Source organism: Pararge aegeria, chromosome 13 (genome assembly GCF_905163445.1).
Source record: "Pararge aegeria chromosome 13, ilParAegt1.1, whole genome shotgun sequence".
Classification (NCBI taxonomy): domain Eukaryota; kingdom Metazoa; phylum Arthropoda; class Insecta; order Lepidoptera; family Nymphalidae; genus Pararge; species Pararge aegeria.
The window spans coordinates 18,111,620-18,170,807 of record NC_053192.1 but is presented as its reverse complement, the minus strand read 5'-3'; the positions used below and the strand labels follow the sequence as shown (position 1 = coordinate 18,170,807).

General features: G+C 36.1%; 1 protein-coding gene across 3 annotated transcripts; it reads right to left on the bottom strand.

Moving 5' to 3' along the window:
- Positions 1–22,487: 22,487 nt before the first annotated feature.
- On the bottom strand, positions 22,488–51,571 carry LOC120628921 (putative inorganic phosphate cotransporter). Of its 3 annotated transcripts, none has more exons than XM_039897594.1 (11): positions 51,419–51,571; positions 34,655–34,785; positions 31,224–31,403; positions 29,187–29,325; positions 27,853–28,079; positions 27,129–27,278; positions 26,589–26,721; positions 25,398–25,522; positions 24,525–24,644; positions 24,027–24,162; positions 22,488–23,803 (listed from the first exon to the last, which is right to left on the bottom strand). In XM_039897594.1, exons 1-11 carry the CDS (start codon positions 51,453–51,455, stop codon positions 23,733–23,735), a joined length of 1,449 nt encoding a protein of 482 aa, XP_039753528.1. In that variant the 5' UTR covers positions 51,456–51,571; the 3' UTR covers positions 22,488–23,732. The 3 variants fall into 3 exon arrangements, with proteins under 3 accessions (XP_039753528.1, XP_039753529.1, XP_039753527.1); XM_039897595.1 differs by lacking the exon at positions 51,419–51,571 and adding an exon at positions 45,390–45,404; XM_039897593.1 differs by lacking the exon at positions 51,419–51,571 and adding an exon at positions 37,609–37,806.
- Between the last annotated feature and the right edge of the window lie 7,617 nt (positions 51,572–59,188).

Below are 59,188 nucleotides of genomic sequence, written 5' to 3'. Positions count from 1 at the left end.
GGCCGAGAGTGGAACCGTTTGACCTATTTACACCATGATACTTTAATTACTGAAAGTGTTTGCTAAAAAGGTTTGAAAGTATTTTCTCGACTATTATAAAAATATTTTTGCCAGAACACAGCGATAAAAATATAGTACATTTAAGTTTGGACGCCCAGAAAGTATGTTATAGAAAAGTTTTAAGTCAACATAACATTTTGGAGTCTTTACCAAAGTCAGAACTTATGAACTTTTATACATTTTACAAAGAGAAAAATATTAAAGGGTCATTACATAACCCTCAACATTTTATGAAATAGCCTTGAACACTTTCCCAAGTACCCAGTTATTCTGTATTCATAATTACATTTAGTTTATTTAACCTTATATTGATATTGTATTGCCAACTTGTTATAAACTATATTTTAATGAATTTGAATATGAGCTCGGTTGTACTGGGAAAACAAATACCATATTTGCTTGCCACAGAATTAAATTAATGATGTTAAACATTTCAAATATTAATTAATTAACATTTGTAAAGTAGATTGTATTACATGATTCGGCGACTATGAATATCATTCTGAATTGTTACATTCAAAGCAAAGCAACAAATTAGGTGACTCTTTTCGTATTTAGTTATTTTACATGGGAATGATTAATTATTAATTATGATTTGAAAATCGTGAATTAGGAAAATGGTGTTCCAGAAAACTTTTGAAATCAATTTGTAAGGAGATCTCAAGTAAGAGTCTTTCATAGATTCAAAGATGTTGATAAAATAAGATAATAAGTTGACTAATAAAATGTATGCGTTCATTTGATCACTCATTCAATGATTTTATTGAAAACTACGTATGCGACTAAATCTTAAAGTTGAAAGCCCGCTTTACTTTGCAATATCTCAAGTGCACTTGTAACAGCTTTGCGGTAATAGATATTTACCTAGCCTATCCCCATGGCTTCGTCCGCATAAAAAAGTGTGCCTGTTTGTTTGTTTGTTTGTTATAAATAAACTGTGATTTCAAGTAAAAACTGCGCGGATTTAGAAGGAAGGCTTCGTCCGCATAAAAAATTGTTTCTGTTTGTTTGTTTGTTATAAATACACTGTTAATTCGAGTAAAAACTGCGCGTATAGATTCAAAGAGACAATTCTAACTAAATAACATTTGTAACTAAATAACTACTACCGCTGGTACCCCTACTCCTCGGCAGCTTCTTCTGTGCTACTACTACTAGCATCTACTACGATCACCAAAATACTTTCTCTTAAATTACTCTACTACAAGTTAGCCCAGCCTAGTTTATCTAAGCTGGTAATGTAAGATGGTTAAAACGGCAGCGGGCTAACCTGTTAGGTGTAATGTAAGCAGTGGCGTAAATAGAGGTTTTCACCAGGGTATGCATAAAGCAGGAAGATCGCATAAAATTGAATAAATCTCCCTATTATTCCTATTTGTTACAGCAATGAAAGATGTATAGTTTTTAAATCAACATTAATGAGGCTTTTCTTTGAATCAGGTATTTTTTCCGTATGCGTTTGTGTGTGAAAAACACTATAGTAGCAGGGCCGTAATTTATTTCTGGCGTTTGTACAGAGGGCGTATCTAGCGTTACCATGGACAATGCCAGACTTTGTGGTAAGCTTTGTAAATTTTATATTCCGTACCGTGTTTTATTTTGAATTTTATTGTTATTATGTATATACTTATGGTTTTGGCATGTATGAAGCAGTCGCAAACACATCTGTAAGCATACAAGGTCCCCCTGAAAACCAGCGCTGCAGCTCGCTGCGGCTTTCATGCTAAGGCGGAACCTTATTTGTCCACATTCTTTTTGTTAGATATATTTTTGTATACAATTGTAAGTGATTTTGTGGGCAAATATAAAATTTCATTTCATTTCTATTCAAGTTGTATGAAATGTTTAGGGTAGGCAGTGTATTTGTGCATATATGAAGTGCACACCACTGAATGTAAGATATTTACATGAAGTCCGTACCCTAAAACAGTTCCTACGCTTCGTACCGGAACGCTTAATCGCTTTGCGCCCCGTCTTCGTCGTTAGGGTGGTTACTAGCTACGGCCGAAGTCTCCCTCAAGACAGGGCCAGAGAAAATCCAAAAATAATAAATTTCCACGCCGAGAATAGAACACGGGTCCTCTCACTTACCTCTAATAAACACCCCTCCCGATTGCGCCAGAAAGGTCGACAAACCTATTAAGCATATCTTGATGTATGTTTGTGTAATCTCCGCCCTATTTCCAACAGTATCTTGCATAATCTACTTCTTATCTAACTGTAGCATCTTTTGATCTTTAAAGACGGTAAAAGCTTACAAAGTCTGTCTTTGCAAGTCGCGTCGACACTGATTCGCCGTTAAAAATTATTCCCGACAAACATGCAGACAAGTAGACAAACGTTTATTAAAATCTGGGTTTCAGTGATTCGTTGACTAAGGTTATAAAAAGTCAGCGGTGATAGCCTAGTAGTTCGGACTTCGGCTTCTCTTTCGGGGGCACCTCGAATATTTCTATGTATATTGTTATGTGCGTTTTTAGAAATTAAAATATCACTTTTTTTTAACGGTGAACGAAAATGTCTTGAGGAAACCTGTATACTTGGGAGCTCTCCATAATGTTCTCAAAGTTGTGTGGAGTCCACCAGTACGCACTGGGCCAGCGTTGTGGATGACGGCCTAAACCCTTCTCATTGTTCGAGGAGACCCGTGCCCTGTAGTGGACATAATCACATGGCTTTATATGATTATGATGATACCAGTGATAGCGCAAAATATTGTTATTATTATTTTCAGCTTCAATTAATATGCGCCGAACCACCAAGCTCATCAAAGTCGTATGGCGGGCATAAACCGGGCATCTAAGGACCTGACGCGCCAAGCGTGATCTTCCAATGCAACCTCGCGCTCCATAACTCTTTCGCAAACCTACTTGAAAACTGAAACTCTAGCCAAGTCATTTCAACTCAAAGTTGAAGAAAAAATGCAATTTACGAAATCTGGAGTATTTCCTGTGCAAGCTTCCTGTACCTACATTTATCTCGAGCTGTAAGTGCCATTAGCGAAATGTCAAGGGAAAACTTGTCTGAATTCTTGGCAGACAGCAGCCTCCTGAGTTTAAAAAAGATAGGAATTAAACTAAGGATATAAAGTTTTACTGAAAGGTATTTAAGGTACTGTCAGTCATGTCTATAATCTATTGAACTGTTGCGTAAATAGAACCTTGTGCGGAGTACGAAATGCCATCTTTCCGAGTAGACTCAATACGAATTTCACCTAATAGTAAATGATGATGCAGTCTAGATGGTAACGTGCTAACTTTTTAGGAGTAAAGAAGTTACATTAAGCTTGTACCCCTAATAAAAAATATGGTAACTGATACGGTAAAATGATTTTCATCTAAAGTCTGTTATTTTAACTCTTATGGAGTATTGGTCCAGTAGGTAAATCTTCTGAAATCGTAACTATACAACGTGTAAATGGAAACCGAGATAATACTTCACAGAATTTAGAGGTACATAATGTACTGTCTCTGAGACTTATCTGTGAAACCGAAAACCTTAATGAGTAAATAACTACCATAGTTTTTACTGAAGGAAATAAGATACAACCCTAACATCACATGCAAAATTAAAATCATGCGACTCGTATCACTTTATTTGGTACGCGTCGTGTAGCGTAGGTAGTATGCGCGTGTCGGTCTATTATCTTCAATAGGGTTGTCAAAAGTAGACACTTCTGCGTTGTATAAGCGCCCTAAAGGACAATAACCTTCGTCGAAGAAAAAACAAATTATTCGTGGTAACACTGTTGCACGAAGCACACCTGTACCGCGTTCATTGTCGTCATTCAATGCGCTCTTGTACAGCAATGCTCAATTGGATCAATTCCATGACGGTTGGACAGCATTGTTCCGTGAATTGTTGAGATACTCTGAGAATATTGAATGACCTTTAATTCAATATTCGCAGAGTATTACTTTTGTACACTATATTAATATCATGCCATTTATAATGTTTATTGTCATCCTTCATTCATTTGTGTTATAGTTATCAATAAATTATGTAGTTCTATCTAGTTAGAGTAAGTGGACCTGCCGTACTAACAAGATGTAAAATAAATAAATAAATGCTCTGGCCACTCTACGGTCAGCGCTCGAAATTCAAATATACGCGGCCGTTTGTTATTGAAATGTTTGTGAATAATGTATCCTATTTCCTTTACCCGGGACAGAGTAAACATACCCGCTGTTTACCCTTGAAAGCCTGAGTATTACGTTGCTGTAACAGGTCACCTTATAAACGACCCTGCGGTGATACGATTATATTATTCAACCGAAAGGTAGGCTAGATAGATCCAGTTTATAGTCGGAGGTCATTGGCTGTATTCTACTCAGCCGTTGCACCTTCCACAGTGATATATATACATATATAAATCTCTTCAGTACTTAAAGACTTAATTTTCTAAACAGTCTGAGTTGCCAAAGATAACTTAAGATTTAAAAGTGGTCTTCAAAAAAGGCCTCAGAGTGACTCAACGGGTGGAAGAACAGTATCTTATCGAGATAAATCAGAAAAGTGGAAATCTGTAGAAGTCCCGTAGAAGAAGAGTTCCGTTTCGTAGTTCGGGGAAGTTTAACCGCCATGCGTATGTCAGCCACAAAGCATAGTTGTTGCATCCAAGCAGAATTGCTTAGTTTCGGTCTGAAGGGCGAGAGACACGTCCTGCGAAGTGCCACCATCATCAACAATCTGAAGCGTTGACAGCAACTATGTTTTGCGACAGAAATAATCATAGCGGTAGTAAAGACACGAAAATCTCTCAAAATAGTAACTACTTTCATGGGTCAATTCTCGTCGGTCCGTTCATACGGCTATGCCCTACATACTGTGTGCTACTTTTCAAAAGCAACGAATGAAATTCACGCTCGTGCTGCAAAGAATGCGATACTCAATATGCAGTATCATTTTGGGAGCTTCAGAGAGGTGAACCCTGAATTATCAAAACAAAAGAATGAGCCCAAAAGACGATCTTGGGCGACTCGTAACAAGGTTCATAATTCAATCTGTAAATAGCTTGTATTTTCGATGCATAATATGTGAATAAAATAGAGTATTTTCCGCGTGTTCTTGTTGGCCTAGTTGCGAGAGTACAAAACAATCGATAGCAAATTATCGTTAATTTAACGCTTATAAGCGCCAACTGGTTCTGTACTCCATTCGCACACAACTTCAATTATTAGTAAACTTTCATCTGCTATTTTACATCTTTACATCGTATAATACAAACTCGCTTCCGATTTTTTAGGCTCAGATTTATATCATTAAGTTAATATCTTAGACGATATAATAGATTAAAAAACCTGGGCAGAGGGTCAGCTTTCGTGCCGTGCGTGAAGCGGTGATGCCTGATAGTTCTCCATAATGTTCGCAAAGGCGTGTGGAGTCCATTAATCCGCATTGAGGACAATTTTTTATTTATTTATTTTTTAATTATGTATTTATAGTAGAGTATTATATTTGTATGTTTATGTTATGTTTATATATATACATGGAATAAATTTTATATTATTGTACATATCTTTAATATGTTATGTTTAATATGTACTATGTTTTTTTATGTTTATTTTATGTTAATTTAATTTAAAATGCTAATATTTCACTAATGATTGTTGTACCACCTACTAATTTCGTATAGCATTTTCTTGTATGCCTTTGGTTGCCTGGAAGAGATTTTTATCGCTATTTAGCGATAAGGCCGCCAAATTGTACGTTCTACCTCATTGTGCTGTTGTATTTGTATCTGTAAATTTTCTTTGTGGTGTACAATAAAAGTGTATTCATTCATTCATTCATTCATGAAATAAATTTATTGAATATATTCAGAGGGAGTGTGGAGTATAAGGATTGAAGAAATTATAAATTTTACCATACAGATTCCCCTGCTTTTTGCGGAGTATGGCAAATTAAGCTTAATTTAGACCATTCCGTTTCGGTAAATATTCAAGAGTTGGTCACAGGCGAAACTACAGTCTCCAGCACCGACGCAATGTTGCCTGTTTATCGGTGTTTTACCGGATTTACTTCGGTGAGTGTTCTCAGGAACTTCACAATCTTGTTCGTCCTTCCCCGTTCTACCACAGAACACCGAGACACCGTGAGCGGTGGCATCCTAATGTGGTTGATATTCCAACAACACGCACGAAACGTTTTTTATCCACGTTTCTGATACGTGCCGCTAAGATGTGGAACACCCTCTCGGCAACTGTGTTTCCTGCCACGTATAATAGTGAATAGGCTTTTTCTAGGCAAGCGTGCTCCAACCTAGACCTCATCATTGCTTTCTAATGGGCATGATTGTCGCCTAGCGCTGGCCTATCGTTAATAAAAAAAAATTGTTTATATCACTACATTGGTAACATAGGTTTTAAGACTCTATTATTTTGATTCAAAGAATGAGCGATACATTAAACAACTTAAAACGGAGGTTGGTGTATTGTACTGTAACACCCGGGCCGGAGTCCGGAAAGGTCTGACCCCGCTCATAGGATCCTACTTGATAAGCTTATCATAATATTCTATCTAAACAGACCCTTACGCAGCTAATCAAGTAAGATAAATCTAAATGGACCCTGAAGCCATTTACATCAAGCTTAACACTCTGCATACATATGTTTTCAGTATGACATGTCATACAAATTATATAACACGTATGCTTAAAACTAAGGCCTTAAATGCACTTCACTCATATGATTCATGTATATAAGTAATGGAGTAGCCATGGTGTTCTGCGCGTTGTACTACTATACTTCCACTATTCTTTTCTACTTATCTTTTTCGCTGTACCTACATTAGTGGCATTGCGTTATTGAAACTGGCAACTCTGCAGGCTGCTACTATATTTATTGTTAGTTATATAAAGTGGTTATAGCCTAGTGATTAGGATTTCAGTCTAACTTTCAGAGAAGCCTAGTTTGATTCGCGGCACGCCACTAATCGACACCTCCGTTTTAAGCAATTAAACATCACTCGTTATAACGGTAAAGGAAACCATCGTGAGGAAACCTGTATACTGCGTTATTGAGAGTTCTCCATACGGCTAAAGTATTGGACTGCGGCCGTAGCCATTCTCATTCTAAGAGAAGGCCATGGTAGTGGTTTGATTAAAAAAATGGCATTGCCGTTACAATCTTTTCTAGCTTTCTATTTGCATCTTCACTGAACTCGTTTTTTTTCAATTTTATTTTATTATGATGCAATATTGGTGTACGTATCAAATAGAATCACTTGGTTATTGTTATCTTATTGGATAGAAGCAGGCTTTAGTTTGCGAAAATTATGATATATTATGAAAATTAAGCATAATTGGCTATAGTCAGCCAAAAGCAGATGAATCTGTATGGTGTAATTTATAATTTCTTCAATCCTTATACTCCACACCAAACAGATCTTCGGCAATGTACCCTCTACGCAAGTTTCGCTTCGAAATCGGAGCACCGAAAAGTGAAAATTGTTAATGAGCGAAGCTTTAGACCCAATTCTGAAGTTCATGCAGACGAAATCGCGGGCAAAAGCTAATAATTATATGAGACCCATAAAAAAAAGCAGTATAACTGCGATGCAAATTTCCAGCTACATAGTCATGTGTAAACGGTACCTTTGTTCTAGAAACACCTACGTGATATATCCGAATCAGTGTTACAGATGGCTTCACACATCTCATCAAGGGAGATTGTATCATCATGGTAGTAGGACATAAACTCAAGAACAATAAAATAAAATGTAGTCTCCGTATCTGAGCGGTAGCTACCCGTATTGTGCTAGCTACTTTGTTTGTACTCCGCTATAAAGGATTTTTAAATCTTTCTCTTTGTAAACCAGTAAGCCCTAGTTTAGTAATCTACTATATTATTTGATGAATTGATATTATTTGATTTTCTATGTTTTTTCCTTTTACGCCATTGGTTACCTGGACAAAATCGCTATGTAGCGATAAGGTCACCAAATTGTACTCTCTTGCTATGTATTCATATCTCTGTAACTACTTTTTTTTCTTTGGTGTAAAATAAAAGTGTATTCATTAATTCATTCATGAATCCAGCGCATAGCTGACTTTTTGCGCGCTCTAGTGCTTTTATCTTTACCATGCCTAGCCAATAGGAGTCTTGCTTTCGACGGGAGACATGAAAAATATTGTTATTCGATATTATAATTATGATATGATATTTAATAATGATGTAATGAATGTAATTTGATGCCGCGTTGTTGAGGTATAGTGACGTGACTGCGTTATTCAGTCAACGAGACATCAAGGAAACACCTCTAACATCACGTATTCTCATCATCAAAAAGCATTCAAATATGTATTGGATAGAAGCAGGCGTTACTTTGTGGAAATCCATGATATATTATGAAAATTAAGCTTAATTTGCTATACTCCGCGAAAAGCAGGAGAATCTGTATGTTGTAATTTACAACTTCTTCAATCCTTATACACCACATCAAACAGATCTTCGGCAATGTACCCTCTACGCACGTTTCACTCTGAAACCGGTGCATCCTCAGGAGTCGTTGGCTTTACAATGAATAATTTTTTACACCTTTCTGACCCCCACCTTATCCATCTAAGCCCCTCCACCTCATTAGTGTCTAAGAATATGTTTAATAGAGGTGAAGTTGATAAGTTTTGAGACTGTTTGTTATCAGCCTAAACACTATCTAACTGTATGGTAATACTGTATGGTAGCTACACTGTGTCATTCATAAAATATTGTATCGTTCATGAGCCGTAAAGCTTGGTTCACTCGGGTGATTGCTTTATTTTGTTTCGTGAACACAATGCCGTAGAGCTCGGTGCCTGCTGAATGCCTCGCGCTATCGACATCCATTGTATTTCGAAACGTAAGACGAAAAATTATATATTTTCAACGCTCGATGCAAAAAGCGGGGTTTAATTTCATAATTCATGCCTGTCAGATGTGAATCATCGAAACTGTTTTCTAACTATAAGTTATATGAACAGATTACGAGAGGAATATTGCATGTGATATTACAAATTTGTTCCATAAATTAAAAAAAATACAACCGGATGGATAACCACTACTTTTTTTAAATTGGGCAATAATGACTGTTTATTTCAAAAAAAATATTATTAAATACGAATAAAAATTCAATCGTATAACTTGACGTAGCGTCGCCACGGCCTGTATCGCCTCGCCAACAATCTGGTTTACCCTATAGATGTTTCACATCAAAAGATTATCTTTAGTCTCGTTCAGTGCTGCCAACATTTCGTCTTGCAGTAGTGTGGAAATATCATGCAATGTGACCTGTCCATACCTGGAAATGAACCGCTTAGTTAAGTTTGTACTTAAAAAGTTATTAAAAGCTAATTTAAAAAATCACCTGTGGTAGTTAGAAACATTATATTTACTACAGATTTTTCCAGGTTAACTTGCCTTATCTTAGGAGAACTTTTTGTGACAGAACTCGTCCGTAGAAGTACTATCGCCATGCTTATTTCTGCCGCTAAGCAGCATTGTCGTAGCAATTTAGATCTGATGGGAGTGGTTGCTGGTGTCATTACAGGGTGGCATATTGCAGGACCGTGCTCCTGTCGTGCCCTATGAAATGTTACACTGATTTTTTTTGGGGACTTTTACCCTCGAAGACATGCCAGCCCCATCCTCTAGAATAGATGATTGTTTTCCACTTACCATGTGAAGTTTTGTTGATCTATTTTCAAAAAGGTTTAATTTTCTTGTTACATACCTTATAGTGAGTACAGATATAACCGTCCTCAAACTGCTATCATCATACTAAATCTGCGAGGGTTTCTAAATGGCAGTACTTGATACAAACACTGTCTCCCACCGACTCACTTAAACGTTTAGCAACGTCACATAACTCAGTCTCCGCATGTAATTAGCGAAGGTTTTATCTGCTCATTCCCACAAAAACTTTTAATTAGATAACAAATGCTTTCGTTGTTTGTAAAAACTCTCTACTGCGTTGTTTAATGAACCAACTGGATGAAAATATTTTCAAAATGTTACAAAAACTTAAATGGGAAAATTTTTGGCTACAGAATACAGTTATCACCCCCCGTTTTACAGCGGATGTCTTACGAGGCGACTAAGGGAATATAACAAAAAACGGGCAGCAGCGCCATCTATGCATCTAAAAAACCTCACACTGTTAACCAAATTTAGTAAAAGTCCTTACCGCGAGTGTTTATGTCACGTGATGTCTGTGGATATTTTCGTATAAATAACGGTTCGATTTGATAGAAACTTCAGTCTCTTTCTGACTGAATCAGCAACCATTCAATGAATAACCTCTGGTATTCAGGTTGTATATTTAATGAGCGGCGCTATAGAAGTCGCGCCCAATCAAATAAATATCCTTCTTAGAATATATCTAAGGTTAATTAATGTACGTTGCTATGGCTGTTTCTCGCCATCTTTTTTGTTTTTTTTGTACAGCTGTTTTCAACTTTATTGTACAGTGTTTCTTTCGTTACAATAATAACATCATTGCAAACTCAAAATCGCACTTTTATTTTTTCAGATACGCATGCCGGTTTTACCTGTAATTGGGCTTACACTACAACTTAATGTTTCCCACTTTTGTAGTTCCTAAGCTAGTTTCAGTGTATAATCTGTTGGTGAACCTAATCAATAAATAAATATATATTAAATATTGATATCGAGAAGCAATTTGGCCAAATATTAAACAAATAACTTTTAATTCAATAATTACTTTACATATTGATTGCGCGAGTAACGGTTGTTGTAGTTAAAATTAAATGACATTAAGATGATTAGGATTTTGTGTTATTAAGAACAATTAACATTTAAGATGTGATTTGAGGTGGGTGATTAAATAAATAATTATCTGAATACCTTCAGTTTAAGATATTGTTTAATAACCGTCACGAAAAGGTTATACAGTTAATTGTAAACCGAATAACTCCTGCTACTGATTTATGTTAACCGTGTAGTGGTTACACAAGTTAGCGTTCTGCGTGTGACCAATGCCTAAACAAATCTTGTGATTGGCTGCACGCAGGATACAAACTTGACCTCCACTAAAGACGCATGTTTGAAGCCACGCTATTCCACCAAAGTGAAAACACTATCTAAACATGTGAAACAGTGCTTGACTGACACATTTGCTACATTCCAAAATCCTCTCGCTAGAATGTTGCAAAAAATCGAAAGCGCCGTCCTTTCTTGAAATTTTATTAGAAAACTAACTATAATAGCACAAAGCATTCTGAGATATGAATTTTAATTTTATATGCACTTTTAAGAGCTTAAGAAGCGAGCGCGACGCCATCAGATTTAATTAGATATCTCGTCTTTGAAATTATAATTCTTTTGAAAAACTTCTTTATTATTAAATATTTTTTTGTATATTTGTACAGTCAGTTATTAGTTCTGTCAATTTTGATGCGCATCAGACTATACAATTATTCATTACCTTACTAATGCGATTTCTAATGGCAAAGGCAGAGTAAGGGACCTGATAAATAGGTGCTCTAGGAATAGGAGGTAGGTACAGGGGCTGCCTCAGAGCTAGCGCTGGTTGGGTTTTTTACCATTACGATCTAATGATCAACAGGAGCATCTGAAATTCCATAGTTTTGGCTGCTCGGTTTGCGGAGGGAATGTGAATGCGCATTTACCAGCTAAAAAAAGAGTTACGAACAGTTACTATGTTTTTTTAAAAACATAGTTATGCACATCTTACAGCTGTTATTTTCCACTTATGCATACAATAATATGTATTATTTATTTTAACAATTTGATGACAGTAGTAGTGAAAATGCTAGATTATACGACTGCTTCAGAAACACTTATAACAGGATTTTAACAAATTCAATTTCGAAAATCTTTTTACGACGTATAAGGAATTTAGAAATTTAGTCAATTTCCAAATTCTTTTAACTTTCTTTAAGAGAATATTGAATTACAGTGAACTTTGAACCCATGTCATGTTCGTAGTATACCCTTTGAAGGTATATAAATGTTTTTTTATACGGGCCCCTTTTACTACCTTTGAAGAGGGATTTTGTGAAATTCAATCTGTAGGAGAGAAAAAAGGTCGCGTAACACCTTCGTTGCTACAAATATTTATTGAAGTGGAATGGAGAATATATGAAATGAAACATTTTACAAACCCATAAAACATGTGACGTTAGGGCATTTTTACTTGACAATGAAACTGATAAGGAGTCTATAATTATCTAAGTTGAAAAGTCCCGATGTGTAGATACGCGCTATACCAGACGGTTGAATAGAAGGCTTTATTTTATGTATATATTATCAATGCCACTTGCTTTGTGAATCAAAACATTGTGAGGAAGCTGCACGCTTGAGAGTTCCACTAAATGTTCTCAAAGGCGTGTGTAGTTTCCTCTCCAGAATGTTTTTTTTATAGTAATAACTGATGGAACAAGCAGCTAGGCCACCTGATGGCAATTGAAAATACATCCATACATAAATATTATAAATGCGAAAGTGTGTTTGTTTGCTCATCAATAACGCAACAACGGATTGATGTAAATTTTTGGATAGAGATAGTTATTGGCTGGAGAGTGAAATAGGCTACTTTTTATCCCGGAATAAAGCTCCTGTGGGAACCTACGCTTAAACTCACGTTTTGCGTTTCAATCACGCGGCAACAAACAACGGATTCTCGTGACTTTTGGCACCCATAAGGGAACATTAAAAAAAAAACATCGTCTTTCATTCACGTCCTAACCAAGTAACCAAACAACTTTATTTGAAGATAGGACGCAGAATAAAGGAGAACAAGCATACTGAAATAGTGCACTGATCTGTTTTCATGATCATTGCCCTATTCCTTCTGGCAAAGTTTTTCAAATAGTGGTTATTTGAGCGAGCGAGCGATGCCGCGGGTAATAACTAGTCGCCTATAAATAGATCAATACTTCGTAGGGTATGCGAGACCGGAACACAGCAATACTGCTTTCCGGCAGAAATAAGCTCTGTCACAAAAAGCTGTACTATAACTAATGTATTTATATTATTATAAGAGTTTACTCGCTTTTGAGATCATTATGTAGAACCCGAGGCATCCCTTACTACGTATCCTTCAAAAGAAAATGGACTGTAACAATATAACTATTAATAAACTCGTCGTGCAGTCTACTTGGCTACATAAAATTGCTAATTCATTTAAGGGCAATTGTGTATTATTTTATAACAAATTACCGAATGAAATCTTTAAGATGTCTCTCAATGAGTTCATAGTTTATATAAAACGTAAGTTTACAGAAATACATCCTATTTTAAGGATTCCTTGGGTGTAAATTGCTAAACTTCATAGCTTAATATTAATTTACTGTGAGATGGTATTGAAAAAAAATTACCCGGCTAAGTTTGTTGTGGGCTCTTCTTAGACCAGACCGAAATTTTGAATTTGATTTTCACCCATAGATCAAACGATATTTAATTGTTTAAAACCGTATCTAAATCCGAAAAGTAAGTATCGAACTCAGTCCCCCACCCAATCCAATCTAATCTCTTAGCCGGTAGACCACTTCCATCCAAAATAATAAGTAGTAGATATTATGAAAGTACCTATAAGGTAAATGGAAGCTTGTGCTCTTGACGTATTACGCAGGTATAAGGGCATTTATATAGGTTCACAATTTCATTTAGATGTAATATGCCCAATTTATTACACACGCTCGTGCAAGTCGAAAGACCGACTGGCATCAAGCAGCGAGTTTGAGAGTAGACATGGTGCTCTCAATCGAATCGGTAATTTCGAACAGAAAATCATACGGAAGGAAATTGTTACATTTAGCCAGCGGGCGATGGAGTGAACTTTAGGAAGGTTCAGGATATGCAAATTACTATTAGGAACTAAAACAAATAGATATTAAGGCGAGTTACTAAAAACATCATTTGTTTATAGTAGGCATAATAAAACGTCTAGCACTATGTCTGTTTGTAGTAACTCTACCACCGGCTCGGAATTTAGATTTGACCGAGATGAAGCTGACAAGAAACTCAGCAGATCGCTCTTTTCCAACAAAATTTTACAATTTAACAATCATTTTTCTATCTTGTGTGAGATGAAAGCGGAGTGTCTTGCTTCCAAGCAAACCTTGTCATTGGGAAATTCAACAATTATAATAATACAACATCGCAATCTAGCCCCAAAGTAAGCGTCAGCTTGTGTTATGGGTACAAAAATGACTGATGAATAATATACATTGACACTGAAAATTCATTCATTTTCATCACACAAACATTGTCTTGGACTCAGCAAGCAGGGTCGCTGCCCACTGCGCCAATCGGCCGTTAAATTGTAAAGCAACCATGATGTAGTATCATACGAAACTTCTCTTTTTAGTTAATGCTAAAGTTTACTCTTCTTCTTTAGGTATTGATATATGTTTTCTTCATTGGTCTTACTGGATAATCTTTTTCTTGGTGCATTTAAGATGAACGAAGATAATTAACGAAGCTCCAAACTGACTTTTATTAAAACATATATGATAAATTTATCTGTGATATCACTTCCACAATGTTTCTATTTTCAAAATTATGTGCCCCAGTGGTCCGGCAACCGGGCAGTTTTGGGCGGCGTATTATATAAGGGTCGACGCACTCGAGGAGAAGGTTACTGTTTGTACAGACGCAATTTCGAAGCAGAAGCAAGCGAAAGGACCCAGTGTTGTATGTTTCATTTTTGCATTATTATTCACGTTTCGATTTATTATTACAATTTGTTTCCGCAAAAGTTTAGTAAAACAATTGTAGAGTTTGTTTATACAAACTTTTTAAATAAAATAATATATACGATAAAAAAGCTTGTGGATGATTTGCTCTAATTTCAAAGCTTATTATTGACTGTGAGATGGTGATAACAAAACAAGCGTGTTTAGAATCTTTCTAGCTTTAGTTATAAGGTATAGAATGTTGTTATAACCATCACCTCCCAATAATGTAAACTTATATTATGTATAAACGCTTCATGAGTGCCTGTGGCCTACATGAACACAGTTTTTTTTAATTTTAAGTTGAGTATTAATAAGTCGCTTGCTTCTTAATGATATTATAAATATTCAAATGTGTCCGTTTGTTACCTATCGACCATTCCAACTCAACCATTGCAACATCTTGATAAAACGTTATTAGATTATTCTGGAAACGGGCTAAAATGATTTTTGTCTGCATGAGTCTTTTTTTCTGCTAAAGTCAAAGTCTTCAAAATGAAGATCTTGATAGAGGGGGTTCGTAACTCTAAAAAAAACTTTTTGTAGCAAGGTCAAAATCTTAAGGTATAGTGGAGATCTTGGTATTTATGTAGGTACGCAAATCTTTAACGTCAATTATCTAATCAACAGTAGGTACAATAGTCTTTAATACGTTTACAAGATACTTTATACTTTTAGCAACACATCTCATGGATGTCTTAAAAATCATAATATTACTAGCTGTGCCCTGCGGCTTGCCCGCCTGCGTGAATTACATGCCAAGTGTACTACTACATCCTTAGTCTACAACCTTCGTGAATAAATCAGATAACAAACGTCAGGATTTTTTCAATCGTACTGGTATTGCCAAATATACAAACCTATGCTATTAAGTACAGATATAAAAATGGCAGTCATTGACTATTTGAAAACTTCAATCAAATCTTCATTTCCAAAAAATTCCGTCCCGGGGACCCATGCCCGTCTCGTCATACTCTAAATATTATTATTCCTTAAAACTTTTGCTGCAAACAATGTGTTACTCAGTAACAGCACCACATAATACTTAAGGCAGTAAATGAATGGGTGCCTGACTTTGGGAATTTTAAAGTTAATTTGGTATCTATCAGTCGCAGCTCCTATCACTCATAAAGAATAGTAATCGTTAAAGGAAAAATCGAATCGCATGACAGTATGCTGAAGATTTAAAACTAAGTAAATTTATATCATCTTTTATTCATTCCTAGCCGTGAAGTCCGTAATTGAAGGGTTTGCTACAGTTCACTGAGAATTTCTGTCCTCTATCTTCAATCATAATTGTCAGATATACACGAAATTTTGGTAGAAACTAAAGTGAAACTACATCCTATCCAGTAAAACAGCTATTTCTTAAATCGGTTTTAATTTGTCGGAGTTCGTTTGCAGTATGAACGCAAATCATGCAAAGCTTCATTTAAATCCATTCAGTATTTTCAGCATGATGCGCGGCCAAGTTACAGACAGACAAAAATGAAAACAATACGATTTTGGCTTCAGCATCGCTTTTAGATATTTTAAGGGGCACTCTGCCCTTCCAAATATCTTCAGTATACAGAATTGGACCCGTTACAATTTTATATGTATATATATATCTTGTGTTCACAATCTGCGAATGACGAGAACAAATAGTAACTACGAATATAAAGTACCTACAAGCAGACTCAGTAAGCAGAAATTTTGTCCATAAATTGTTTACGTATTTACTTTCAGAACAAAAATAAGGAGGGACACAAAACTTTCTTTTACTTGCCTACCTTGATATTTCTACTGGACTAAATCACTTATCTAATCTGTTTACAATCGTACGAAAGGACTTCATTTTGTTAAAGGCTTTTTATTACTACAGATATACTTTCTACTTTAAAATTTTAGATCATAAAATATTCAATCTCTCATATTATTTAACTGAATAGGTATCTAAGATTTCTCGAGAGAACTTGTTTGCGCTGGATCTATTTTCTAAAACGTTTGGTTAAAAACTGGTTCGGGGAGTGTCGCAATGCTCATGATTTTTGTCAACTTAAGTTTGTATACTCGTTAGACTCTACTGTCTCCTCGCGTGTCCCTATAACCTGTGAAAACTTGCGACAGTTAATTATTTTAATAATTTTTAACAATAAAAAATTTTTATTGTTTTCTTTTTTTGATATCTAATAATGTTATACACACAATAAGTAAATCAACAAACAGAATTGATATAAAAAAAATCCGTCTAACTTATTACTTAGTTATTGTCCTAGGCTAATGATTGGTCTCCATACAACTGATTTACTTAATTGAGTAACAAAAATTATCCATTGTAGTACACGTTTAATTTGTGCCAACGTTTGCACCAAACTTTACTACTACTTTAATACGTTATATAACTATATGCTGACATTGCAATAGGCCCATCACAGTTCTGCATGTAACTTGTACAAGCGCGATATTTTATGCTATTTTCTCTGTAAAAAAAGTGGCGTGCTCAGGTTGCGTGCGATCCAACACCAACAAGTCTATGAGCATTCACACTTTCATTCGATCACTCGCTTGTAATTTGAGTCTTGGTATCGTCATCGTGAGTAGATAACATGTTCTGATTAATAATGTTTTTTTTTTTAGTTTTTGATTTTCCAAACATTATTGTTTGGAAATTCAAAAGTTCTTATAACTTCTCAAATGAAATTGTTTTCTTAATTCCAGGACCAATTTGCTTAGAAATTCGAATTACGAATCATGTAAAATATGCGAAAATTCATCTGGTTGTTTGTTTATTTCCTTAGAATAAGCTTGAGATGAACAAAACAAAGGGTATTTTTAAACTGGAAGTACAATCGGAAATAACCAGAATGTTTATAGAATTACTTAATTCATCCCGGGCTCGATTATTATCGCAAACATATTCCGATCACTAACGTTAGATCAGCGTGGTCTATGCTCTAAAATCTGTTTCCTGTGAGAGTGGAGATCAATTTTGCCCAGTTGTGGGCCGTTAATGTGAATGATTGAAATATTTAGGTTGACAAATTATACTGTAAACTTTTTTTTTTCGTTAATAGTTGTTATTTTCCTCATATAATGGCTCGTTTTTATAGGATCAACCGGGCTCTTCAGTGCTTAAATGCCGCTAGTATTCTTGTATAGTTGGCAATTAGTTTAATTTAGTAAAGTATATTTATTACATTTTATATCATAAAGTTCCTTGCGGAATATGATGCTTCTATCCAATATTTATCTTGTTTTACTCAGATACTGTAAATCAATATATAACTAAACCGTCATGAAAATCGAGAAGCACGGGTAAGCGACCTTTGAAATAAAAATTATTCATAAGTTATTTGTCAATTTCTAACAGCACATATAAAGAAAATTTCAGTTAGGTCGGTATCGAAGTAGACAGGTGTTTGACAAAGGTGATAAAAGGAAGTTTCTAGCAAAAGCGCCATCTAGTTAGTATAAGGCCAACTCCTACACTAACAGTAGTTCGAGAACAGACAAACAAAGGCGTGGTAGCTGGTTGTGCTGTAGTTTGTTCTTTAGAATAAATAAATAGTACAACGGCATATATACAGGTGGCGCTTTAAAAAAAACAGGGTTTAATTATTTTATTACTTTAGATACAGGCTTCTGGTACAAATTTTGACTAATATTATGTCTTTGTCATTACGTTTGGGCATCAAAACTTATAAGTGATTTATACAAAAGTTTTTATCTTAAATTATGGAGCTTATTTATGAGTTAAATCATAATATTATCCGGTAGAAAATATAATCAAGAAAAACTGTTCTCGTAAACTTAAAAAAATAACTAAATTTAGGTACCCAATCAAAAGTCTAACATTTCTTTATTCAAATAGGCACATAGATGGCACTTTTGATGCGTACATTACATGTAAAATATGACATAGGAGTGAGTTGATGGCGATAACTAAATTCGTCAACTTAAAACTAAAGCTACGAGGGTTACAAACGCGCCGTGGTCTAAGAAGAAGCCCACAACAAACTTAGCCGGCCGTTATTTTTTTTTCGTTATCACCATCTCACATTGTCATTTAAAAACTATTAAAGAAGCAACCTGGTATTATACTATAATATAAAAGGACTTTATACTATAATAGGACTTTTCTATAAGCTTACGTTTAATACAAACTTTGAACTTTTTAAGAGACATCTCCAAGATATCAACTGGTAATTTATTGTAAAATTGTATACAATTTCCTTTATATGAATTATTTATTTTATGTAGTCTAGTATATAGCACTGCAAGTTTATTTTTTCTTCTAAAAAAAAGATCGTACCGTCGTCGTATCTGAATACTATTCTGAGTTATTTGGCCCACGCAGATAAACGAACTGCGAGAGCATACTAGAGTACATTGTTCACGTTCATTTTTATCTTACCTGTTTGGACAGTGGATGCAGTTCGCCACTAGTTCGTAAGTATTACTTTTTACATACATATTTAAAAAAAAATACAACTAAATTCATTAGTATTTTTTATTAATACGTTAACACACAAAATGTCTTATACTTAAATATAAACCAAAATATTGTTTAACAATGAAAATATAAATAGTGAACAAAATTTAATAAATATTTATTTACAAACACAACTATAACATCACTATTCTTTGGTGACGATTTTAATTAATTTATTTAAGTACATACTGGTAACATTGGGATAGAACTCCTATCTAATTATCGTAACTGGATAAAAGTTTATTAATTATTTATTAATTAAAATTTAATAATATCACAAGGGGTAGGGTAAGGTCGTTTCGATATACCACCCTTTAGAGGAGAGAGGCCCACATAACCTCCGTCCTGCCCGAGGGCCGGCAGATTTTCCACCACGCCAAAAAAAAAACTGCAACGGACGTATAAAGGCTAAAGTCTGTTAAATATGGTTTAACTACAAAGTCTAACAAAAAAACTTTGGTTCGGCAACTATTGTCTTTGTTTGTAGATAAATAACTGCACAAAGTTGTTATAAAAGATACGCAGTGACAACCATAACATTCGCTGTCATACAGGATGTTTGGTGCATCGTGTGCCAAATCGAATCTGATGATTGGAGGGGTCTTTGGCTATCTCTTCAGCCCTCGTAAAAAAATCTTGCTCAAACGGTTTTTTTTATACTGATTTTAAATTGTTTTTTTAAAAATTGTAAAAATTCTACATTTAAATTTTAATAAAAAATAAAGTTGTTAAGTATTAATTAATTTTCTTTTTAATCTTTAATTTGTAACGTTTTACGCTTCTTTTGAAACTAGAATTACACGCCAGCAACATCTAGTTTTTGTTTTACAGCCCCGCAAAGTTTTTTTTACGTAAAAAAATAAGCTTGAACGTCAACTTTCGGTTTTAATAAAAAAAAAACTAAAAGTGATCATGTTCTTCCAATTTTTTTAAAACATCTCTGGACTGTCCCCTTTCTAATGGTGTGCAATATGCCATGAAAAGTAATTAGTAACATCACTAATTTTCAAATTTTCTAAACTTGGTCGCAATTTTCTAATATTCAACAGGTGAAAGAAAAACAAGGGTTTGCGTAAATAACACTCACAATTCACAAGGCAGATGACATTTTCTGTCTCTTTCATAAAGTTATACGCCCGTTGTTCGTTTAAACAGGCAAAAATAGTTTTTTCACTCTAGTGAAGCGAAATCTATCTTCTATTCCTTTCTTGCATAGTGCAAACCTGTTTGAACCAATCGCGAACGGGCCCCGCGTCGCGTCGACACGGCGGCCATCTTATTTTTTAGTCGAGACATCACTGCCTCTGCTGCCTAACGTGTGTGCTAGCTTACTGTACTCCACGATTCTTTTATTTAGTTTTCGTTAAGTTTTGTTGTTTTTTGTTACGTTTTATTTACTTTTGGTGTTATTGTTAAACTTTGTTGACTTTTTTGTTGTTGCAATGACGACATACTCTAACGAGGAATATGCGGACATCATAATGGTTTATGGTGCAGCCCGTGGTGTCGCTCGTGCAGCGCAACGACTTTACCAGGAACGCTTTCCTGGTCGACGATTACCTGGCCGCAGAGTCTTCCAAGACACATACCGACGTTTACGCGAGACTGGGAGTGTCAATTTTCATGAACCAAGGGGACATGTTGTGCGACATAATGTTGAAGTGGACGAGAGAATACTGGCACTTTTTGAGGAAGACGACACAAGAAGCATTAGATATGTGGCGGCACAACTTGATATTTCAATATGGAAAGTGTGGAAAGTCCTTCGACAAAACGAAAAATATCCATTCCACGAGACTCCGGTTCAAGGTACGTAATTTAAAACCTTTGTTTGACGTTGCCTTTGTTTAGCAGGTATCCATAATCTTCTAGTGCAATTAATTACTGCTCAAGGGGAATTAAAAAGATTTTTGGTTGTTGCAGGTCTTGAGGGTGGCGACTTTGACAGACGAATGCACTTTTGTCGGTTTTTGTTACACACAGATGTGGATAATCCTGATTTTTTAAAAAGAATACTGTGGACTGACGAATCCAAATTTACCAGAGAAGGGATTCTTAACTTGCACAATTTACACCATTGGGCACCGAAACGGCAAAACCCACATGCCAAAAGACAGCAATCTTTTCAAAGACGGTTTAGTGTGAACGTTTGGGCAGGAGTGATTGGGAATCAGGTAATTGGACCGCACTACCTGCCTGATAACTTAAATGGCGATAATTATTTAGAGTTCCTGCAAAATGATCTGCCGGAATTATTGGCCGAGGTGCCCGTGTTTAATGAAGATGTGCCCATAGTATTTCAAAATGACGGCTGTCCCGCGCATTGGCGTTTAACTGTGAGGGAATACCTCGATAATGTGTTCCCCAATTCGTGGATTGGGCGCGATGGGCCTATTGCATGGCCTCCACGTTCCCCAGACTTAACTCCGTTAGATTTTTATGTCTGGGGACGTGCCAAAGAGCTAGTATACGCCACAGAAGTCCCAACGAGGGAGGTACTAATACAACGCATAGAAGCGGCCTTCGGTACAATTAAGAACGAAATACGGCTTCGGACTACAACTGTAACAATACGTCAAAGATGTCGGGCCTGCATTCGAAACAGGGGTGAACAATTTGAGCAGAATTTGTAAAAATTATGAAATAAATGTTTCAAATGCAATGTATTATTTTTATTTCAAGTAAAACCTACGAAATTTAAAAATTTTACCTGCTTGTGAGTTTTATTTACGCAAAAACTTGTTTTTCTTTCATCTGTTGAATATTAGAAAATTGTGACTAAGTTTAGAAAATTTGAAAATTAGTGATGTTACTAATTACTTTTCATGGCATATTGCACACCATTAGAAAGGGGACAGTCCAGAGATGTTTTAAAAAAATTGGAAGAACATGATCACTTTTAGTTTTTTTTTTATTAAAACCGAAAGTTGACGTTCAAGCTTATTTTTTTACGTAAAAAAAACTTTGCGGGGCTGTAAAACAAAAACTAGATGTTGCTGGCGTGTAATTCTAGTTTCAAAAGAAGCGTAAAACGTTACAAATTAAAGATTAAAAAGAAAATTAATTAATACTTAACAACTTTATTTTTTATTAAAATTTAAATGTAGAATTTTTACAATTTTTAAAAAAACAATTTAAAATCAGTATAAAAAAAACCGTTTGAGCAAGATTTTTTTACGAGGGCTGAAGAGATAGCCAAAGACCCCTCCAATCATCAGATTCGATTTGGCACACGATGCACCAAACATCCGGTATATTGATAAAAAAAGGTTATAGACCTAGAAAATATTCAAACAATAATTTACACACACGTGTGATTGTGACGTTTATATGAAAAATAAAATATACGTTACTTGAAATTAAAATAATTTCTCTAAATCGTGCATTAGTGATACTTTTTTATGGTGTTCGACTAAGTAGTCTTGCATATACGATATAGGTATCAACGTTCCGAAACATATTTCTATAGTATATAAGTATATCCGATTCATCTTGTCATTTACTAATACATATAATTGTCTTGATCAAATTAACCCGATGCCCGAGCCTCATCAGAAACATCATCAGCACATCCAAAATAGATGTTTGGAAGTTACTCTTCAATGTTATACGTTACTTGTAATAAACAATCAATTTATAGTAGCTACTAAAAGCAAGTAAGAATCACAAAGGACACTTGTAAATAACAGAATTTCTTGTAAATAAAAATACTTATTTAACAAACTTGTAGGAGTGCGCCAAGCACCACCAGCCTACCAACAGTGCTTTCCAAATGAGATGTAACTCATGATAGCGTGGTATTTGAGCAGTATTGCCATATAAACTAAACTACTATTCAAATTCGGAATCGCCGAATCTTCAGAAGATGTTTATAATAATGGTAAAATTAATCTATTGCTGCTTGGTTCGACACTACTCTACTTCGAATTGTTTTAAAACCGATGATATCAATTAAATTAACAATAAAAAGAATTCAAAACAATGTTTGTTTTAAATCTTTCAAACTCAGTTATGTCACAACACGTTAAGTTTTTATTTTATCAATAACTAGAAAACCCCTTTTTACTTCAAATTATCGTACAATTTTGTTTTTTCTCTCTATTAAAAAAATTCTTTAATTTTTAGCAACCATTAAAAAATAAATTATATTTTAACAAGTCATAAATATTGTCAAGCTTAACATATCTTTTTTTCTGTGAAGAACTACGTAATCAACCAAGATACTAAAGCGGAAGTGAGATGCGGATGGTCGTAATATTACATGCGCAAGCTGAAAACGAGAGCACTCAAAAGGTGAAACATCGTATATACTGGCGAGGTTTGGAAATATTAATTTTATGACGATTAACAAGATATTGTACCCCGCGACGTTTTTTGGTGCCAAATATGCGTACACTATTTAACTTATAATTATTTATGACAACAATGAGACAGTATCACAAAACTTCAAGCAATCGCTTGCGATGACTAGTGCTTCAACCTAATAATATTTACAAGTTGCTCTCAAAACTTATGCTCCCCTGTCTTTTCCATCTTTGTAGAGTTAGCTTCTTTGGATTTCTCCACTCCATCCTCTGTAAATCAAAGTTTTATGTTAAATAAAAATGAATATTTAACTTTCAATTCGCTACTGTTGTTTGTACTCTCTTTCAAAACTTAAACTCTCGTTTCAAAACGGCTTCATTATATCTATCTCAGAAGAGAGCACTCTGCCCCTGTGCCTCATTTCTTATGGATAGGAGACCAAAAAATTAAATCTTATTAAATTAAATAGTTGCCTGGGTTATATATACTAACCGACGGCGGTAGTTTTCTGTTGAGGCTCGTTCCAAGGTTGGACGCGGTCCGACATGAACAGAAGGAAGAACAGGTTGGCGAGGAAGTAAAATGCGATACTAATGAAGAACACCTTCCGCCAGTCAGCGGCGCTGGTCTGTAAATCGTACGAGCACATTAATACAATAATAATTGGTATCAAAATAATGTCTTTGTTGATCAACGGGTATGATGCAATGAAACGATTGAATAGAAAGCTTGTCAAAAACAGGTGAAAGCAACGTGGTAACTTCAGAATATGAGAAAACCAAGATTCTTTGACTTAGCTCGCGAAATATTTTCAGCACCAAAAATGTTAATTGGTGGCAATACTTTTGCAATTCAAGCATCATTTTTCTAGTGACATTGTGAAAGACTTAGTAATACAAGAGGTACTTGAATCTTTTGTAAAATGGTAGCACAGATAATTAATGTAGATCACTTATCAATTTAGTACGTATAATGAGCCTGCGACAATACCTCATCCTTCACAACCAAAGAAACACTCAATGGAGCGAGTATGGAGAAGATGTTTCCGCAGCCATTCGTGATGCCCATCAGAGTGCTGGCGAAGTTCGGCGATAAGTCGATGTGGGAGATCTGAAACAAGTTACTTGATGCAAAAAACTCACTCACTTGTAATTTTAAGTACTGGCCAGAAACAAAACTTCCTCAAATAAAATTTAGCTATACGGTATTAGTGCGGTAATGCATTTATCGTGTGCAGATAGCTTCATAGGAATTTTAAGAAAAGTATTACTAAGTGAACATGGTATTGTTAAGCGGGTTCTACCATTAGCTCAAAGACTTGAGAAGATAATCGGAAATATCTCTTCGTGATTTCCCGTAATAAGAAATTCTAAAGACCGCTTAAGAATTTTTAAAGATTTAAAGATTTTTCCGTCTAATCAAAAGCTTATAAATCTTGTTAAGGTGATTAAAATATCCACTCGTTGTCATTAAACTTAATGTTTCAGGGTTTTAAATGAATACTTCTCTAAGACCATAACCATAAACTTAGCTTTGCTTATCACCCTATTGCCGCGCAAATACAGGGCTCCTCTCAGAATAAGAAGGGTTATGCTTATGGTTGCTAGACTTCACACACCTTTTGGAAATATTATGGCGAACTCTCAGGCACGCAGCTTTCCTTACGATGTTTTCCTTTACTGATTAAGTAATCTTATCATTTCACAATATTTAAAAAAAAGTCTGAATGCTTCAAAGGCGCTTGTTTTGGACCTGACAATCTTGGGATGTACCGTAAGGAATGACATCTTTTGATTATTTGAGATCTTTATCGTAGGTTTGCGGTTGGTTAAGAGGAGGATTCTTGATTATTTGGTTGAGTACCAAGAAGCCGAAGTAGTGCGCGCCGTTCAACCCCACAGTAACCGTGAGCATGGCCACGGCGAGCGGCAGATGTCCGGCCGGAATGTACGACAGCACCAGCAGGGCGGCTGCGGGACCCCAGAACGCTGCAAACGAAATTAATATGACACACCGTATTAAAAATAACATTTTATTACAATAAAAATGTAGAGAGAAGAGAGCGCAGATGAATGCCAAGTGTAAGTGTGACTTTAAAAATTAACCCAAACCCTAACTTATACCTAATGATTACTGTGCACAAGAAGTACTTATAAAACTTCTCATTGATATAGGCATATACCCTCGTATCAGCATGAACCTATATTGAAGACAATAATCCAGGACAGTGAAGAAACAGATAAAGAACAGATGACCATTGAAAAAGGTTTTGGACAAGAATGCATTCTGCCATCCCTACTGTTTAACTTTTATTCTCGACATGAAATAAAAGATGATCTAGTTAGATTGCAGTACGAGTTATCGTTAATGAGCAAGTGATCAGAACATTTCTAAGGTATGCTGATGATTTTGTTTTAATAGCAACTATCGAATAAAATGAACTTAATCACCACCTAACAAAGACGAATATTTCTATATTCAAATAGGCACATAGGTGGCATTTTTGATGATGGCATTACATAAAAAATATGTTCATAGTAGTAAAATGATGATTGATAACTACATTCAAAGTGATGACCTATGGCTCTGAAACATGGTCGTTAACTATGGGCCTCATAAGAAGGCTTAGAGTCACTCAGCGGGCGATGGAGAGAGCTATGCTCGGAGTATCTCTACGCGATCGAATCAGAAATGTGGAGATTCGTAGAAGAACCAAAGTTACCGACATAGCTCAACGAGTCGCGAAGCTTAAGTGGCAATGGGCCGGGCACATAGTTCGGAGAAAGGATGGACGTTGGGGTCCCAAGGTGCTGGAATGGCAGCCCCGTACTGGTAAGCGCAGCGTTGGTCGACCCCCAACGAGGTGGACAGACGACATTAAGCGCGTCGCAGGTAGCCGTTGGATCCAAGCGGCTCAGAATCGTGGAACTTGGAACTCCCTACAAAAGACCTATGTCCAGCAGTGGACGTCTATCGGTTGATGTGATGATGATGATGATGAACTACATTCATACAGATAAAACTAAAGCTGCGAGCAACAAAGTACATAAATACCGATTGTGTTGAAGATCTTCCTGGTGGTGCCGAGCGAGCAGATCTTTTTGTTGACCATCAGCTCGGCGCACCAGCTGAACACGAAGCTGAGGACGTACATAGCTACGTATGGCAATGCCGATAAAAGCCCGTTCTAGAAATATAAAAAAGACATTAATATTTTTTTGTTTCGATACTCAAGCGCTTACCGTCAATCATGCCTATTAGAAAGCATTGAGGTCTAGGTAATAGGTTGCATTCCTAGAAAATAACTTTCGACACTTGCCTTGAAGGTCCATGATTTATATGTGGCATCTTAGCAGTACGTACCCAAGCAAGTATTACACTAAAATACAGACTAAGACAAATTGGACCGGCTTCCAGTCAAAATTTACCTAGTAGGTACCATTTATTTTTTAGGTTATGACATTTATTTCAAAGATTATGAAGTTCCAGTTATCCGATTCAAGGTATGGACTTTTTATAACTGAATGCTAATTACTTACCAGTATGCGGGATGAAGGTCAAGTGAAGTGGAATAAAAAAAACTCTCTAACTTACACTCTTGATATCGACTCCAAGAACTTTGTCCATGTAGGAAGGCATTTCAGTCAACAGAGTCCAGAAACCAAGACTCTGGCCGCTGTGCGCCAGGAGGATAGACCAGAAGGGCAGCGAAGTCCAAATTCCTTTCCATGGAGTAGGCATTTTCTGTTTACAGAAATAAAAGTTACAATTTTTAAAAACCAAAACGTCGTGAGGACGTCAGAATGACGTTCGATCTTAATAAACCATTTAAAAACCGAACCCAAAAGTCTGTCTTAAACCTCGAAAAACTGTCCTGCTGTGCTGGATCCACATAACATGGGATAACAAGAAGAAGTAGAAGAATTTTACGGTACGTGACGATACTATTTGAGAAGAATAATGTGTAATATTTAATTTGCGATCTTTAATATAATACCAACTTAGATGAGATCATTTAACATAATGCACGAGTACTTGTAAATGACTAAAGTGTATCAGCATGTAAGGTAACGAACCTGATAGAACAGACCACTACGTAGTCGGCCTTTCAGGATCATTAGTACTCCTCCCGCCCAGAAATTCTCCTTATCCTAACTACCTTCAAATAAACACTCTTTATTCAAGCTTTTAGGTTAGGATTCAGTTCTGTGTCAGTGTTTCTAGATAGGCCATTCCTAAAAGATCCTTTTGCTTTCCAGCTACACATACTAAACAGTCGGATCAATAAAGCAACTCAACGTAGAAAGTATACTTTTACCTTTTTCTCGTTGAGGTCATGCGAGCCTGCGTTGCTCTCGATGTACTTCATCTCCTCCTTTGAGATCCAGCGGCTGGCGCTGGGACTAGAGGCGCCCAGCACCCACCACAGTAGCGACCACGCCACACATGTGACGCCCGCCACGTAGAACACGGCGGGCCAGCCCCAGCTGCCGTCACACAGCACTCCGGCCACCACCATCTCTATGATGGTTCCAAGCTGGGCGCCTGTCGAGGGGAAACTTTGTCGTCAAAATTAGATTCACAGGACCGGAAAAATATTGGTACCTATTCTGTCGTACAAATATTCAAACCAAATAAATTGATACATAAAAATAGTTTCGTCCTTCACACAATGATCCTAGTGGTAAAGACAGCAGTCCTTTTAGACCTGCCATTTTACTTTAGTTTAGAGATTTGTATCGGTTGTCGAGTAATTCGTCAAAAATTTATTTATTTATTTTATTTATTTATATTCTTATTCTAACACTATCCTTACAGAATACTTAAACCTAATGCGATAGTGTAGCCTTTTTTTTTTTTTTTTTTACATAATCTTAACATTATAATATTACCTATTCGGGTAACAAATAACCCACATTGCGATCCTCGTCAATTCACTCAGAGCGCAACAATACAAATCACATTGCTCTGATATGACATTGAGGATGCGGAGGGCGCGCGTCATTGGTGCCTCTTTTAATAAGTTTGTCCGCCCAATCGGTACTTCCAGCAGTGTCGGCCGTCGCCTCCGCCTCACATACCCCTCGGGGACACACAACCTTACTTGCATTAGCACGTCCGGATTGTGTGTCCTACCTCGCATTACCTCTACAATATAAGCCACGAGTGTAAATTCCCTCCGTGCTCTCAGCTCTTCGTAACCCACCATGCCTAGTACAAATAATGTCGGATACATAAGGGGATAGAAGGGGTATACGCCATACATTCTTAAATATAAGTACCTAATAAATTTATTTTGCACCCGCTCCAACATGAGGCTATATTTAAATGGCAGTTTTGCTAATATTCGGCCCTAAGAACTGAAGATTACAAAAAAAAGCTCTGAAAAGTTTCAGTTTGGTATAAAAATATGACAGTTAGAAGTCCTTTTTTCAAATAAAACGGATTTTTTTTTCTAATTTGTGGTCTTTTTTATTTTAGCAGTGATATGTAAACACACAAACTAGAATACTTTATGACATAAATAAATTAATGAAAAATAAGAACAACTTTACTAAATACATATCTTTAAACAAACACAAATGAATACATATGGCACTAACAATGCATATACCCGTAGATATACGATGCTAGTGTACATAAACAGTTTACCGGAATAAACAAAAGTGCCCATGCGACTCCTCTCGTCCGCGGGCGCCCACTGCCCCACCAGGCCGTGTAGGCTGGGGTACAGCAGGCCCTGGAACAGGCCCATGACTATCCTGCATGCGCAAACCGCTTGCCAACCCCCCTACGAGAAAAAAATACGAATGAATAAAACAACATCATCACCAATTCAACTGAAAAACGTCCACAGCTCGACTGACTTATTTTCTTAGCGCATCTTTCCTTAATAAATGACAATAAAAACCGTTATTTTTCATGGTGAAGTGAGAATACAAAAACACATATATATTTATATAGAAAATCTCTCGTTAATTCCTTTATTTTCAGACATTTTAAAAGACAATAAAAATTAATGAAAATATTGGTTAGGTACATAACAAGACCAGCTAAGCCCAGAATTATTATTTTCTAGTTCTTCGTACTGACAAAGACGTGCCGCCAAGAGATTCAGCGTTCCGGTATAATACAACGTAGAAACCGATTAGGGGTTGAACACAACTGCCACACGTTATCTTGCTGCCATATTTGTTTCATTACTTACCTTAAATAAAAAAAAATATAAAAATAATAAATCTAAAAGCGACTGTTATTTTTTATTGAGAGAGAATTAAGAGACAGACCAATTACGCAATGTGCATTTTATGTACATTTTTTTCCAATATACTTTGGTCAACGAGATCAGAGATGCATTCAGTCAAAATACGGTTACTGAAATTTGACCTCTAAATAAATAATTCTAAAGTCCCCTCGTTTTTTATCGAAGCCGTAGGGCATAGACGATCAAGACAAATTTCTGTAATTTGTTTCAGAATTCCTAACGGCCTTTATAATGCTACATGTTCAAAGAGAGAAAGGGTTAAAAGACCAAAATTCAAATTTTTCACCAGATTTCGTTTGAATAATTTTTAGTTATGTTTTAAATTAATTTGGGGAGTGTATAAACTTACTATAATAAAAAATTGCTATGTAAGTATGGGAATAAATGTTTCTGACCTTAACCATAATATTGAACAGAAGCAGGCGTTACATTGCGGAATTTCTTGATTAAAATGAAATTTTTAATAAATTTATTTAAATTCTCTTGTAGAGAGTTACATATTCGTTCCGTTTGCGGTGGGTGACCCTGAGGCCATAGAGTCTAAGTGCAAAAAATTCTTGCGAGACATTTCACCGCGGTTGATTGCCTTATCTAGTGACAGAAAGGCTGGCTCGTTTTTTGCGTAAAGAATCAACCTAGCGTTTTAGCTCCGAAATGCAGCCAGCATTCTTGGCACAATTCCACGTGGGCATGACCTTTACAGTAATAAGTTTAGTTATAAGTTTAACTGTAACATTAAGAACCCTTAATCGGTTTTAGACGGCAGGAACAGCGACCCTGCTTTCTAAGTGCAAGGCTGTGTTCGATTCCCACAACTAGAAAATGTTTGTGTGATAAACATGAATGTCTTTCAGTGTCTGGGTATCTGTGTATTATAATTATAAATGTATTTTATTCATACAAATATTCATTAGTCATCTAAGTACCCGTACCACAGGCTACGCTTACTTTGGGGCTAGATGGCAATGTCTGTCGTATTACATCCCCAGTGGGAGCTCGAGTTCGCTTTCGGAGGGCCGAGTTCGAATCCCAGCACGCACCTCTTTTCTAACCTTTTCTAAGTTATGTGCATTTTAATGAATTAAATTATCTTATCTTAAAATTATCTAAATACATAAAATAAATTATTAAAATATCTTCTTGCATTAACGGTGAAGGAAAACATTGTGAGAAAACCTGCATGCCTCATAGTTCTTCATAACGTTCCCAAAGGCATGTGAAGTCCACCTATCCGCACTGGCCTTAACCCCTCCTCAGTGTGGGAGGAGACCCGTACACTGTAGTGAGCTTGTAATGGGTTAACCTGATAATTTATTTATAAACTTAATTAATTTTGAATGTTTGAATTTTTAACTTCCGAACTCCCGGTTGGTAGTAGGAAAACCCGAAAAAGTGAAAAAAATGGTTTATAAACAATGATTAACCTTAACGGCTGCGTAGGGCAGGATGAGGTTCACAAGGCCGGTCATGGCCATGGACAGCAGAATGAGCAGGCGCGCGCCGAAGCGGCCCACGAACATGCCGGCCGGGATCTGCAGCACGATGTAGCCCCAGAAGAACGACGACAGGATCGTGTCCCTCGTGGACTGCTCCCAGTCGAACACCTGGAAAGCAAGCAAATGTAATATTCCTACTGGCGAACCCTTCTTTGCACTAGTTTACACTCACAGTCGGACTTATGGATTGAAACAAAACATCTTAATGAAAAGGTCGCTTGGAAGCAAGCCGCTCAGCTTTCATCTCACACAAGATAGAACAATGATTGTTAAATCGTATAATGATGTTGGAAAATAACAACTGCTGAGTTTCTTGCCGGCTTTCTTCTCTAAATGAGTCTAAATGAGTGATAAATAGGCGATCGTTAATATTTGTCGTTGTCCTTTTTGTATATCAAGAATTAAACTAAGTGATGTAGGTAAATAATGTAGATTTTCGATATAATATGTGGGTACCGCAAAACTAAGAACCAACAGAAACCTTATTCGCAGCCATGCAGTGCATTGTGTCGAAAAACAGTGAAAACGCCCCGCGTACGTCGCACTTCTCAACCGCTAAATGTTGGCAGCTTAAATTTGGATGGTTTTTGAACTTCAATATGAGTAGTGTACACGGTTTCTGTATGTTCTTAATTCTGTGGTGGGTACATTACCAAATACGTAAACCTAGCGATAGTTATTATTTTACGACTTTGATTACCTTTTCCACAATCTAGATTACTTTGTTACGCATCACGAACTAGTTATGTACGGAAACAAATCATTTTTGAATTTGAATTTTGAATTGAATAGGTATAAAATACTACTGGTATATATACAATTTGGTAACCAATGATATTTTGATTGTGAGCAGCATCGCGTCATATGAAAAGAAAGAAAATGTTCATAAAATCTTGAATTCAAACACGTGCCCGGTAAAGCCCCGATAAAAAATCAATATCGAGTAAACTCGGTGAAAAAGGGAGCGGAACGAAAAACTAAATTCATGCAGCGGAGAAAATAAAAGCGGAAAAATTCCCAGTATCTCTGGCATCGGGGAAATTTGGGATTTTGAAATCCTAAAACCATACAATCAATATAACTTCGGTTCTAACCAACTTCGGTGAGACTGAAATGTAAAGAATAAAATACTCTATAAGGAAGGCAAACAAATTGTATTGTATATTGTTTCAAATAAAATTAAAGCTTAGCTAGAAGGCTTATAAACGATGGCTGAGCTATCCAAAAGATAAAGAACTTGCTATTGAGCTACTTAAGACACGGAGCTGTCTTCATACCATTTGAGTCTTTCGAAGAGACTAGGGCAACAGACAAAGATTTATCGTTAATGTTGCATTCTTACTGCATCATATAAATAAATAAATAAATAAAAATACTACGACAATACACACTTCGCCATTTAGCCCCAAAGTAAGCGTAGCTTGTGTTATGGGTACTGAGATAGCCGATAAATATTTTTTATGAATATAATACACATAAATACTTATACAGATAAACAACCAGACACTGAAAAACATTCATATTCATCACACAAACATTTTCCAGATGTGGGAATCGAGCCCACGACTTTGGAATCAGAAAGCCGGGTTGCTGCCCGCTGCGCCACTCGGCCGTCAAAACGACTTACATCACCCATTACCGGCTTACTACAGGCACGGGTCTCCTCGCATGATGAGAAAGGGTTAAAGCCGTAGTCCACCACGCTGGCCCAGTGCGGATTGGTGGACTTCTCAGGCATGCAGTTTTCCTCACGATGTTTTACTTCACCATAGAACAAGTTATATTGAAATTGCTTAAGAACGCACGTAACTTAGAAAAGTTAGAGGTGTGGGATTCGAACTCGCCCCCACGAAAGTTAAGTCGAAGTCCTACCCACCGGGCTATCATCGCTTTATCGTTAATATACAATAACCTAATATTATAAAATGCAAGAGTGTGTTTGTTTCTTATTTTGTTCGGCCTTTCTCCACGCTCTAACGAAGCAAGCGATCAATTTGATATTGGCATAGAGTTTGTTGAGAGGACGAAGAGTAAGATAAACTACTTTTATAACAAACGGGTCTCAAATTTGTAAAAACCCGTAATAAATGCAAACTAATAACATAGGCAACAGCTAGTATTTAAATAAACTACCCACATGTCAAATCGAGCTATCAAAATATGTATTACACACACAAAATAATAAAACAATCTATATAAGCAAAGTTAATTGGAATGGATGTTCGTTACCAACGTAGTTTTTCATGGAAATTACTTTTCCTCGAATTGTTATAATTTTAAATTCGACAAACGGGCTCGTTTTGCTAAAACCACTTCAAAAAGGTTTGTACATTTAGGGAATTTAATTAGTTTTCACGTAAATAAATTAAGCTACAGCTGTGAATAATGTTTAATCCTTCAAGCCCGAGGGAGTAATACACCGCGCGGCGCAAATAACGAATATTGGGAGAATCAACAGATTTACACTTTGTCGTTCTTCAAAACGTCGGGATTTGGTTTATTTGGCAGATTGTTGGTGGATTAGGGCCCACACAAAACAGGCGTGATTTGATGGAATCAGCTGGTTTGGTACTAAATTGGCATATTTTAACCGCATTCCTAATTAATTACAAACATTTTGGTTTAGTAGGAAAAAAATGTTCATTTCCGAAATTTTCAGTTATAACCGTGGACTAGTTTAAACTAAGTTCAGAAAATTTAGCAGATTTTAAGCAACGCAGAACTAACCTACAAAGCCGAGAACAATTTTAAACAATCGATTACTCTTTTAAAAAGAATTCCCTTGGTAGTTTCATCATCAACAATGCTTTCCTATTATTTTTATTCAAAACATCATCCTTTTTAGCCTTTTCGTAAATAACTTTTTTTCTCAAAACAAGTGACATTGGATAGAAGCAGGCGTTACTTTGCGCAAATCCATAATATATTATGAAAATTAAGTTTAATTTGTTATACTCCGCGAACAGCAGGAGAATATGTATGGTGTAATTTATGACTTCTTCAATCCCAATGTACCCTTGCACTTTTCGCTCCGAAACCGGAACAACCTCAGAGATGTTGACTTTACAATTAATAATCTTAACAATTATATAACCTTAATAAATAATCTCCTGCTTTTCGCAGAGTACAGCAAATTAAGCCAAAATATCATAAAACAAGTGACACTTTACTCTTTGAGGAAGATGCGCAGGTTACCTCTCTCTCGCTTACGAGAGTAGAGGACCTAAGCTAAGCTAGTCAATAGATTCATTTATGCTTTCATAACTGGACCACTCACACAAAATTCGATAAAACTAATGGTGAAAACACAGGCTCCTAGCAAAAACCTAGACCATGATGTCTTGTACACCGATGCTCACCTCATACCCATAATCGTTTTCCTTGGTCATGGCGAGGATGGTGACACTGATGCTTACTCGTGTCGCGTAGGACACCACGGTGGCCAGGAATAGGAGGAAAATAATCATGTGTCGAATGCCCACTAGTTTGTCTGGAACAAGGTGCGCATTTTGTTATAAATATGATAATAATAATATAGATATATATTGATGAAATCATCGCTAGACACAGAAAAGTATGTACTATACAAAACAAATATATACATTTACAAATAAATCCCGCAATGGAGCAAATGGTCGCAAACTCAGCTTTATGCACTGCATTGACGACAATGCCTAGCGCTGATTTTCCCCAGTATTACAATATCAAATTGATAAACGTGCCTCTTACAAAGTTAGTTATGGTAACACATTAGCAATCGCAAAATGTGTCTCAAAATAAATGCTATTCTTGCGCGATGTAAACGAAGAGGCGCGTGAGAATTTGCAAATTGAAATTGAAATGGGCCTGAGTAACCAGATAACTCGTATCTGTTTGGTCTCGCCGTGTTACTGGTGGCCAGTTCCATTTGGGTCCAGTTCTATCAAACTCCGCAGCAGCGTGTTCAAATGTCTTTGACGTGTCCAATCCAATATCCGATACATCCGTCTAATATCCCTCGAAATTCCCATTTCTGTGCAATATCCTAGTAAAATCAAATAGAAAGGATTTCAGTCATGTCAATAGTACATATTTCTGTCTGTCTATTTAACCCTGGGGTCAAGTCACGTACGGTAATGTATAGTCAATTATTCATCACACAGGACATGTTTTAGAGTTCACGAATTTTTCAAATAACGTTTGATGTAGAACATGGTTGATGGGCATGAATAAACCATTAAAGTAATTAGTAAATGTGTGCCGTCACAGCAAATGACATAACGCTCTGTCGTGCCATCATAATACCGTTCTCGAATCTTTTGTATGTGCGCATGCATATACGACAAAAAAACTATGAGTACCTATTGACTTATTCTTCAATATACAAATGTATATGCTATGATTATTAATTTTAAGTTATTAGATGAACATATTAACAGATTTTTGTCAAAAAAACTCTATTATTTAAAATTATTCCACTCAACATTTTTTAATTTAAATACTATTTTTTATTTACTTTAAACTGGCATCATATCAACCCAGTACCGGCTCACTACAAGGCACGGGTCACCTCCAACAATGAGAAGTGCGGATTGGTAGACTTTAAACTAACATAAATGTTTTGCATCTGCCGTGCGTCTAGTGACACCAATTCTTTTTATACAAAATGAACAAGCTCTAAAATCGTGTAGGTACATTTTAAAAATGGACGTTACGCTTACTGAAGAGGTGTGACAACTACATCAGAATTGATTCTCAAATCTCCAAAAGTCGCGTTAAACAAACCTGTAAATAAATTCAAGAGACACAGCCATTGTGCGTTGGCCGCGTGCGTCAGTGCGTCTAAGCTGAGCGCGATGAGGCAGTAGCCGCCCGGGTCACGTCGGCTGATGAGCCATTAGCGGTGTTCCGATCACATGCGGATTTATGTGCTCATTCAATCACATGCCACCATAATGCCCGCGGACGTGAATAGTAAACGACTACTAAAATTACATTTGTGGATCTCTCTAGCGCAGTGGTGATAGCGTGGCATTTAAATCGAAGGTCAAGGGTTCAAAAAAAGGTTGTTTCGAGGTTGTTTGTAAGTATTCGGCTCCTTTCATTTCTCGCAAGATAGAAAAATTTATGTTAAAATATAAATTGTTGATGTTAGAAAAGACCAACGGCTGAGTTTCTTGACGGCTTCTTCTCGGTAGAATCTGCCTTCCGAACCGGTGGTAGTATCACTACAAACAAACAGTTCACTTAACGCTTAAAGTGTTTATAGAGTAAGCCTACTAAAAATAAATGAATTTTGAGTTTTTAACACCCCGTCGTGGAATTAATAATTGTTTAAACTTAGTCTGTGTGGTTGGTCTGGTGTGGTTGGCTTCAGACGTGGCTAGTTCCGCAAAGCGATTTTGCGGTCCTTTAATTATAAATATCCGAATCACGTCACCGCGAATCGAACCAAGGGCCTTCTGCTTATGAGACCACAGCGCCTACACACAGGGCTGATGGTGACATTGTCAGCAGAATCAATCTGACGTAGCGGTAAAATTGCAGCAAAAACAGTGTCTCTAATCAAAAATAATTGCTGACATTGTAATTTGTCTCAATGTAATTTCTTTAAGTACCATTACACTGTTAATAGATACAAAGAAATGATTACGAAATATGAAAAAACTGTTTCTTCTTGTATCATCGGGGTTTCTCACGGATTCTTTCGAATACAATTATAACAGTGGCGAGTGAGCAAAGTAAATTAATTTACGTAACTAGTTGCAAACTCTGTGGTACACTTACATTATTCGATAAAATAAACTAATTTTAAAAGTCTAAAAGAAAATAATTTAACAAAAAATTACTTTTGAAATAAAAATATACAAACGAAAAAGTTCAAAATTAAAAGTCTGTGCTAAGTATAATGTAATAATTATTATACCATAGCGAACGGTATACGAAGGTGTTATTTGTGTTTTTGGCTTTCATTATTTCGCATGCGTTGATCTTGAGAACTATCACTAAACAAGTTTTTGTGGAAGCTAAATTGCTAAGCTGTGGAAACTTTGTTATTTTTTTTCTTTTTGTTTCCCTGGAAAAGCTAATAAATAAATAAGACCACCAAGATACATAAAAATATTAAGTCATTCTTTCATACAACAGAGACACCTGGTCAGTTTGATGATGAGACGGAAATCAATCCAGAGCTGATTAACTCAAGAACATCTTGAAAAAAAACGTTATTAGATATTTACATTGGCTTTTTTTTAAATATTATGTAGTTCGAAAAGTGCGAAAAAAACGCTTCATAAAAACACCTTTGTACGTTGAACCTATGTGTTTAACTTACTATCATAGTGACATTCTTTTACGGCAGCTGTATTAACGAGCTTGTTCTTTTCTATTCTTCTGTCCTTTTGCACTCTATTGATAAGGTACACCATTTTTAAATGATACTAAGCAACTATTAAAACAGTATGATTACAACGCCGCATAGGAAGATACTGTTACTTTTAGTAAAAAGAATGGACAATAAGAATTTAATTACACTGTGATAGCCTGCACTTTGATAGCATCAGCTGAACCATTTGCTTGGTCCGTCAAGTATTACTAAACAAGAAAAATATCAACAGAAACAAAATATTACGCATATACTTATATCATGCACTGTCATCATTTAAACATAATTTAGATACAGTAAATATAAAGGTAATACTTTTGATGTTTACGCGATACAATAATAATTGTAAAACGTGATAAGAAATAGATTAAGTACCCACATATTTGATAATACTGACATAGTATGGCCGCTCTCTCGAGAATGCCCACTCTCTTGTATCAGTAGACACGTTTCACATCGGAAATGATTATCGATTAGTTCTAATTTAATGAAGTATGAATCAAAAGATGTCGGTTCAGTGAACAAACCATGATTGTTTGTGTTTACTCTCGAAAACAGATCTCGTCACTTCTATTCCTTATCTTCATCAACGTCATCACCACATCAACTGATTGACTCCCACTGCTGGACAATAATAGATCTTTTGTAGGAAGGTAGTTCCAAAATCCACGATCCTGGGTCGTTTCTTTCCAGCGACTCGCTTGATGTCGTTTGTCCACCTCGTTAGGGGCTGAACAACGTTGCGTATGACGCCGAGAGGTTGCCATGGAACCTGGGAACCCTACGTCTAAGGGTTCTCTGAGCTATGTCAAATTCAAATTCAAAATTCATATAGTAGGCCTAGTTCTTAAGCACTTTTGAAACGTCAAGTCAGTCTGTTAGTAGTGACTCTACCACCGGCTTGGAAAGGCAGATTCCACTATGAAGAGCCGGCAAGACACTTAGCAGATTGCTCTTTCCAACATCATTTTATAGTTTAAAAATCTTTAGAATTTTTCTGTTTTGTGAGAGATGAGAGCGGAGTGGCCTGCTTCCAGCCTTGACTTTAAGGAATTCATAAATCGTGTAGTAACCACGATTGGTTAAATGTGTTTTAATATATTGTTTAAACTTAGGTTAAGGTAGATCTAATATAACCTTCGGTTTCATATTATGAAAGCATATTCCCAAAAAGGATGTCTGTATTTTTCTCAGACGATATGCCGCTATAACTAATTTATGTCCGTTTCTAGTATGTCGATTATTTATATCGACTTTTTGTTTTAAATTACTTATGTTTTGTTTAATGAAGATAATATTATTATAAATATATTGCGAGGCTACTGTAAGTTGGTATACCTATTTCTTTATATTTGGCACTAAGGGATTCGCGTGATTTATGTTTATATATCGATCGCACAGCTCTTTTCTGTATTATAAATATAGTATATATGCCCCGCGAAATGACAATTCAGCTTCGCGACTCTTGAGCTATGTCGATAACTCGAGTTCTTTTTCGGATCTCCTCATTTTTGATCACGTAGAGATCCTTCTAGCAGAGCTCTCGCCATCTCCAGTGACTTTGAGCCTTTTTATGAGCCCGTTTTATTTATTAGTTATAATCTTCTACAATTGAGTGATTAAATGAAAAGCCAACAAACACCACTTTGAATTAAGCCATTGTAATTTTTTTTAACGGTGAAGAAAACATCGTTAGAAACCTCACCCATGAGAGCTCACTATAATATTCACAAATACCTGTGTAGTCTATTAATTCAGACTGGGCCACCCTGGTGGATGTTGGCTTAAACTCTTCTCATTCAGGGCGGTGCCCCCGACCCCGTAGCAGACCAATGGCTTGTTTAGTGATTAAATCTTTTCTACATGTGTTACATATGTCCGATGGCCGATATTTTAGTGACATTTGACCCCTGTCGTATTAACAATAGATGATTGAAAATAAGGCAATGGGTACGTTCAGTACTTTTTGAAATAAAATGTTCATGTGCATTGTAAATTAAAACCAAAAATATAGTTTGTCTTTACTGTCAAAGTTACACTGAATAGAAACTTTTCTCAACTTCAATAAACGAACTTGAGGGATACCATTCAATATAATATAATCGATATTTAACACTCAGGATAAAATTCAATATAATCTATATTTCAGAAGTGTGTGTACGGCGAAGGTAGCGCCGCAAGTACTTCTTAAATAGGTGAAGTGCTATTATAAATAACAACACTTGAATTGTATTGTGATACTGGCGCTAGAGCACTTGTTGTATACACCATCATGTTGGTGATCGGACTCTACCTTCACTAAAATACAAAAATTACTAAGTTGCAAATTTTTGTCCCTAAAATGTCCCTCTATTACAAACAATGAAACGTATCGTAACTCTACATTCAATAAAAATATAAAAAAAAACAGTTTTCGTGACCGATTTGTCCAAGTATATTTAATTAAAGTTTGTAATTACGAGAAATGAGAGATTGAGTCTATTTAAATTGTTATGAGAGAGATTGAAGCGGTGTCATCCCAGTGGGTAGGAGCTTGACTTTACTTTGGGGGCCGAGTTCAAATCCCAGCACTCACCTCTAACATTTCTGAGTTGTGTGTGTTTTAAGTAATTAAAATATCACTTGCTTCAACGGTGAAGGAAAACATTGTGAGGAAAACCTCCATGCCTACCTGAGAGTTCTACATAATGTTCTCAAAGGTGTGTGTGGTGTCCACCAATCAACACTGGGCCAGCGTGGTGGACAACGGCCTTAACCCCTTTTCATTATGGGAGGAGACTCATGCCCAGTAGTGGGCCGTTGATGGGTTGATATGATGTGATGATGAATGAAGTCACGGGGAACCCTAGATCTAACTATAATAATTAATAAGATTTCTAATTAATAAACTAATAGCAATACGCCATTGTTTTGAAACTTCCTTATTTTGATTACTTATTAATTAATTATAACTACCAGTTATCTACTTCCAGTAGAAAATGATTTTTTTTTAAATAATAAAAAATTACTTGGCCTATAAATAGATTCAAATCTTTTTTAATTAGTACAACATATAGTTGAAAACCCATTTTTACGCTAAAAATTCGCTAATTGATGTCTATAATTGGGATTTCTACTCGTAACTCAAAAATAGTTGTAAGAATATTAAGTTCTTATGATTAAACAAACTTCTGACCTTTATAACACTTTTATCAATACAGCATTTTTTAATTATAGAGTGGATTGCACTTCAAGCACTCTTATGTAGAACTAGGTTAAAAGTGATTTGACACAAATTAAATCTCAAATTGCTCTCGTAACCTCTAACAAAATTAAAAGAATACATATTTTGATTGGCAATTTGTTGCTAATATATAACTATTGTTAATATGATAATGACATTATTATGTATTAAGTCAAGTGGGCTCGGGGCCTTGGGGTTTGACCCTAGCCTCAATAATAAAGGGGCAAGAGCGCTAGAGGCCTGAACATCATCGCACCACTCCATAGATAGGACTAGCTCCCGTTTCACATCTTATCAGTTGAGTGTATGGACATTTGGTTGACTCACTAACGATAGCGACATGTTAATGAAGTTGATGTGATTTAGAGAAGGCTTAATATTGTTTTTTTTAATTATAGTAAGCCAGCCAACGGACAGGTTACTTTAAATGTTGAGTGAATATCGCCGCTCATTAACATTTCGAGCATTCAAACAAGAGATTCGCTCACCGCTCTTCAATAAAAAAAATTGAGTATCGAAAAAATTCTCGCGTATAACTGATTGCCGTGGAATGCCACTATCAAAGGTGTTGGTAGGATGGTATCTAGCTAGGGTCGAAGCCATGTACTAGACCAGACTAGAGAAAAATTTGGTTCACAAATTGCCCCCTCTGCGGACTGAACCCAGGACCTCCCACTTATAAGAGAGGCGGCCGCTCACCACTGCGCGAGGGAGGTAAAAAAAAAGAAAGATTTCCTTTCCTTTCTATTAAATAAAATTTATATATTGCTACATTCATATTTATTTTAACAACCTCACCCTGTTCAGTCTGAAACTTTCTTGGTGCAAAATTTTCTCGGTAGCATTTGAGTGGTCGTTTTAGAGTATCTAGGCTGAATACATCTGATTAAAATGGATTTTAATATATTGTATTAAAGCTCAAATTTGCCTTCAATTATTGGGCTAAGAACTTTTGTAGATAAGAATGAAAGTACAAGCGATTGCAAAATTTTGTTATAAAAATAGTTGTTTTGTTTGAAATATGCTTGTAGATTTGTAATCATTACACCATGTGGTTATGTTAGTAGAAGTTACTTATAAATCAGTTTAGTATCTGGATCTCGCTATTTTATTACACAACAAATAATTACCTGTTAGATGTTTGTAAGATGTCATCCTTAAATTACTTTTATATTATTTACCATCGTTAAAATTATTTTCTAACAATCATAATAATCCCACGACAATCTGCACATAGAAAATTGTCTTTTACCGCAGCTCAGCCAGCGTACAGTTCAACAACAAACTATCCATTTCTCATGATAATGACATTATTATGTTATTAAGTCAAGTGGGCTCGGGGCCTTGGGGTTTGACCCTAGCCTCAATAATAAAGGGGCAAGAGCGCTAGAGGCCTGAACATCACAGCGTACAGTTCAACAACAAACTATCCATTTCTCCTTAAAGCGGTGATAGCCTAGTGGTTAGAGCTTCGGCCTTCAATTCGTGGTACCAACTTCGGCCCCAGCGGCAGACGTCGTCTCTCATAGGAGAGACGGTTATAGAGTATAGACCCACCATACTGCTCCAATGCCGGTTTAATGGACTTCAACGACTATAAGCACAATTAAGTGATAATAATCGAAATAACAGAAATTTTAAATTCCCAAGATTGAAGCGGTGATAGCCCCGTCGGTAGGGTTTCGACTTCTTTTTCGGGGGCTCCAGCTCTTAACGCACCTCTAACTTTTCTAAGTTATGTGCGTTTTAAGCAATTAAAATATCACTTGCTTCAACGGTGAAGGAAAACATCTTGAGCAAACCTGCATGCCTGAGAGTTCACCGTTATGTTGTCAAAGGTGTGCGGAGTCCGCCAATCTGTACGGGGCCAGCGTAGTGGCCCTAACACCTATTCATTGTAGGAGCAGAGTCGTGGGCCGGTAATGGGTTGATATGATGTTGATGTTGATAAATGCTTCGCTGGAAGTTGAACCCGGGACCTCCAACTTAAAACCACAGCGTATCGCGGAGGTAGTCAAAAGAAATTATAATTATTAAGTTTATGGTTTCACGCGTATTTTGTACGAACATTCGTTTAATTGTATTTTCTCGTCGAACTAAAAATGTCAGTCAGTATTTCTAAAATCTTTTGCCCTGCCACGTCTTTTAAGATTTGTAGCTTCCAGCCTTTACAATCTGTATGATAACTAAACCGCGCTTTCACTAAAGCACTGCCATTGTTTGTCAGATGGACATGTTGAACGGCGTCCTTGGCGGAGTCACGGTCATTATCAGTCATAATGTCTGTCGGTGGCGGTAATAGGTTACCAGCTTTAATTTGTGCATCACCATGGCCTTTAGTACTCATATATTGTATTCAAAATAACATCAAAACTAGTAAAGCCCCATAGAAACAACAACAAATATTCCTACTAATTATTAAATATGCTATGCACTCTATCTAGCCACAAAGTAAATGTAGCTTGTGTTAGGGGTACTAAGATGACTGAGAATATTTTTTTTATGAATAATATACATAAATACTTATAATATACAGATAAACACCCCGACACTGAAAAACATTCATGTTCATCACAGAAGCACTTTCCAGTTGTGGGAATCGAACCTACGGCCTTGGACTCATTGAAGACCAACTGCGCCAATCAGCAGTCAAAAACAAAGAAAGAAGAAATGAATTTGTTTGAGTGGTATTCATACATAACGCATGATTTGGCAGCGCCAGAAACATACTCATCGCAAATTTTGTATGAAGATGATTTGTTCCCATCAGGGCTATTCAAAAAACGCTCAAACCACTATTATACATAAAGTAATTGTATCTGCCCACAGACTTAAAATAAACTCAGACTTCAGAATAAAAATATGGATTTAACTGCATAATTTATGGCAAATTTAAACAGCTAGCTAAATTCGGCATCTGACATCCGACTACCAGCCTAATTTGAAAAACTCTTTTCCGCCAGATAGCCTGTTAATTAATCCTAGTATCAACACCCTCACGCTGATCCACAGAAAGCATAGCTTGTTTAATCAAATAGTTTAAAAACGCATCGCATATATTTTGTAGACAAGCTGTGAATGCTGCCGGAACCGTACACTTCCCCGGGATATCCAACATATGTGTTAATCCAGAGTGTAATCTATATCCATTCCGAAATTCAGTCTTTGGTCCAGTTGGTTTGGCGTAAAAGAGTAACAAACATCTATCCATACAAACTTTCGCTTTTTATATGACACATCTATAGGCGAGGGTGAACGTGATTCTTGGCGTGGCGATACAGGCCGTGGCGACTCTTCGCCACGCTATATGATGGAATATATTATCTTAATATATATAAATCTCCTGTCACGATGTTTGGCCGCGATGGACTCCTAAACTACTTAACCGATTTTAAATTAAATTGGCACACCGTGAGCAGTCTGCTCCAACTTAAGAGATAGTCGCAATTTTATTTTATGGCAAATTATTTGTCTATAATTAATTGACAGTCACATGTTAAATAAGTTATAAGTTATTTAAAAACGCATCGCATATATTTTATAGACAAGCTGTGAATGCTGCCGGAACCGTACACTTCCCCGGGATATCCAACATATGTTATATATATATACTACTATACTCATTTAAGGCTTAGCGATACGGAATACTTTAAAAACAAAATCAAACGCAGACGAAGTTGCGGGCAATAGCTAGTATACTATACGTATTTGAGTTGTCGCGATTCCAAATATTTTTTTAACAAATAATCATTTTATGAAGGATCCATTTTTTAATGCTTGATCTTTTCATTATGCCATTGATAATACAGTCAGAGATTCCATCGCTATTGCACGCGACTTCACCTTCATTTGTATTTGTTTTTGAGGCTGTAATTGGAACAGTTTATTCGAGAGTTATGCCATATGTGATTCCTGTCGTAATCTTATATTGTATGCATATATTTTCGATGTTTACTTTCATGTGCCATTGAGATGTCGTGAAATATCGAACATTTTCAAACATTTTTATATTATAAGTAGGAAGTAAGTTTCATTTTGTTGAGATAACCCGAGCTATAATGCACACCAGTTACTACGTGAATACTTTTTTCGTTCAGCATTAGCGAAAGACACACCTACAAACAATCGTAGCATAAAGAGCGACCTTGACCGCGGTTTGCGATAGTGGAGCCGTCAATGCCGCCGTCTGCCGCTCGACTAGGTACTACAACTTGCAGTAATGTAGTAATGAACTAGAACTGGCCGCTGTGTCGCAATTTCTCCAACAAGAATGCTTAGTAAATCAATCTATGCTATTTACAATTCTTATTGTTTGTACTGAAAAGGAAACGAAACTATAAACCGAATTTTACCATTTATTTTACGAAACAAATCAATTTAAGTTACATAGGCTATAATTTATTTAATAAAAATAGAGATCCTTAAGGAAATATCATTATTTGGCTCAGAAAACTGATACACTATATCTATCAAGATATCTGAACACTAGATTTACACACATACCGACCATTTATAATCTCCAAAAAATCTGGAAAGAAATATAATATAACTATTTATCATAGTTAAGACAACAGAAACTTTTGTGTTCTAAAATTTCATAAGATCTCCGTTAGAAACAAAAGTTGGATCATTGGTTTTCATTCTTAATAAATGAGTTGATTGCGATGACACTCGAAAGGTACAAAGTTGTAGTTTTTCCCAATATCGAAACTTAAGCGGGTAAAACCGCGGGGCGCGGCTTTTATTGTAGATCAATAATATAGTCAATTTCAATGCGTTTATTGTTTTCTTTCTAGGTTTTATATATTTTACTATTTTTATCAACGCAATCAAGTTCACCAACCCACACTGGCCGGCGTGGTGGCATTGTGGGGAGAGACTCGTGCTCTATAGTGGGTCGTTAATGGGTTGATATGATGATGATCTTCACGTTTGTAACCAATGGACGTCCACTGCTGGAATAGGTCTTTTGTAGCGATTTCTAATCGCCCATTACTTGCCTACTGCAGGGCACGGCTCTCACACACATGCGAAGGGCCACCGCGCTGGGCCAGTCCGGATTGGTTGACACCATATAGAAAGAACATCATAGAGAACTTTCAGGCATGCAGGTTCTCTCACGATGTTTTCTCACCAAGCTACTGAAGGAGGCGCCACTGACGCGCGCACTCCGTACCCTCAATGTGATAGCCGAGATGACGGATTTATTTTATTGCACTCTGAGTGAACTCACAAATATAGCGATTTGGATTTTATCATATACACTATAGTTATATATATTATTAAAATTTACATAACATGCTGCATTGTCGTATTAGGATAACTTTTTCCTGTAATGACAAAAATGTAAGATGGGAATAAATTAATAAATAAATGTTATGCTTCATCGTTAAAACAGGTGATATTTTTATTCAAATTTTTATTCGTCTCAAATAATCTTAGTCTTTAGGAATATTGTTAGCTATTTTTAGGTGTTCAAAGATCTTCATTTCACACAAAACCTCTCAAAAAAAATAATAATCAGAGAATAGAATTTCTTCTTTTGTAATATATACCATTTCGTATAACTTGATTAATAGGTAAAGGTCACAGACAAATTGAACAGTCTAAAAGTTTCTTGGTAATAACCTCGTACCGTAATGAGAAACAATAGTATTAAATGTAAAAAAGAATTTAGAAATTAGGACACCATTGAAGTTCACAACTTATTGTACTGTGATAAACTGTAATGAATAAATTTTTGAAGCTCGGAGGGCGGTTTTGTGTAATTTTCCTCTGAAGCTGATATATATAAGCATATTGTGAGGATAAGTGAAGACCTATTTGGCATCATTTGGTTGCATGGTGCTGAATTTATAAACTCACTTGTCGACTTAAATTTCTTATTTTCGTGTTATTTTTTTGCCTCGAAGCCTGCCCTGTTTCCCGACGAGCGGTTGTTACAATATGTTACCGTCCCTGTATTTTAAAGTTAGCGGAATGTTTAGCCAAACATCATAGTCGATAACTTTCAAATGATTTGTCGAAACTACTTATTTTAAAAAAGAAAGTTTATCTTATTTAAATGTGCATTATTAATATAGTATCCCGTTTAAATGTTTTACTTTTGGATGTCACTACGTAAAAGGTAGATCAATTGTCAGGGAGTTTTCTTTAGAACTGTTTAAGAAAAATAATCCCGACATTCATTTTGTTGGACTAACTGTAATGGTGGAAAAATGTAAGTTTTTTTTTCCATTTACTTGAAGCCAATTTGTTATTCTTATTAAGCTAAATCAAAGCTTTATAAACTTCTGTTCAGTATTGCTTGCGTGAAAGACTACCAAACATCCAGACATAGCTATATATTGATAACATGTATAGATTCCAACTTTCGCGCTTATAATATTAGTAGGGGGTGGCTGGTTGTGTCTACTAAATTTTTTCTATTTTATGACTCTCCCTTTTTTAAGACTAGTATTTTCCTTTCCTATTTCTATGAGATAAGGCGAGAAAGTAAGATCTACCATTTTCTCGACATATTCTTATGATATAAGGCGAGAAAATGTGAGATATGGCGAAAAAAACAAAATTACGGCGTGGCATGATTCTTAATCCATGTTAGTCTTTGAGGGAGGGTTGGTGCTACGTTCTTTTAACATCATTTTCAGTCGCTTTGGTTTTGCCGCTTTATTGATTTAATGAGTAATTATAATGTCAAACTGGTATCGGTGGTTGGTATGTACAACTGTTGCGGCCAAAGATAAACTAAAACGGCATCAATAATGTGCCATACAAATATTGGAACACCTGTGGAGTACGTCACCGACTGTTACAAACACTTGCCATGGATGCTTTCATGACTTTATTGTGGTCACACAATGAATGATCGAATGAATACACTTTTATTGTACACCACAGAGAAAATTTACAGAGATACAAATACAACAGCACAATCAACATTTATTAGTAGATAATTTAATGCAACAGGTTCTTCTAAGGATTCGTAAATGTATACTTAAGCGTTCCCGTGGCTCCGTCGTCAGGCGGTGAGGAGGGGTTTAAATCAGGTATCTCACCTAATCTCCTCGCCTCCCGGTGACGCGGGGGTATTCGTAAGGATTTCTCCACGATAAAAAAAAGGTTTAAGTAGTTAAAATTATCTGCTCCTTATAACACCGGTAAATTCATGCTCCAGACCAGAACACAGTGCTGCTACGCGGCAGAAACAAGCATAACGAGCCCTGACACAAAAAGGTCTACAAACTACTACTAAAAAAGCATTTTTACGTTTTTCTTTACCTTAATTGCTAACAACCTATTACTTCTATTATTGCAACTTGGCAGGCTGCTGTCACTGTTTTTGTCTACAATTAATTGGCGTTATTTTGACACTGTAATACGAGTGCCCAAGGAACTAAAATACATCAATCCACTGCTTGACTAAAGGCCTCTCTAAACGTGAGGGTTTGCTCGTAATCACCATCTTGGGCAAGTTAGCCCTTGACTTCAACACCACCTCATGGCGATGATTCTGATGCAGATGTTAGGAAGTATGGCAGTCATACCCCTAATAGGTTTCTACACGACATCGTACCAGAACGCTAAATCTAAGTGGCACGGCTTTGTCGGTAGGACGATAAATACCACAAGTCTATTATCAGCCAACTAGCGGTCCCTCGCGACTTCGTCCGCTTATGGCTTGAGATACAGGTTCTACCTAGTTCAAGCATCAGTCCCCACATTATAAATGTGTAACAAAATAGCCCGTAAGCAACATCATATTGTACTCATACTTATAAGTAATGTGGAGAAATAAATAAATCATTCATTCATTCATATTATGAGTCAATCGAGAAGTTAGAATATATGTGATGCTAATATCATAATAGCTATGTACCCACTATTATGTTACGTGGTATACTGAGTTAATAAGTTGTCATTATTTTAGATGATACATACATACATACATCCATCCTCACAAACTTTCGCATTTATAATATTAGTAGGATGGTACGGATGCAGTCGATCGTTGTCCTTACCTTTGAAGGCGCCAAATTTTATAATAAAATACCTATACTTATAAAAAATGTAAACTCATTCAATGTATTCAAAACTAAATTAGCTTCTTATATATTAAGTAATACCAATACATTTAAAGACGCATACATTGAATAAGTAGATAATAGTAAAATTGAATTTAGTTTAGTCTAATGGCGAAGTGTATTAATTTATTATAGAAAACTAAGTTTCCTATGTAAGTGACTTAGGTCTTTTTATGGGAATAAATGTCTTTAAACCTAAATCTATATATGCCTTGCGACTTACTGTTATTAGTGAAGCGTTATGTCCTTTATCTCCCACAATATTTATCAGATTCTTATTAAAATAACACAATACATGATCGATAGTGTACACTTTCAAATAAAAAAATTATTATTAAAATCAGTTCGAATTTAACGGAGATAGGAAGTAAAATTGATTAAATTTGTCATCCCATTTCCCGGAGGAATCTTATTGTTTATCGGAATAAAAAGTATTCTACGTGTTGACCCGAAATATCATCTACCACTATACCAAATTTTATTTCAATCCGTTCAGTAGTTTTCACGTGATGCCCGGACAGGCAGACAGAAAGAGAGACAAAAATTAAATAAAAATCTGTTTTGGACTCAGTATCGATTATAAAGCATCCCCCGGTCAAAATTTTCAAAATATAATTAACTAGCTTTTGCCCGCGACTTCGTCTGCGTTTGATTTTGTTTTTTGATGTAGCAATAAATTTAGTTGATGATCTAAAAAAAATTAAAGTATTCAGTATCGCTAAGCCTTAAATGAGGAGTTTGCTGCTGTCCGCTGAGAAGTTCTATCTCCAACCACAGTTTGAGCAAAATTAAACACAAATTATAACCTCTATGGTACAAAAATAATTATTTAAATCGGTTATAATTTGTCGGAGTTATGGTGTAAAATCGTCCAACACTCATGTCGGGATAAAAAGTATTCTATATTACTTCGGGCACTTCCAAGAATATGTGTACAAAGTTTTATGAGGATCACTTAAGTAGTTTTTGCGTGAAAGCGTAACAAACAAATTTACATTGACATTTATAATATTAGTAGGGATTTACAGAAATCTTCTAGTTACAGTTTTATTATAAGTATGCGATAGATATATTTTTAAGGCCGAACTTTAGAACCAGTTCGTTCCTCCATGTTATTTTATTAATACGGGACCAAGAGTACTCTGATTGATGATATCAGTGATACTCGTATGTTATTACGAATGCGATGGGATCAATATCTCAGTGTGTAAACAGTAAACACTTGAGACAAGAGCATCAGATATTAACTGGTACTGTTTTTCGCAAACAAAACCATTTGTACAATAAAAATATAGGACACGATGTACTATCGAATAATAATGAATTATTGTACAGCAGGAAAAATTTATAAAACTGAAAAGCAATAATAAAACGGCGTATAAAATTTGACTGCCTTACCGCTACATAGTGACCGTGTTCCAGGCAATCAATCTATATATAAAACATTCAAAGTCCTGACTGACTGATAATCATCCACAGCTTAAAATGTGACAGTAGGTTCTCAAAAAAAATTCAAAAATTTCTTTATTCATGTAGGCTTATCACAGACACTTATAAAGCGTTCATACATATATGTTTTCATAATGGTAAGGGGATGGTGATAACTTCATTCGCCAACTTAAACCTAAAGCTACGAGGGTTCCAAACGCGCCCTGCTCTAAGAAGAGCCGAGTAAATCTCAGGTATATATAAACTCATTTTTTTATATTAAACAAATATTTTAAATTTGAAAGGGGATTGTTTATCTTTCCTTCACGCTCAAACTAAGCATTCAATCGACTTGAAATTTATAGCAGTACAGAGTAAATTGATAGATTGTTACATTTTTATTGATCTTCTTACACAATCCATAATGATTGAATACAAAATAGTATGGAAGATTATGGTCTTAAGAAACTGCACGCAAACGCAGTTGCGGTCACTGAATACATTTCTGTATTCTTACGTTGTGGTATATCTGAAGATTTTGGATTATATTGATTATTAATTGTCGGGTGTTGTAGGGTTTTGTACAAAATGATTGACCCCACTATTGATTAAAATAAACTTAAGATCGTGATTGATCGTTGTAGAGTCCACCATAAATTTAATTTTACGTATGTGTTTTTACCCTACTCTTAGAGGAAATATCAGTATTAACTTGTAATGAAAAAAATATAAACTACTTTAAAATACTCTGTAAATGTCTGCATATTATATGTTATTTTTTATTTTATCCCAAGATTTACATATTAATTTATGTAAATAAGATTTACATATTAAAACAACTAAAAAAACGTACTTAAATTTTTTGTTACTGATAACTTCTTGAATTTTTTTTTTTAAAAGTATTTCCACTTTGAAATACGTTGATTTTTTTTCGCTGTGTAGAACTACATAGATTATTTTAGATAATAGTCTTAGTTCTTTAAACTCATTCAGCAGCTCCCGACAGCATTCCATTTAAACTCACCGGGTTTCGGCGCAGATGTCTCGTCTACAGCACTCATTGTGAAAGTGGGATAACTCAAAACTTCCAAAAAATATTTTTTTATTTTTTATTACGAATACAGTTCACTCGCGTCGGGTGCGCTCGTGGCGCGACAAGGGCAGTGCCTTGGAGTGCAGGAAGCCCAGAACAGTGCGTCCGCGCCGTTCGCCGCATTACTTATACATCGCGTCGACATCCGACCATGCCGCGGATTTCCTTCCTATTTTATTGTTTACTAATATCGATTTAGGATAATTGTTTGACTAACTGGAACACAAAAAGAAATATCCTTAACAATGTAAGAGAACTACCCTAGCAGAACTACCAAAGCAGTCTAAATCGACTTTGACCTCGAATTGATATTTTTAAATTCCCAATTATCATAATTACCTTTAAAATTTGCTTAAAGATTACGTCTCGGAATATTACTGTATTCGTATAAATCAAAACCCTTAAAGTTACTAGCTTCTGATAAATACTTTGAAAAATATTTTTTTTACATATTATGAATACAATATGATATTTGTTTATGAGTGATGCCTTGTTCATTTTGTTGTTTCCTTTAAGTTCAGGTTAGTGACTAGCTGTTGGAAAACTACATTCAAATACAGGGAAAACAAAACTGTGAATTTTTTAAATTCCAGAAATAAGAGGTATTTTAATCAGCCAGAATTTACTTAAGAGACTTTTTTATTGTAATAATAATTGATGGACAAAGCACATATAATCTGATAGTTATTAGCCAAACCCTTGCCTATATACTGAGCAAAACTCCCTAGGACATGCATGGAACACTAAACTCAAATATGCAATGTAAGATGGTGATGACAATAAGAACAACCGGATAAGTTTATTGTGGGCTTGTTCCAGGGCGCGTTTTGAACTCTTGTAGCTTTAGTTTTAATTTTAAGAATGTTGTTTTGGCCATCACTACTCACTACTATGTACAGATTTTGTATGTAATCAACGCATCAAAAGTGCCATCTATGTGCCTATTTTAATAAAGATATATTTGACTTTGACTTTTACTTTGAAGAAGTACAAAAAATAGAAAGCTTTATTGCATGCATTACTTGTGGCTAAAGCTGTAAAATATATCTAAAAATCAACCCAGTACGGGGTGTTCCCATCAACGAACTGTTCTAAAGTTTTCCGGAATGTTTGTAATTTAGCTTACTGTAGTAATTATTACTGAACAAAAAACCAAATAAAGTAAGGAAGTTGTACAAGCAAACACCAAACGCTCATACAAATACACTAATAAACACAAGAATACCACCTCTTACGCCAAACATTATGCATGATCATATTTAAATACAAACCGGAGCATTACAAAAATTGTCACATCTTTACCAACTACACGTGTGGAACTAAGGAGAGGTTGTTTGACTGTTTATTTCTAAGCCTTCATTGGTCCGTCGGCCCTGGCTGTCTCAAATGTCCGATCGATAATAATCAATAACTTTTATTGGACATTAATATATTATATATTTAGGGGAGAGCATTCGGATATCAATATGAACAAAAAAATCAAATTTTTCCATAATAATATCAGAAAAGCGACTTTGGTAAGAGTTTTCACATAAACTTCGTGTAAATAAGGTGTACATCTTACTGAAAGTCACCTTTATAAATGCTAAAAACGTAAGGTGTAAAGTCGGACTCAAAATCAAAAATATATTTATTCAATTAGGCACATAGATGGCAATTTTGATGCGTACATTTTTTGAGAATTACACGTAGTAGAGCACCAGGCAAAACGACCTTCATTGAATGAATCAACACTATGCAATATGTACAAGCACCATTTTGATTACTCTATGTCATTTGCCCATCATTGCAACAATGCTGCTTGGAGGCAGAATTAAGCATGGCGGCAGCTTTCCCTCGGACGAGCTCTGTCACAAAAAGCTCTTCTTCTTCTAAAGGCCGTGCCCATTTTGCACATGGCCCATTTTATTCGTTGCCTTACATATTATGCTACCAGGGCCAAAAGACCTACAACCATACCATAAATATATGTTAAAACCAAGAACAGTAACACAAACTGTAAAATTGCCTACAAAAACAGTTTGGTTAGCCATAAAGCAAATCGAATTCGATTGAATTGAACTGTTCAGTCACAGTGTTTAGTGTTATTTTGTTTGTAAGTACGTACCGACTTTTACTAATTGTCTCAATAATTCAAAATTTCTTTATTCATATAGGCCTATCACAGGCACTTATGAAGCGTTCATATATGTTTACATAATAGTAAGGGGATGGTGATACCTTCGTTTACCAAATTAAACCTAAAACTACGAGGGTTCCAAATGTGTCATAGTGTTGGAAAACTTAACTTAACGTATAAATGGCTCTTTTTAGCTTCGTATCACTTATTATTATTATGTTGTTTGTTTTGTATAATTTTCTAATTTTAATTTGATTTAAGTTACATTATATCGTAGTCTGTATTTGCTTAACTTCACAGTATTTTTTGTTATAACTTTTGTCATATGGACATTTGGCCCGAATGAAATGTATTTATTATTATTATTATTAATCGTGAGGTGACGTAAAATCAGAATACAGTTGTCACCACCGACTTAGAACAGGAGTTTAACAGAGAATGGGCGGCAGCGTGGTCTATGCTATTACTACTATCTATTCACCAACCCATATGCCCCGTGTGGTGATTATCGAGAAGCCTTTATACCGGCAGTGGATTATTATAGGCTGTTGATAAATTCAATTTGGGTTCCCAAACTGCAATCTGTTATACTCGTACTTATATGTGAAAATCGTATTTATTTAGGTCTATGTGTATTTTATTAAGCAATTTTTAAAATTAGTTCTGTGTTCGACAGTATTCTATATACATCCTATATTCAACGATTTATCTGTCAATTCAGGTCCGAATTCGGAAGTTGTTTTATTATTTTCATGGGTTTTCCCTCAGGGTGGTCAAGATCTGATCAGAGGATCTTATGGAAATACCGAAATTTTAAAGCTGTGTATAAAACAGAACGTTTAATCGCTATGTGGCAAGCCTCCCCCCAGACCAGACCAGAGAAAATTCAGAAATTATAAACTCAATAAATAAAGGAATCGAACCGACCACACTACTCGCCACTTCGCCAAGGAATTCGCAAAATCACAACAATCAAGCAACAGCCGCCGCTAACAAGAGTCTGTATATGATATCTTTGTACCGCACGGATGTCATCGGTTAAGACAACGATGACGACGGCTATTGATTCTGCCATAAATGGTTTCCCCTGCATACTTCCGGGCTTTCCTTAATGATCTCTGTATATTGTCTTTGTTTAATAATATCTATACAAATTAATAAAATTCTGTCTGTCAGTGATTTAATAAATAACGTCCATGGTGCGCTACATTTCTGAATTTTCTCTGGTCTGGTTAGGGGAGGCTTTGGCATAGATACCGCCAACTATCCGGTACGCAGCCGCGTCCCACTAGGGGTATGGACTTAATATAACGTATTTACCCCTAATAGGTTAGCCCACTACCATCTTACTACTTACCACCAGAATATCAGTCAAGGGCTAACTTGTAGGTTTTATGAGTAAATAAATGATGAAATATATAAATATAGTACGACAATACACTCATCGCCATCTAGCCCCTACGTAAGCGTAGCTTGTATAATGGGTGCTAAGATCACTCATGAATATTTTTATGAATAATATACATAAATGCTTATAATATACATGTAAACACTCAGACACTGAAAAACATTTAGGTTCATCACACAAATATTTTACAGTTGTGGGAACCGAACAGTCTTGGAATCAGAAAGACGGGTCGTTGCCCACAGCGCCGTTAAAAGTGGAATACACAAAAAGATAGTATTTTAATAAGAAAGCAAAGCCCATTTTTTTTAAACAAAACTAAAAACCTAAGATAGTTTATCGGGGCGGATCTTCGGAACCGGAATGGAAATGATATTAATGTAACTTTTTGAAGCACCTTCGCTCGGGGAGTATTCTAGGCTATTAAACTTACCGTGAGGTCGGGAAACCCGAAATCTAATTAAATTCTGGTGACAGCCTACAGCTGTTATAGCCTAGTGGTTAAATGCCGGCTTCCCTTTCTGGGGGACCGAGGTCGATCCCCGCCAATCACCTCTAACTTTTCGAACTTATGTGCGGTTTTAGTTTTAGCAATTATAATATCACTTGCTATAACGGTGACGGAAAACATTGTGAGGAAACCTGCGTGCCTGAGAGTTCTCTGTTCTTCAAGGTGTGTGAAATCCGCCGATCCGCACTTGGCCAGCGCGGTTCTCATTCTCATTGTAGAAAGAGGCCTGTAGTGGGTTGATATGATGATGATGATGATATAAATTCTCCGGCCGAGAGTCGAACTAAGCACGCTTCAAGAATAAGGCCATAGTACACACTGCTACGCTAGTACGGTCTTTTAAAATAAATCTTGTATGGAAACAATAATTCAGTTACAGAAACTAGTATCATAATAAATGAAAGGTAAACGACCTCATAAAATTAATAAGCAAGAATAGCGAGACAAGATTTGCTTTAGAAAAAACCTTAGCGCGTGGTGTGTGTGTGTGTGTGTATATGTATTCACTGTTGTATTTTTGTTGTGGTAATTTTTTTTTTTATGTCTACCACACCTGGTGGTAAGCGATGATGCAGCCTAAGGTGGCGCGCTTGTCTCGCCTATACACTCTTGATTTAAAGGTACTCATATTGTAAGCACTGGGGAAAATGGAAGCTGATCCTAGCGGTGCGGATCAAAAACGAAGATGCGAAGCGCTTTGTAAGCGTCTGTGCTATATCAATTACGTAGGGAGGCAGATCCTTACGGTGCCTCGCGGTGCGATGGTAAAAAGGCGAGGCGAGGCTTATGAACTATTTGATCTGGTTCCCACCAGATCAAATAGTTCATAAGCACACTCTCCGAAATATATCCTATAGAATTCCGAAAGACAGGCACCCTTACGACGATGTTCCAAACTTGAAGTTTTTTATTGGCTAGGTCACCGATGAGCCTTCTAGCACGCGATCCACCGAATCCAGGGCATCAAGCTGATACTTGGCAGAGCCATCCCATAAATGGGACTCCATGAACGATCGAACTTGAGCTTGGTACAAGGTGAGAAGCTGTTTACAAATAAAAGAGGAATAACGAAAAACTAATGGCCCACAAGATGGAAGTAAGAAACCCATAACACTTCGCAGCGTGTGCGAGGGATACATTTTGCATGATGCCCTGTTTCCATTACCTGTGTCCATGGACCCAGGACGGCATTATGTAGGTGTTGTAAATGTTGTATATTTTTCCAAACATATACTATTATAGAACTGATTCGAATCAAAGCCTACTAATAAATTTCCAATCGGTTTATAAATGACGCAATTCAGAGGTAACAAACATTTTAGAAATACGGCTGAAAAGAGGACCAGTTCTGACCTAAAAACTAAGATTTACTATTTGATTCGTGTTATGTATGTTCGTATTATATTATATTTATGGGATATAACATCTTCATTTGTCTATAATGTCTCACTGCTAGGCAAAACGCAAAAAGAAGGGGTGTTATAAGTTCGCCATGACTATGTGTGTATGTGTGTGTAGGTGTGTGTGTTTGTGTCTGCCTGTGGTATAGTAGCACCCGAAAGAATAAATCGATTTTGATTTTTTTTCTAGGTTCAATGAAAAACGACCCAAAATGGCCGCTTCCCCAAAATAACGGTTTACAATTTTTTTTCAAAACTCCCTCTACATGGGTATCAAATAAAAGGGATTAACTAGCAGCATATAAACTATGTTAATTTTTAAATCCAAGAGGGCCAACACCTCAAAATAGCGAATTACATTTTTTTTGCATCTCACTCAAATCAAAGGGCTTGACTTGTAGAATAATGTACACGATATTGCAGATCAGGGGTTTTTTAAATTCATATATTGCATTATTGTGTATCAAATAGAATTTCCTCTGAAACCCGTGACAGTAATGCGGAAGCGTCGCCCACGTGGCCTCGGCGCCGGTTGTACAATCGTAGTAGCACTCGTAACTCGGTGAATTCATTACCATAATGTGTGACCGCCGGCGCCTGCTCTGCGCCGACGTGAAATACAACTCGCCTTAGTATAAACCAGCCAAGCGCTGGTCGGTCTCCCGTACGAAGGATTCCGTACCGTCCTTAATAATTACTAATATTATAAATGTGAAAGTATGTTTGTTTATTCCTTTACGCCCTAACTAAGAAATAAATCAGCTTGATTTAGCAAAGAAAAATTGTTCGAATGATATCATCATGATAGAGTGTCTATAGATAAACTCACTGCAATGTAGTGTAAAATTACAAGGCAGTTCTGTTGAGTTTCCAAGGCACAAACAAATTGAGAAAGAGCTGTTAGCCAATTTGAATAAGCAAGTCCATAGATAAGGTGCCATCTTCATTATGGAAATTGAGCTTAATTTGCTATACTCCGCGAAAATAATGCTCTTGCTTGCTATATTAAGCTTAATTTTCATTTTATATCATGGATTTAACGCCTGCATCTATCCAAGGTGCCATGTGGTGAAGGCAGATCAGAATGCATTTGTCCAACACCACCCGTCCTTTTCCCGCGGGTGTTTAACGAGGCAACTAATGGAATATAACACAGTACCGACAGCAGTATCTGTGCCACTAATACCATATACATACTGCAACCACCAAACCGTCGGCCCAGCGTGGTGACTATGGATACATTCTCTCTTTGGGACGGGCTTTTAGCCCAATAGTGTACTGTTAAAGGCTAGTAATAAATAAATTACGATGACTATACAAACATATAGTTTTACCGCGATTTAGTGTTCCGGTGCAATGTCGCGTAGAAATCAATGAGGGGTATGATTACCATACTCCCTAACAGGTTAGCCCGCTATCATCTTAGACTGCTAACTAACAGGTGAGATTGCAGTCAAGGGTTATCTAAAATATACAATAAAAAATAAACATCGCCATCTAGCCCCAAAGTAAGCCTAGTTTGTGTTATGGGTACTAAAACGACTGATGAATATTTTTATGAACAATATACATGTATACTTCTAATGTACAAATAAACACCCAGAAAGCAGGGTCGCTGTTCACTGTGCCAATCGACCGTCAAATTATGACTGAGATATATTAATTGCTTGACTTCATCGACGCTTACCACGACATCATCATAACTAACGTAGTCCAACACTAGCCAAATGCGGATTGGTAGGGAACCCTTAGGCATGCAGGTTTCCTCACGACGTTTTTCTTCAACGTGAAAGCAAGCAAGCAAAAAACGCGTAGCTCAATTCATAAATGCACGCTGCATATGGGACTCGGACCCCGCGAAGAGAGCCGGAAATCCTAAGCACTGGGCTATCGACGCCATTAGTGCTGCTTTATTATCATTTAAAATGTCAAAAATAAGCTACTTCTCGTCTTTCTATGCAATTAACGTAAATTATTATTATTTTTATAACATTCTGTAACATAACTCACTACAGCTTCACAGTTTCATCACAATGGGCGTAGCAATCGATTCTCCAGCAGGTTGTTTTACATCCGGCGACATTTTCCTTAATGAATTGCGTAAATATAACGCAGTTTTCGTGCTATGGTACATTTTTCTATGATCACGTTTCTAAGTTTTTTATTGTCTTAGACATTAAAAGGAAATCCTCGTTTAGAAGTCAAATATTTCTTTATTCAAATAGGCACATGGACACTTTAGATGTGTACATTACATGTAAAAAAG

Excerpts from the sequence above, each read along its gene's own strand:
- LOC120628921 (XM_039897593.1), bottom strand. The coding sequence starts at position 37,702 with ATGGTGTACCTTATCAATAGAGTGCAAAAGGACAGAAGAATAGAAAAG. Across the intron at positions 31,404-34,654 it reads AAAACGATTATGGGTATGAG|GTGTTCGACTGGGAGCAGTC; the intron begins GTGAGCATCGGT and ends CTTGCTTTCCAG. Across the intron at positions 25,523-26,588 it reads GAAGATCTTCAACACAATCG|CGTTCTGGGGTCCCGCAGCC; the intron begins GTATTTATGTAC and ends TTTCGTTTGCAG.